The sequence below is a fragment of the Megascapheus bottae genome, chromosome 36, assembly GCF_031878675.1.
Source record: "Megascapheus bottae isolate mThoBot1 chromosome 36, mThoBot2.hap1, whole genome shotgun sequence".
NCBI lineage: Eukaryota > Metazoa > Chordata > Mammalia > Rodentia > Geomyidae > Megascapheus > Megascapheus bottae.
Genome location: NC_143544.1, coordinates 862010 through 933447, shown reverse-complemented (window position 1 = coordinate 933447; position 71438 = coordinate 862010). Strand labels below are relative to the sequence as shown.

At 46.4% G+C, this 71438-nt stretch overlaps 1 protein-coding gene across 1 annotated transcript; it reads left to right on the top strand.

The window, feature by feature from the left end:
• Positions 1-27521: 27521 nt before the first annotated feature.
• Positions 27522-47327, top strand: Ercc4 (ERCC excision repair 4, endonuclease catalytic subunit). The gene is made up of 11 exons (XM_090324638.1): positions 27522-27746; positions 29091-29271; positions 32342-32537; positions 33629-33836; positions 35794-35974; positions 37181-37309; positions 38308-38418; positions 40649-41249; positions 42888-42980; positions 45055-45167; positions 45838-47327. The coding sequence occupies exons 1-11, from the start codon at positions 27540-27542 to the stop codon at positions 46548-46550; spliced, it is 2733 nt and encodes a 910-aa protein (XP_090180764.1). The 5' UTR covers positions 27522-27539; the 3' UTR covers positions 46551-47327.
• The last annotated feature ends 24111 nt before the right edge of the window (positions 47328-71438 follow it).

Below are 71438 nucleotides of genomic sequence, written 5' to 3'. Positions count from 1 at the left end.
TTCCCACTGGAGAAGCTGAAGAAAGATCTAGAAGCTTCTGGCAGTGACTGCCCTGCTATGTCCACAAACCCTTAGGAGAAGGCTGTGAACCAAAAAAATAAAATAAAATAAACCCCTGCTATCTCTCCGTGTGTTCTCACCAAACCCAGCATAGTGTTTCAGAGAGATTGTTCTACTACACCAATCCAGCTCTGTCTTCAGGACTAAATCTTTCCACCCAAACAAGACAGTTTGAATCCTCAGTCCAGTTTTGAAACATACATACCCCTGTGGGCCACATCTCCACTTCCAGTTTTCTGGGGGTTCACTGGAGATAAGAACCTCACAGACGATCCTGTCTAACCTAGCTTTTAAACCGTGATCCTCAGATCTCAGCCTCCTGAGTAGCTAGGCTGACAGGAGTGAGCCACCAGCACTCAGCTCTAGGAATCTTTTTTACCCTTTTTTTTTTTTGCCAGTCCTGGGCTTGAGCTCAGGGCCTGAGCACTGTCCTTGGACTTTCTCAAGGCTAGAGCTCTACCACTTGAGCCTCAGCACCACTTCCGACTTTTTTCTATGTATGTGGTACCGAGGAATCGAACCCGGGTCTTCATGCATGCTAGGCAAGCACTTTAACCACTAGGCCAAACTCCCGGCCCTCTTTTTTACCCTTTAATAATGCAGACCTTCGGGGAAGAAAGGATAGCTAATGAGGATATTGGTTGTGTGCATATTGATCTTACTGGTTCAGAGGGCTGTGGTTATAAATGTACTCTTGGAGAGCTATTTCAGATTTATGAGGCTCATTTGCATGTGGCAAATCTTCCACTAAAGTCCTCATGTTCCAAATTACTTTATTGGCAAGTGATGTATTAACTGAGACATTGTTGGGTATCAGGGGAAAAAAACATGCTCCCTATCACTCTCAGGCTCTGCTCCGGGCCTGATCTCAAGTCAAGATGGGCACAGGTTAAGACGTGCTCACATCCTCAAAACCATGCTGAAAGCAGAGCCAAAAAGAGTGGCCAAGTAAGAGTTGACTTTCGTTGGTGTTTTAAAGAAGGGTAGAGAGAAGACTGGATCTCCCAATTTGCAACAAACTCCAACCTAAATTCTTCCCTCCCTCACGTCTATGAGCAGGTATTCAAAGATGCCCGCCCCCTTTTCTCATCGTTCCAGACACATCTACTCTTCCTGGAGTTTAACTGAATGCTGCTTCTTAGTCCCTTAATCCTCCCCAGAAGTTGAAGATAAAAACGTGTGTGTATGTACATACGTGTATGTTGTATACATGGAAGAATTATTATGCAACTAATGTGGAACGATACCTAAGATATATTAACTAACAGAAGGCAAACCTATAATAATGGGCTCTTATTCTCATGAGGGAAGAATGATTATATGTTTACGTGTATGCATGTGTGTGTGTGTATTTGTGTGTGTGTGTGCTCGCACGTGCGCGCGTGCACACACCCGTACGCGTGCACATACCCGCGCAACAGTCTTGAGGGTTGAACTCAGGTCCTGAGTGCTGTCTCTGAGCTTTTTCTTTCAAGGCTAGTGTGCCACCATTTTGAGCCACTGCACCACTTGCAGTTTTCTAGGGGGTTCATTGGAGAAAAGAGTCTAGCAGACTTCTTGCCTGGGCTGGCTTTGAACCACAATCCTCAGATCTCAGCCTCCTGAGTAGCTACCACTGGGGCCTGACTTTACCTTGATTCTGTTTCTGTCTTGTTAGCTGTAACGTTGGGTGTCCTGGAGAAAATGAAACATGACATGTCATGCAAGATGCCCTGTGCTTTCTCCAGAGCTTTTGGATTGCAATCTGAGGAGCAGCTACCCCAGTCGGTGAGGGTCCCAGAATTATGGACTCATGACCTAAATAGGATGTCATCTGTGAATGACAGCTTGTAGCAACCCACCCAGTCCTGCCACACTCAGTGGTATCAGCCACACTCCTCCTGTCCCTGCAGCACTTCGAGCACTGGAAACAGAAAGATTTGTCTGCTTGATGCTAGTCATCTCAGGAATTCATCCTAATAAAATATTCAGCAATCCAGAAAAAGATGCCGGATGGAGGATTTTTCATGACTACATTATTTATTTATGACAGTACACTAGGAAAAAAAAACAACCAAACCACCTGACAATAAAGAAATGATAGCATTTAATTACCACAATGTTGTATTTACCTAGGGGAACATGATGGAAATCAGATTTTTGAATATTCCTATTGGCATCAGTCAATGTTCTTGATAAAATTTTAAGAGGGGAAAAAAAGCAGAACATAAAGCCACAGACACACATGCCTGTAACAGGAATCCTAGCTACTCAGAAGCCTGAGATCTGAGGACTGTGGTTCAAAGCCAGCCCAAGCAGAAAAATCCTAAGGCTCTTATCTCCAATTAACTCCAATTATTCTCCAATTAACCACCAAAACAGCCAGAAGTAGAGCTGGGGCTTAAGTGGTAGAGTGTTGACCTTGATAAAAAAAAAAATGCTCAAGGATAGCATCCAGATCCTAAGTTCTAATCGATCCTAAGTTCTAATCCTAGGATTGGCACATATATATATATATATATACACACATATACATATACATATATATATGTATATATACATGTGTGTGTATATATGGCATATATATGCCAAATCTCCAAATAAGAGGTTGTGTAGGGGGGTTTTTGTTTTGTTTTATTTTGCCAGACCTGGGGCTTTAACTCAGAGCCTAGGCACTATCCTTCAACAATTTTTGCTCAAAGTTAACACTCTGCCACTAGAGCCACAGCACCACTTCCAGCTTTTTCTGTGTATGTGGTTCCGGGGAATCGAACCCAGGGCTTTGTGCATGCTAAGCGAGCACTCTACTACTAGGCCACACTCCTGGGCTGCTCTCTTTATTCTTAGCCTTTTTGGCCTTCCTCCTGGGCTCCCCTCTCTCTCCTATATATCCAACTAGGTATTCAATCATCCCCTTTTTCACTTTATTCTAGGTCATAATGGCTATCACTCACAGCCCTGAAGTTCAGCCACCTTATGCTGCACAAACCCAAATAAATGAGTTAAAGAAAGGAAACTAAGTATCTCTTCCTCACCATCTGGTTTCCTCTCTGGAGCTTGACACCTGGTAAGTGAAATACACACAGACTGCTCATATTGGAGAACCAGAAACACACAGACATGCAGACATCCCCTCTCTCTCTCTCTCTCTCTCTCTCTCTCTCTCTCTCTCTCTCTCTCTCTCTCTCTCTCTCTCTCTCTCTCTCTTTTCATATTCCTCTTCTTAATATTTCCTCCTTAATGTTGACAGTTTATTCACATTATTTTAGTTATCATCCATCCGGGATTTTTTGGGTCACTTCTACCCAGTATAGCAAATAAGCCACAGAGCATGTTTACATTTAGAAGTTCATGTGGAGCTGCCACAAGTGGCTTCTATCTGTCATCCTTGCTACTCAGGAGGCTGAGATATGAAGATTGTGGTTCAAAGTCAGCCCGGCAGAAAAGTCCCCATGAGACTCTTATTTCCAAAAATCAGAAGTGGAGTTATGGCTCAGAGTGGTAGAGTGAGAAAAAGAGCTCAAGGACAGTGCCCAGACCATGAGTTCAAGCCTCACAACCACCACCCCCCAAAAATCCACATAATAGACATAAACCTAAGCCAAATGCAATGGCTCACAACCGGTAATCCTGGCTACTCAGGAGGCTGAGAGCTGAGGATGGTGGTTCATAGCCAGCCCAGGGACTAAAGTCCATAAGACTCTTCTCACCAAATAACCACCAGAAAACTGGAAGTGGTGCTGTGGCTCAAATGGTAGAGTGATGGTCTTGAGCTGAAGAGCTGAGGGACAGCACCCAGGCCCAGAGTTCAAGTTCAACCAACAAAATTAAAAAAAAAATACACACAAACCTAGCAGACCTAAGATTGCCTCAAAACTAAGAATATAAAAAACATATCTGCAAGGGCCAGAAGCAGAAAGAGAGTTGCCTCTGAAGAAAAGAGAGGTCTATAAGTAGATACAATAAAGTATCTTAGGGGGCTGAAAGCATGGCCTGGCGGTAGAGTGTTTGCTTTGCAAGCACAAAGCCCTGGGTTTGATTCCTTGGGACCACATACACAGAAAAGGCTGGAAGTGGTGCTGTGTCTCAAGTGGTATAGAGTGCTAGCCTTGAGAAGGCCCAAGGACAGTGCCCAGGCCCCAGGACTGGCAAAAAAGAGAAGTCCTTGGAAAGACTGTATCTACCACTTGAACCACAATACTATTTCCAGCTTCTTGTTGGTTAATTAGAGATAAGAGTCTCATAGACCTTCCTCCCCAGGCAGGCTTTGAATGATGATCCTCAGATCTCAATCTCCTGAGTAGCTAGGGTGACAGGTATGAATCACTCTCACCCAGCCAGAGTAGACACGGTACAAAGTGAATTGGAAGGAAAATGGAGCCAATCAGATCCTCTTGTTAGAAATCCAAACTTTGACAAATTTGGTGTAAGGGCTTGAGAATGAAGACACAGCACTCAGCTTGTGCAAAACTCTAGTCCACGCCTCATCAGGACATCCAGGAACAGCAAGGAAGCAAAGCAAATCAGGGCAGAGCCCGAGGTTGGAGGAGGGAAAAGTGAATTTCAAGTCAACAAGAGTAAACTTTTCTCCTAGCCATGCCACACTAATTGTCTTGTAATCCCTTTGCCCTTCTCATGATTACTGTCAATATTTGGCTTGAACTAATTCTATAGCAAATTCTATTGAGCTTTCATTGAGTGGATTTGTCATTCCTGGTTGATCTTAATGTTGTCTTCATTAAGTCCTCAGGTAAGTAGAGCTAAAAGCTAGTAATTGTTAAGATGTTTCTAGGAACCAAACTGTGTTAGGGACTCATCATGCATTCATTCATGTAATCTTGCTTCATCCATGAGGTAGATAGTGACAATGGAATCCCTGTTTTACATATAGAGGCTCAATTGGGTAAAAACTTGACTGAAGTTACTGAGTTGGGGAGGGCATGGTGGTACATACCTGTAGTCCTAGTTCTTGAGAGACTGAAGTAGCAGGTATACAAGTTTGAACCTAGCTTGGGTTATATAATGCAACCCTGTCTCAAAAACAAAGAAAGAAAAAGTTACTAAACTGGAAATGAGAATGCATATTCAAACCCAGGCCCTGGCCAGGGTACTGATAGCTTCACACCTGCAATCCTAACAACTCAGAAGGGTAAGATCCAACTCAGGCAAGAAAGTCTTTGAGACCCTTATCTCTATCCAGAAAAAAAAAAGCCAGAAGCAGAGCTGTGGCTCAAGTGGTAGAATGCCAGACTAGAACAAAATAGTAAGAGCCTAAGGCCCTGAACTCGAACCCCAGTAATAATACCAGATTAGAACAGCATAAAGTTACTTTTTAGGGGCCAGAAGCGGGGCCTAGAGGTAGAGTACTGGTGTAGCATGCAGAAAGCTCTGGGTTTGATTCCTCAGTACCACATACACAGAAAAAGTCAGAAAGTGGTGCTGTGGCTCAAGAGACAGTGCTCAACCCCTGAGTTCAAGCCCCAGGACTGACAAAAAAAAAAAACACTATTCTTTAACAAAAAAGTTACATTTTAAAACACTCTATTCCAAAAAGATATACTAGCAGAAAAATCACAACCTAGATGGAAGCCTTTTAAGAACACACACACACACACACACACACACACACACACACGCACACAACACAGTGTTCCTGCAGTGCCTGCGAGCTACAAATGTGCTGGCACAGGGCTGAATTCCTGTGCCTGCTCAGCAGAGGTCCACCTCTGCGTCCTGATGGTTTTCATCACCCTCCATGATTGCTTTGTAGTGTAGAAATTGATTCTTCATCAATGTTGCCTCAGCAACGTGCTCAAAACAATAAATCAAGACAGATTCCTCAACCTGAAAAACTCCTGGACACCATGGCATGTTCCCAAAGCCGAGGGGCTGACAGGTGGCTCTCCTGGGCTGGGGACAGATGGCAGGACAACTGACAATAGGAAGCAGAGGGCAGGGCCATGAGACAGGGCACAAAGGGGATGCAGAATAAATGCCATAGGCTGCAAAGGAAGGAGCTCCAGCCCTGCTTGGGCCCCCAGGCAGGGTGTGAGTCTTTCTCTAGCATCTCATTCACCATCTAAGACTGGACCCCTCACCTATGAATAGAGCTAAGCATTTGAACCATGCAAACAGGACATCGTTTTCTATAAGGGCTTCAGTATCCACAGATTGTAGTGTCTGCAGAAGTCCTGAAACGAGTGCCCTGAGGCCAGCTAAGGAAGACTTAAATTTCTACAATGTCCGGTAGATCTACGTCTTCAGTATCCACAGATTGTAGTGTCTGCAGAAGTCCTGAAACGAGTGCCCTGAGGCCAGCTAAGGAAGACTTAAATTTCTACAATGTCCGGTAGATCTACGTCTTTCGCCATTGGTGGCACGATCTTCTTGATCTCTACCTTCCAAATAGCTGGGATGACAGGCCTGTACCACCATGCCTGGCCTCAAGTAACAGGTCTTAAGGTTGTAATATAGGTTAGATCATGGTTTATAATTCATTATTTTCTCCCCGTATTAGGATTCTGTTATCAACACTCTTCAGAAAAACAGTGTCTCCCAAAAGGAGGGGGGACAGATTTGTCTGGGCTACATGACATACACGAATCTAGGCAGTAAGTGCCAGATCTAGGACAGATCCAGGCACACAGGGGTTGGAGAGGGAGGGCTAATCATGTTTTTGCTCACACTCTTACACATCTGCCATTCACCAGGAGAAGGTCATGACCCAGGAAGCTATTGTTCCAAGGTTCACAAATCACATAAACCAGACCCGAATCAAGGCTGTTTCTGAAAACAAAAATCTTAACTACTCCTAATCTTTCAGACTTCCTGTGGGCTACAAAGCTACAGAAACCATGTGTATACACCACCACTATATACACAGGCTCTAGGATTCCAGCTCCCATCAAGTACGTACGTACGTACACACACACACACACACACACACACACACACACACCTCTCAAGGAAATACCAGCATGTGAGGATCTTGATTCTGCTCATTCTAGCTACAATCATTTCATGTGTTATCATCAAAATGATTTACTACAGCTCAGGACACTGATGCATTCATTCACTCAGCAAACACATATTGACCACCCACTATATGTGTGTGTGTGTGTGTGTGTGTGTGTGTGTGTGTGTGTGTGTAATATATATATATAGGCTCAGGAAACAGAACAATGTTAGACGGAGTCCCTGCGTCCACAAAGCCAATACTCCAGTGTGTGCCCTCCCAAGTGCAGGAGAGGTGATCAATACACAAACAAATAAGAAACATAAAACATGTTGCCGGTGATAAAGGCTACACAGAAAAAGCAGTAGAAGAGGACAGAGAGAGAAGGAAAAGAAGGAATGGATAAGTAAGGACAGTCACTGAGTCTATATTTTTTAATTAAAGTATTTATTATCGTTGATTTTTACATCTTATTTTAAATGACAAGTTTAACAAACAAGTGTTGAAGGAGGAAATCTCTATTTACAATCACTGGGACTGAGTATTTAGAACTTAATCAAAATTAGGCTAAGGGTTTGTATGTCATAGACACATATTAATTTATGAAATAAAATATGTCTATAGAGTCATGGGTTTTTATGTCTATATAGTTATGTTTATATTTCCATTACCGTGTCCATAGTGAGTCTATATTTTTGAAAGAAGAGGATGCTGGGAAGAAGGGAGAGCCAACCCAAAGCTTAAGGAAAAGCACTATCTTTGGGGCTAGAGTCAAGAGAGTAAGAGGGAAAACAGAAGAGGTGGAGCTGGGACAGGAGGCAGACCTGGGAGACCTAGCCAGTCGTGGCAAGAGCTTCAGGGTAGAGATCAAAACACTGGACCACAGACCTGGGCCGTATGCTTGAACGCCACGTACACGATCCTCTACGCTGGGAAATACAAATTATGCTTATTGCACATCATACTTAATCAGCAATCTGTTTTCTATCCCAAATCAACAGTGAGGTGAGGGGAGGAGAGGATTTGAACCCCTCTGACCAGGGGCCTTCGTTCAAGAGGAAATAAATGCATGGTTTCACATGAAGGACCTTGAGATCAAATAAACAGTACATTAAACTCAATCACACACATAATAGCCTGTTTTCTACTCTGCTGGGTAGGTTAAAAATCTCAACTCTTAATTTCTAAAATTGTATCTTATGCAAGCATTGCAATTATCATCCCTTTCAACCACAGAGGTAATTTAAACCACGGGTCACTTCTCTTATCGAAGGATTTTGTTTGTAATATGCAATTCTGGCTTGGATTCCAAAAATAAAATATTTATCCTACAAACCCAATTCAAATTGCAGGAAATTCACAGAGGATGATGGGAAAATAAGCTTTTACCCAGGTAATCTAGTTATTAACACCAGAGAAACCAAGAGAGAATGCAACCAAAGGATACTGAAATGAATCACAACTCGTTAAGATGGCTGGATAGAAGATAAATATACAGCAATTGTTCCCTCATAGCCACCCATGTAAAAATAGCTTGTCACTTACCGAAGGGTGGGTGTCATATCTGTGTCCTAGTGGTGTATTGAGGAGGGCTCTCATAGTGTAGTCAGCCATGTGCCTAATTAGTATGGTCCCCACTCCCCTGGGGAACTGGCCAGCCCCCTGGGGACAAGATAAGCAGAGAGTCCTCACTGTGACAGACACATGAAGTTTTCTACATGGGTTCACCTTTCCTCTCCATAGCACTCTGGCCAGCACAAATGTGCAGAATCCCTGCTTTATCCATCATCTCCCCCTCCCACCCCTGACCCAAATCTCCCAACAACAAAACACACCCATCATTTGGCTCCTCTCCCCAGAAGGCATCAGGCTTTCCCTAGGCCCATGGTCAGGGACAAGGAGCAGCTGGCCTCACAGCACAGAGGAACATCCTGCTGGAGCCTTAGCTACACAGCCTTTGAGAATGAATGGGAGAGAGAATGCACGTATAAATCTAGAAGGAAGTTATAAATGAACTAACTGATCAAATCTGTGGAGAACGCAGACAACATATAGTTCTTTAGAGAGACTAAGTCAGAGTCTAACCAAGGGAATCCTAGGAAATGGGTACTTGGAAGGTCGGGGACGGGGGTCAAGAGAAGAAGGGCAGAAGAATAAACTGGTGGGAAAGGAGTAGAATGCAGGAAAGAATATGCCGTGTGTGCCACAGAACTGAGAAAGTAAAGGAAGGGTTGGGCAGAAGGGGAGAGGTGAGGTTGAAGGGATGACACAGATCAAAGTCATTGTATGCACACATTGAAAACATTTTAATATACAATCTAAAAATTAAGAAAAGTGAAGGAAGGGTAGGGTGGATGAGAATGTTAAAAAAAAATAAAGGGGGGGTGACATGGATGGAGCACTGTATTGGTGAACTCTTCTATGGAATGGCAACTCCTTTGTTCAAGTACTTAAAGATAATCGTAACAATAAAAGAAAGTAAAATGATTAATACTAAATTTAATAACAAAAAAAAGAAGAAGAGAATTTGGAAGTGATCAGAACTCTCCTGCATAATATAAGCCCATCACCCACCCACAAGCAAGACTTTCATTCTATCAACAAGTAAAGCTGCATTGGAGATCTTCCCCCTTGCTTCCACCAGAGGACACAACAATGGTTCCACTGAGCTGAAGATGAGACTGGCACCTGGGAGACTGGCCATCCCCCCAGTCACCTGTGGGGAGTAGGGAGCTACCATATCACAGGAACTGAAAGAGCTGTGTCAGTATCAGCAGATTCTCTGGGACTTTTCTCAATGCTTTCATAGGGGGAAAAAATGTCTAGAATAAGAACAACAGCCGCAAAATGGGACTGGGTCCCATCTAGTGAGATATATTCTGTGTGATCATTCAGAAAGCATTTTCCAGGGAGGAGAAGCATCCTTATCACTTACCTTCCTGCTGTCAAGTATCAGATGGCATGGTTGGTGTTCTAGGCTTCCTATCTGTGTGTGTATGTGTGTGTGTGTGTGTGTGTGTGAGAGAGAGAGAGAGAGAGATTTTCTAGACTGCTGAGCCACTGTTTTAAAAGACAATGCATTTGGGGCTGGGAGTTTGGCCTAGTGGTAGAGTGCTTGCCTAGCATGCACGAAGACCCAGGTTCGATTCCTCAGAACCACATACTTAGAAAAAGCCAGAAGTGGTGCTGAGGCTCAAGTGGTAGAGCTCTAGCCTTGAGAAAAATCCAAGGACAGTGCTCAGGCCCTGAGCTCAAGCCCAGGACTGGCAAAAAAAAAAAAGAAAGCCCAAGGACAGTGCTCAGGCCCTGAGTTTAAGCCCCAGGACTGGCAAAAAGAAAATAGGAAGGAAGGAAGGAAGGAAGGAAGGAAGGAAGGAAGGAAGGAAGGAAGGAAGGAAGGAAGGAAGCAAGCAAGGAAGGAAAGAAGGTGGGTGAGGGAGGGAAGAAAAGAGGGAGGGAGGGAGAGAGAGAGGGAGAGGGCGAAAAGGAGGGAGGGAGGGAGGGAAGGAAGGAAGAAGGAAGGAGAAGGGAAGGGAAACTGCACAAAAAAGCCGTCAACTCACTACTATTGTACAGGTTTTGCAGACGATCCAACTTCCTTCACTCCTCCCTCAAAAACAAACAAAAAACTTCTACAAGGAGTTATAAGTTTCCATCTAATAAGAACTTCCAATTGAAAAATTCATAATACTTTTGAAAGCACCCCGAAGGCCATGACATACAGATGGATCTGGAGTAATACTGTAAGCCTTGTTGGGAAGAAAATGGTTGTCAAGTTGATCTTTGAAGTAAAAAAAAATTGAAAGCAAGCAAGCGCAGTCTACAAAATTAAAATGGATTATCTCCTCCCAAAATGGGATGATTAACTATGCTAAGGCATGCGGAATTCTGCTCACTGCCCTCAGGCCTCCTTACATAATGATTTGTTCTTTGTTTTAGAAAACTTGAGATTGTTTGGAAATGTTTTAAATGATTAAGAAGCCCAGATCTGTAGAGTAACAAAATCACAGGCTCTCTGTATTTTATAGAAAGTTGTGTCTGACTTAAAAGCCAGAGTGCGCTTCTAATAAAAACCAGAAAGAGAAAGCTTGGAAATAATATTCCTCATTAATACAGGGATACTTACAGTTATGAATTCTTCAATGATTTTGGAAATGCTGCAGGATGTTTCCTTTTAGATCACACTGAAAATCCATATATTGTTCGTTTTTGCTCCCTCTGGTCCTTTTTAGGGCATATTTAAAATAATCCCAGGATCTGCTAAAGGAAGAAACATGAGTTTGAGTTATTGCTCTATAAACCGTTTCACATAACACTTATTCCAAGGAGTTAGTTTTTAAGGTACTATCAGCATGGTCATTTTTTAACCTGTTGATTCATTGGCTTCTAACTCCCTGAGAGCTTCTCTGCTCCTGGTGAGATTTACTTTGCTATTTAGTACCTAAGCACTTAAACTTCATGAGTACTACCCTGTGGCCACCTCTTCCTCCTCACCCTCCTCCTCTTCTTCTTCTTCATTCCCCCTTTTCTCCTCCTCATCCTTTCCATCCTCTCTTTTTTTCCTACTCTTTTCTTCTCCTCCTCCTTCTCATCTTCTCCTTCTCCTTCAACCTTCTTCTTTTCTTCTTGTGGTACTGGGGTTCGCATTCAAGGCGCCATACTTGTTAGGTATGTGTTTTCTTCTTCAGTTAGACTCTCTTTTTATTATTTTTTTTATTTCTCAGATAGCTTCTTCTATTCTCACCCAGGCTGGTGTTCAACCAGGATCCCCCCTGAATATATAGCCTCCCACATAACTGGGATTACAGATATGTACCAAAATACCCAAATTATTGGTTAGGATTAGGATACCGCTAACTTTTTGTTCAAGTAGGCATCAAACCATGATCCTCCTGACCACTCCTCGGTAGATGAGATTACAAGAATGAGTTTCCATCCCTGGCCTTTGTCTCTTCTTCGGTGTCTCCGTGGCTTAAATCTCAAATCAATAGTCAACCAAGTCCAGATTTTGTTTTTAGCCTTTTTTTTGTAATGCAGGCAAGGAAGCCTCCAGCTTGAATCAATACTTAAGAAACCTTCTCAAAAAGAAAGGCAGAAAATCATATTTACAGGGGAGAAGTAAAGTCCTCGTTGTTCCACTTGTCAGTGTCCTGTCTCACCATAATAAAACATCAGTACAGAATCCAAGGAGGAAGTAGTTAATAACTATCACAAGAAACAGGAAGGCTCCAATGGTGCCACAAGCCCAGTGCAATGAGAAGTAAGTACCTGCCAGGCTGCTCCCTTGTTGATTGTGCTCTATCACTTGTGCCACATCTCTAGTCCAGCATTTTACTGGTCCCTTGGTGATGGGTTCTTGCAGACTTTGGCTGGCTTTGAATCTCAATCCTCCATGGCTCAGCCTCCTTTGGTGGCTAGGATTACAGGAATGCGCCACCAGCTTCCGACTGGAATCCCCTTTTCTCTTTCCCCTGCCATGCCTTTCAATACCAACTGAAGGCATACCACTGATGCCATAGCATAGCATCTCATTCTGCTTTTTTCCTACCTTCTCTCCAACACCTGCTGGGGAGCAGAGCACTGCAGATGCAGTCCCACACACTGTCACAGCGACTTTTTAATGGCTTGGACCAAGATTTACTGTCAACAGTCCAGTAAGTAACAGCTGTTTGCATTGCTTATCCTCCATTGCCTCTTGAATGTCAAGTCTCTTAGCTGAAAGAGCGCCCCTTCATTTGGCTGTACTTGTTTTAAGAATTGTTTTTGCATAGTCTTATCTTTTCAGACACCCATCCTCCACTCCCGGCCTTCCTTTGCAGGGAACAGACAGGAAAGTAATGGCTGATTCAGGGCAAATATTTCCTAGTTGGACCTGCTACATTTTAGTTCACACAGAATTGCTCATAATCGATACTCGCAAAGCACTTTGCATGTTTCTCTCCTACTGGCCTTGCACCTTGTTTTGTAAACAGAACTCTGTGTGTGTCATTTTGCTTCCTTTTAATGGCCATCCTGGAACCCACAATGCAGCAACATTCATCTAAGATGCTGTCGTGTTTTTTCCCTCCATTTTACAAGTGTGTTTTGCAGCGCTAGCCCTTGTACCTCATTTGTAATCTTTCCTAGGTGAACTAGCTGAATAAATTCAGTGCCCATAGGTACCTATTTGTCAGCAGAAGAAAGGTGGTAGAAAGAAAACATCAGGAAAGAGACAGAGAAAGAAGACTTAAGACCCAGGTCCGAGAGGCTCACATCTGTTATCCTACCTATTCAGGAGGCTGAGATCTAAGGATCAAGGTTCAAAGTCAGCTCAGACAGAAAAGTCCCTATGAGATTCTTATTTCTAAATAACCACTCAAAGACTGGATGTCTCGCAGTGGCTCGAAGTGGTAGAGCGCTAGCCTTGAGAAGAATAGCACAGGAACAACATCCAGGCCCTGAATTCAAGTCTCACAATTACAAAAAGAAAAAAATGGAATCCAACTGTGAAGGGTGCCCTGGATTTCAGTGTGTATGTCCAGTGCCTGAGCACTCAGTGAAGTTGAGTAGAGGGTGATGCTTATGAACTATGTTTTTTTAGAATCAGAGTGTCTGGCATTTCCATATAAGAAAAGGAAGGAAGGAAGGAAGGAAGGAAGGAAGGAAGGAAGGAAGGAAGGAAGGAAGGAAGGAAGGAAGGAAGGGAGGGAAGGGATTCTACTTTCTGGCCTTACTGGTACCTTCTTGCCAGAAACTCAGCTCCACATAGCCTAGGACCACAGCTATTGTTTCCCTAGCAACTGACACAAGCCTGGCTCTATGGAGTATCCTTAGTAACAGCCCACATGTACTGTATCCAGTCCTGGTTCCTGGGATTTTTCAGGCAATAACTCATCAAACACCCCCTGCTCACTCTAGAAACTGGAAGTGCTGCCATTTCCATTTTATCAATGAGGAAACTGAGGCCCAGGGAAGTTGAGGAACCAGAGTACACAGCTAAGAATGAAGGAGGTGGGACTCACCCAAGTCCAGCCAATTTGCCTCCTGAGAAAAATGCATCCACTTTCCAGCTGTCTCCAGTGATCGTGAGAACCAAGGGCAAGTCAAGGAAGGTCTATTCCATGACACTCTGAAAAGATAAAAAGTCCATCTCTATACAAAATAAAGCCTCAGCCAAGAAAGCAAAATGCTGGCTCATGCAAGCACTTTTTTAAAAAGACTTTTTTTGGTTTATTTGTTTGAGTAATATACCAAGAGGGAAATTAAAGCTGTAGCAAAATCCCAGATGGGGTTCAATGATTACAGGAAACAGATTGTTCTTCTTTCTGGTATCAGGAAAATTGGTAGATTCAAGCTATCAAAATCCCACAACCACCACAGCAGAAGGGGGCGAATACTCCTGAGTCTTCCCAGCCTATGTCTGCCTTTGCAACAATGCTGAGCCATATTCCGCAGAGGGGGAGGGTGTCTTTGTTCCCCTTTTTTATTGAAATACTGGCATCTGAGATAGTTTTAAATATTGCAAAAACAAAAAATTGTGCTGTTCGCCAAATGTGCCTATGTACTGGTTGCTTGTTTGTGTGCCGATTTCTGAAAGTAAATGATAAAATTAAATACTGAACCCCTCAAGTAAGTTCAAATCACACTCTGCCACTTACCCAGGCTGAGGTACATGCCATAGACTGCTGAATCTCTCTGCTTCTGTGATTATATCTCTCCTAAGTGTAGGGGGAGGGAAGGGAAACCTAATAATGCCTAGCCCTGCAGTTGATATAAGAATTCCATTGGCTTCAGTAAGTATGGAGAACCTATCTCTATCTAGCATGTATAAATATGCCACTTTGGGCTTTCATGTTGTTTTTTGCAACACTGAGATTTGAACTCAAGGCCTTGTACTTGTTTAGGTGGACATGCTATAGCCAAACTGTATCTCCAGGTCTGTTCTTGGCTGGTTATTTTTGAGATTAGGGTCTTGCTGTCTATTTCAGGCATTGCCCAGACCGTGGTGTACCTATTTCAGGTGTTCTTGCATAACTGAGATGACAGGCATATGCCACTAAACCCAGCTTCTTCCATGGAGATGGAGCCTACCAGACTTTTCTACCCTGACAGACTTGGAACTATGATCCTCCCAATTTCAGTCTCCCAAGCAGCTAGGATGACACATATGAGTCAGCCATGTCTGGATTTGGGCTACTATCCTTTATTAGATTCCCATTGTTCATTAGTGTGTCCCCTATAACGTGTTTAAGTGTGGAGACGCAATCCCACATCTCATGCTTCTACTGTGCAATTTTGTAGAATTCGGTTGTTGAGAGATTTGTTGCTGTTTTGTTTTTGTGCTAGTAGTTGGGGCCTGAACTCAGGCCCAGGGCACATTGTTCCTTGGCTTTCTGGCTGAAAGTTAGTGCTCTTCCACTTGATTATACTTCTTCTTCTAGCACGTGTGTGTGTGTGTGTGTGTGTGTGTGTGTGTGTGTGTGTTTAATTCCAAGAAAGAGTCCACAGAAGCTCACCCAGGTTGACCTCCAATCTTGATCCTCAGATCTCAGCCTCCTGAGTAACTAGGACTACATTATGAGCTGCCAGCCCCCAAGTGAAAGCAGTAGCTTTTAATGCACAGGCCCTGTTAGAACAGATCTCATTGTGTCCTTCCTCTGGAAGTTAGGAAGTTGAAACCATGGTAACTTTTGCATAACCAAAGGCATCCTCAACAGCTTACATGAACTCTAGCTTTACAACTTACCAGGATCTCTCAAGGATGGCACAGTCTCATTCATGGTTCGTTAAGAACAGTGGGTCACACAGGCCAAGAGGTTGGGACTTATTCCTGACAGTTACCACTGTGGTCCCCACAGAACAAGGACCACAGTTCTGGACTAGGAAAGGAGGCTGAGAAAATGACAGGGTGCATTTTGGAAGCTATTACAAGTGACAATTTATAAAAAAAATAAATAAATTAAAAAAATGTTCCCGCAAATCCTGCGGCTTGAACTCAGGGCCGGGGTATTATCTGTAACTCACGGATAGCTCTGCCCCACTTGAGTCACAGCTCCACTTCCAGCTTTTTGCTAGTTAATTGAAGATAAGAATCTCACAGACTTCCCTGCTGAGGCTGGCTTTGAACCAGAATCCTTAGATCTCAGCCTCCTGAGTAGTTAGGATAACAAGTGTGACCTCCAGCAGCTTTGGCTAGGGCAATTCATGAATGCTATGTCATGAGGTTTCAAGGTGCTATTAGAAACTGCGAGGGGCTCTCCCTGACTGATTAGGGGAACTTGGAGCTTTTTCCACAGCTGACAAAGCTCTGTCACTCTCACAATGATTCACTCCCAGAGTAACGGGGTGGGGTGGGGTACTAACAATCTCAGAAGAGGGATCAGGGAGATTTCTATTATTATGAGTTGTCACTTCAAGCTCAGGTTTCCAGCCATCCGTGGCAAACACCACCTAGGCTGGAAGATGGCAATTGGTACCTGGCCCCTTTGCTCCCTGCCCTCCATCCTCACAGCCAGGCTATGCATCCCTGGTGATCTAAGTGTAGTCACCAGCTTGTGGGTGTGGCACCTGCCACATCTCTTCCCCCAAGCCAGAAAATGCCTCCCAGAAGGCATTGGGAAATTAATCTGCATTTATCTGTATTGCCTCCACCCCTGTTCTTTCCTTGATCAGGAGGTGAGATGGATGGACACATCGGCCCTGATAAAACTGTGAATTTTCAAGCATTTTAGACACTCTTCATGAGCTCTGAATACAGATAGAAGTCAGCTGGTTCCTTCCTTGGGTTCAATACATGGCCAGACTGAATCCATGGGTTGCTCCCTTTTCCCTTTTGGCTCTGGGGACTTTGTCTTAACTGGCAGTGCACTGTGGGCAAAATAAGAAGATGCAGATCCAGGAGAGGATGGAGTCCCAGGAGCTGACAGAAGGAAAGAGTGCCTGCCTCATCTTACCCTCCTGCATCTCCATCCTCATTTCCAGAGCTTCTCCCTGTGACCAGTTGGCTGTGACCCACGGGACTTCCATGGAAAGAGGTCGCTCCTCAGGAAGCAAAAAAGTAAAAAAAAAAATAGAGAAGAGACTGCCTGAATAAGAAGGGGAAGGGGGGAGGAGGAGGAGGAGGAGGAGGAGGAGGAGGAGGAGGAGGAGGAGGAGGAGGAGGAGGAGGAGGATTGGTAGCTGATTCTTGTTCATTTCTAAGCTAGGACCTGTCAAGAGTCAAAACCACACAATGCTTTGTTTTCCCATCTTCCCCACGACCCCGCAAGGACAATTTCATTTCCTGTTGCTCCCCCACCCCACCCCGCCCCTCATGCCCACCCAAAAACACAAATAGTACTTTGATCGCCAATAAGGAGCTCTGTACAAATGAGACATCCCTAAACCTGGGATGAGGTCTCGTGCTGGGACAGGAGACCGATGGAGAAATCTTATTCCATGGGTCTTAAACAAGGTGCTTACGAATCCAGCATTTCAGGGCCTAATTTATAAGAAAACACACAGCTGAGACCTGATAATGCACATCACTAGAGAATGGAAAAAGCCGAGCAAGCCCCACATCTTGCAGCTGCCAGAGAACCAACTGTGGAGTCGCAAGTGCAGGGATGAAGAGTTTTTCTCAGCCAAGAAATACTTTTTTTTTTACCACCACTCCTCCCTTCAATGAGTCCTGGGGGAAGAGAAGCTGGTTATAATTGGATGCTTGCAAAATTGCTTTTCATTTACAATTACAGCATGGAGAAAATTGAAAGCAATCGCACAAGGCTTGAGCATGCTCGTGATGGATAATGACGCTCTCCAAGACGCCAGCTACAGAAACGGTGACTCTTCCCCACCCAACCATCCACCTCCCCACCTCCCAGCTATGCTTGGCACCTGCCATGCCAAGGAAATGGCCACCTGGCAATAAGGCAGGCAACCAGGACATTGGAACTACCATCCTGCTTCTGCTGTCACTCGAAACGGAGCGAATTCATTCAGTCCCTACCCTGTGTTTTGCTCGTCTCAAGTAGTTTTGGACAGAACCATCCAAACTCAGGAATCAAGAAGAACACAGAATGTCCGTTCCTCCTTTCCTCTCAGCTCCCAGCAGATGAATTGGTCATTGCCCCCAGAACTCTGCCACTTGCCTGTTACCATGACATCCTGCCTTGATTAAAGAAAGGATGCAAACAAAAACTACCCACAATCAGATGCTAGGTGACCAGGCAATCCATACATATGACAGTGGTACCCTGAGACTCCACTGGAGTTGGAAATTCTGTCAGACTCTGATCTCGAATTAACGACCAAAAAGCTGGAAGTGGAGCTGTGGCACAAAGTGGTTAGAGCACCAGCTTTGAATGGAAAAAAAAAAAAAGGCTAAGGAGCAGCTGCTAGGCCCTGAGTTCAAACCCCACGACCAACACACACAAAAAAAATGCAAACTGTTTCTGGGGCTTCCACTCCATGTCCCCTCCTCATCTCCTGCTTCAGCTTCTCAACTCAGCACCTCTGTTCCTTAGCCCAGGTCTCCCTGCAAGTCCCCTCTCCCCACCACCGTCCCCCATCAGGTGAGTAGAAACTAATGTGGCCCCAGCTCCTGTGCACAGGTCCAGTGTCCAGGTTTTCCCATCTCCTCTCTCCTGTATTCATTGATCGTTCCTGCTTCCAGGCCTGCCTGCAAACACCACCCCTTTGCCCATCTGCCAGCTTAGTCCCAGCACTAGACAGTCTCTATCAACTGTTCCAACACCTTCTATAGCAGTCCAACCTGTGGCCACCACCGTATAATAAATCCTTTATTCAATATGGCGCCCTGTGGATCTGCTTCTCTGTTCCAACCCTGGCTGGTGATACAGACCAAAAAAAAAGAAGGAAGAAAAGCCAGATGCCTCATAAATGATAGGTTTTTATATCTTCCCAAGGATGCATTAGTTTAACCAAGGCAACCCTGGGCCTCAGCCCAGCTCTGTGTCCCCCCAGAGCACACAGCCTTGCAGATGCAAGGCTATCTCAGAGCAGAGGCTGAGGGACTGGGGAGAGGGGAGGAAGGTGTCTGAGGCCCACTCGTGTATTCTGGTAGGTATGTAAAGATGAAGCCACTGCCACCACCCCCCTTCCACCCCAACTGCATGCCAGCCATCAGACAGCATGACCACGGCAGAAAATTACACGGCAGAAACTGACTAATTCTCGGCACAGGTGTTCTGCTTGGCTATTGATAGATGGTCTGAAGTCAAAAAATAGAGTCTTCGCTGGCTCTTCCTACACCGGCAGGTGTTTTCTCTCATTTCCCCGGTGCTCAAAAATGTACGTGGCTCATAAGACTGTAAAAAATAGCACCTCCTATCTCTCTATAGGAACGCTCAGACACAAACAACATTTGGAAGGCAGCCCGCCCCCCCCTGTGAACTGGCTCCTTCTTCACAAGAGACTTGCTAATGCCTGATGTGTAAGTATTTATATATTCATCCATATCTCGGGTTCACACGTTGTACAGTCCCTGCTCCTGAGAAAAGGCAGATCCATTGAGAATGTATCTTGCTGCTTTCTTTTTCTTTTACTTTTTAAAAATAATTCTTCACAAAACAAAGGTATCTATTTCCAAACTGCTGTATGCGGTTAAGATGGTCAATATTAGGGATTGGGGGTAAACTATCAGACTCTAGGATGCTGGAAAGTCCTCAAAGAAAAATCTGATTTTCTAACTTGATGGACAATAATGGCTCCATACAGGTAATTTTTATGCTAGATAATTTTCCACCTACCTAAATCTCTCATCATCTCTGATACAGGTAGAGTTTCCTCTTAGTAATGAAAATTAATTCTGTGGATAATGGGTTACATTTTACACTGTATTGTAGGATTTCAAAGGATAGAATGCAGCTAGGCATAAGTGACTCATGTCTGCAATCCTAACTACTCAAGAGGCTGAGATCTGAGGATCATGATTCGAAGCCTGACTAGGAAGAAAAGTCAGTGAGATTCTTATCTCGAATTAATGAGCAAAAAGCTAAATAGAAATAGAGCTGTAGCTCAGTGGTAGAGCACCAATTGCAAAAAAAGCTAAAGGACAGCAGGAAGCCCTGAGTTCAAGCCCTAGTACTGGCACAAAATAAAAACAGGCAAATGTATTTGTTTGTTTTTTCTTTTACTGCTATAAAATATGGGACCAATAATATTAGTATTTGTGCCGGGCACAGTGGTTCATCCCTAAAATCCTAGCTACTCAGGAGGCTGAGATCTCAGGATTAAGGTTCAAAGACAGCCCAGGTACAAAAGGACCTGAGACTCTTATCTCCAATTTGCCTCTAGAAAATGGGAAGTGGGGCTTGGCTTAAGGGGTAGGGCAGTAGCCTTGAGCTGAAGAGCTCAGGGACAGCGCCCAGGCGGAGTTCAAGCCCCATGACCCCACCCTTCCCCCCAAAAAAGAACACAAAAATTTAAATCCTTTTTGATCAATAATAATACCATATAAGGCTAGAGATTTATAGCTATATCTGTATCTGTCATTATGCATATCTAGATACCTGGTAAATAGTGAGTACATTTCTATATTCTGCATATCTATTTTTTTTTTGCCAGTCCTGGGCTTGAGTTCAGGGTCTGAGCACTGTCCTTGGACTTTCTCAAGGCCAGAGCTCTACCACCTGAGCCTCAGCACCACTTCTGGCTTTTTTCTATGTATGTGGTACCAAGGAATCAAACCCGGGTCTTTGTGCATGCGAGGCATGCACTCTACCACTAGGCCAAACTCCCGACCCCTCTGCATATATATTTGTGTGTTTACACCTGGTTCTAATTAGGTAGATAAACACAGAGATAGATTCAGGTAAAATTAAGGAGTCTATATGAAACAACGGCAGAGAATCCTAACAGATAAAGGCTTAAATGCGAAAATAACTGAATCAAATAGGAAAGTAATTCAAAAACAATCTAATAAAAGACTTAAGATTCACATTGGAAGAGGCTCCAAGCAGAAAGGACACAGAAAACTAAATTATTTTGAACATAAACTTAAAAAAAATCCTCCAGAATACAGATGAGGAAAACAAGCAATGGAAATCAATTTTTAAAGAAAGGATAAAAGTACAAAATCATATAAAATATTAATCATAAAACCAAGCAAATTTATTGTGAAGATAAATACAAATAGGTATATTTCCCTATCAGTTAGCAGTAATCATAAAACAAGAGAATATAAAAAGACCAATATGTTTATTGTGAGAGATTAAATGATTTCCCTGTCAAATGGCTAATAATGTCAAAGCTTTTCTTTTAAAAGGCTATATACTACTTTTGCTGGGCACCAATGGCTCAGGCCTGTAATCCTAGTTATTCAGGTAATTAAGAACTGAGGAAAGTCCATGAAACTTTTATCTCCAATTAACTAATAAAAAGACAAAAGTGGAGCTGTGATTCACCAGCCTTGAGCAAAAGAATCTCAGCGATAGTGCCCATGCCCTGAGTTCAAGCCCCTCTGAGCTCACACACACACACACACACCAAAAACACTACATACAACTTTACTACGTGTGTAAACCAAAAAAAAAAGGAATATTAAGATAAAATGATAAAACAGGCTGAGTGGTAAACACCTGTGATCCCAGCACTCTGGCTGAGGCAGAAGGACTGCAAGTTTGAGGATGGATTGGGCTATATAGTGAGACCATAAAATTAGATAGATAGCAAGCAGACAGACAAACAGAATTGGTGGATGACAGACAATAATAAGAGGAAGTATTCAAGCAAATGTAAACAACAAAGTGTATGTAGAAAATCCGCAGACAGAGTTCTGGGAATCATCTGACACTAGCTCTTTGTTTTTCCAATCAGGCACAGTGGAAGAAGAATCAGCAGATACTACTAGTTAAGAGAGGCTTTCCTTCTCCTTTTTTTTTTTTTTTCTCTCATCCTGTCTTGCCTTGCCTTACTTTAGGGAACAGTTCTTCTCTAGATCTTAAAGGTTTACCCCAAGAGTCCTGTGTTAAGGCCTGGTCCCCTGTGCAGAGCTTCTGGGAGGCAGGGAATCTTTAAGGGGTAGATCCTAGCCAGAGGTCATCAGGGTCACTTTCTTTTCCTCTCTCCCCTCCCAGCACTTTGGCTCCTAGATGCCTGGTCTCAGACCCAAAGTAATCGGCCATGGTTGAATTCTCCAAAACCATGAACCAAATAAGGCTTTTTTTCTTATAAATGAATTGTCCTGGGTGTTCATTATAGTAACAGAAAGCTGGGTAAGTTGTCATTAAAAGTGTTCTCATGTCTGGGATCGTTTTCTTCTCTCAACTTGCCTGGACCAGGAGATGCCTAGATGTTTCTGCAAAGGTACTAGGGTTTTCATCGTATCTTGTTAATGGACATAGTAAAACAAACAGACCTTTACCAGGCCTGTGGGCCTCCACCAGGCACCTCCAGCAATGCCCAGATAAAACAGCTGACCTGAGTCAGGTGTTTCATTTCTGAAGAATAAACAGCCATTCGCTAGAATCCCCGGGCCATCAGTTATGGTTCCTTCTGAGACAAAGTGCACCCAGAGGGATCTCTTCACTCACTGAAGTGATGGGAGATAATTAAGATGCTATTAACTAGTCTTGAATTATTTCTGGAGTCTTCTAAATTCCTTAATGAGATGAGAGACTCATGCTAATATAGGAAAGTAATTTATTTCCTTCATCAAAATAAATAAGTGATTTCTCGCACACATACCACACCCAAAAAGATGATAAATACTGTCTCTGTTTGCAGAGTTTATAACTTGGGAGAAAAAAACATATCAGGGGGGAAAAGGAGAAAATCAGCATTGATATAAATCATTGGGGGTGAAAATAATAGAGCATGTTGAAGCAGAGTTACATCCAATATCCATAGTCTCCTATACTCTGTGTGATATCCATTGGCAAAACACAAAAATAAACTGTATATGTGAAGATAAACTATGTTTCCATTTAAGCCAAACTGAATAATTATTTTTTTTGCCAGTCCTGGGCTTGAGCTCAGGGCCTGAGCACTGTCCTTGGACTTTCTCAAGGTTAGAGCTCTACCACTTGAGCCTCAGCACCACTTCCGGCTTTTTTCTATGTATGTGGTACCGAGGAATCGAACCCGGGTCTTCATGCGTGCTAGGCAAGCACTTTAACCACTAGGCCAAACTCCTGGCCCCTATCTTTTCATTTCCTTTCTTTCTTTTTCTTTTTGTGGTTCCCTTCCTCTGGATTTACTATCAATTCAAAGTAAATTCCCTGAAACATTAATATTTATTCTTCCATTTATGTCGTTCCAGTCTCCCTCCTCGTGAACAATACAAAGAAAGAAGAGGAACTTTCATCCAAAGGAATTTTTATTTAATTCTAGTAATGTATGTGAAGAGACAGTTTGAGCAAAGCGCTGGTGGCTCACATCTGTCATCCTAGCTACTCGGGAGGCTGAACTCTGAGGATCATGGTTCAAAGCCAGCCCAGGCAGGAAAGTCTGTAAGACTCTTATCTCCAATTAACCACCAAAAAAAGCCAAAAATGGCATTGTGGCTCAAAGTGATAGAGCATGAGCCTTGAACAAAAGGAGCTTGGGAGAGATGCCCAGGCCTGGGGGAGGGAGGAGGAGATAGAAAACAGAGATGATTTAGGTATTTTACCCCTAGCTTATCTTTCTATAATCCATGCTCTCTTTCTCTGTCATATTTCTCATGTAATAAAACTTCCCTACCACCTTTAAATAACAATAATAATAAATATATTTTAATATATAGCCTGGTGTGTGAAATGAAACGGAGAGAAGCATGTGTTTTCTCAGAATGCTGACAACTGCACATGAAACACAGCGTTTTGAGAGCCGGCACTGAAGCTAACAAAAATTACCCCTGCAATACCATATCAAATCAGTGACTGTCCAATTATCCCAACTTCTGCAAGAATCCACGTCACTCTTAAATCCCTCTCTTGCTATTCACTGCACTCTGGCGATTCCTGGTAAACTGCCAGTAACCTCTGATATTTTCCCATGGCACATTCTCATGAGCATACCTTTTGTGCAAGGGAAACGTGTAAGACCCAGGCATCTGGTCTACCCTGGCCTCGGATCACCTATGGACAGGAGACTCATGAGTGTCTCTCTCTGGCTTGTGGAGCCCACAGCTGTCCAGTACATTGAGCTGAAACTCTGAGCAACGGGGCTTCTTTGTGACAGTTACAGTTCCATTCTGCGTACACCATCAAAGGCCAAAAAAGAGCATCCTAATTAACTAAATTACCTATGAAAAATCACCGATTCTGGAAGGTAGTCACTGATCCTTTTGGTAGTTGAGTGGAAGTAAGAGTCTTACAAACTTTCCAGACCTGATTGGCTTCGAACTGCAATCATCAGATCTCAGCCTCCTGCATATACTGGTGCGAGCCACCCGTGCCAGGCTTCTCAATATGTATACATATACATATATATTTTAACAAAAAGATGCTGTATTTTCCTTTTACACTTGTCTCCACAAATCCCAGAGTCACTCCTCTGACTCCTCTCAGAACAAAGCTAAGAAAGGCCATGACGCAAGGAGAAAGGGATCCTTTCAAAAAAGAAAAAAATACAAATAAATAAAATAAATAAGGAAAACCCCACTTGACTAAGCTAGACTGACTCAAGTATTATTTTCGCCATGGGAGAGCTTCCTGGAAATTCCCTGTAAATCCCTACAAAAGGTTAATTGTCTAATCCATAAAACCACTATCACTTTCAGAAAGTATTACTTGTTCCAAAAAGGAGCTGGTAATTGGTTTTCATTCTCAGATCCATTTCTATTTTTTTAATGTGTTTTTCTGTTAATGATAAATAGCTTGTCAAACAGTAATATATATATATATATGTATTTATATATTAACCTGAAGTCTGTATTTCCAAAAGAAAAGATTTAATAACCAGATTCTCTCTCTCTCTGCCACTGTGAGAAATAGTTAACCAAACACTAACTCTCCCCTCGTCAGACTTAAAATGCTTCAATTAATATACAGGTGGCTTCATTTTCAGAGAATTAATGAAAGTTACACACACCAGTGGATCTCCAATTTTCAGACAATTAATGTAAGTGATGCACGTGACAGGGTCTTCAGGTATTGCAATTTGCAGTGGCTAATTTTACATGTCAAATTGACTTGACCGGATATTGTGTCAAACATTATACTAGGTATAATGCAATGCTTTTGGCAATGCATTTAGTATTAAAAGTCAACAGACTGACAAGTCTCCTTGCTTCTCCCTAACCATAACTGAACCACATCTGGCTAGTTGAAAGGCTATTGTGTTCATATTTTTCCCCATACACTCAGACTCAAAGCAAAACTATCAGTTCTTCCTGGATCTTAAGTCTACCAGGCTTCAGACTACAACAGCATCATCAGCTCTCCGGAGTCTCCGGTCTAGGGACTTACTCTAGGTTATCTTGTGATTTACCTGTTTCTAGGACTGTGTAACCAATTCCTTGTGATAGATAAATCTCTCCCTAGCTGGGTATAGTGGTGCATGCTTGTAATCCTGGCCATAGGAGGTAGGAGGTAAAAATAGGAGAATCATAGTTAGAGGCCAGGCCAGGTAAAAATAAGTGAGACAGGGACTTAGGAGTATGGCCTAGTGGTAGTGTGCTTGTCTAGCATGCACAAAGCCCTGGGTTCAATTCCCCAGAACCACACACAGTGGAAGAAGTGGCCCTGTAGCTCAAGTGGCAAAGTGCTAGCCTTGAGGAAAAAGTGCCCAAGGACAGTGCTCAGGCCCTGAGTTCAACCCCCAGGGCTGGCAAAAAAAAGCGTGAGACACTAATCTCAATACACACACCCCAAAACCCACCAATAATGCCACCTATTTGGGAAGCAAAATGCTTGTGGTCCAAGACTGGCCCTGAGAAAAAGCATCAGACAGTGAAAAATAAAGGGGATACGGTGCAGAGCGGAGCTAGAGGGCAGGAGGAGGGAAACATTATGTGGAAAATTTCTTAACCCAGAGCAAAAGTAAAATGTGAGGACATGCTTTACATTCAAACTTCCAAAAGTCTGCTCTGGGAAATAAAAACACTGATTTCATGACCTTAGCGGCATTTCTGGATAATGGATGTCAAGTCACTTTCCTTTTTTGCTTACCTGCATTTTCTATTTTCCACCCAGGAGAGTGCAGGTAGGGAATTCTCACGCAGAATAATCCAATTTCTCCAGTTGATTCAGGCAGGGCGCAAACCCGACCCCAGGACTCCCTCTAGTGGAAGGACGCGGTACTGCGCGCGCCCGGGGGCCACTTTGAACCCCGGTTTTTACACAGAGACGGCAGTTCGTAAACTATTCTTTTTTGTTTGTCTTTTTTTTTTGGCACTGGGGATCGAACCTAGGACGTTTCACTTGAGGCAAGCGCTTTGCCACGAAGCTACATCCCAGCCCAAAAGTTGTTTTTTGTTTTTTTTTTAGGGGGTGCAGCCCTGGGTTTGAGCTCAGGGCCTGAGCACTGTCCTTGGACTTTCTCAAGGCTAGAGCTCTACCACTGGAGCCTCAGCACCACTTCTGGATTTTTTTCTATGTATGTGGCACCGAGGAATCGAACCCGGGTCTTCGTGCATGCCAGGGAAGCACTCTACCACGAGGTCAAACTCCCAGCTCGTAAACTATTTTTGCCTATGCAAAAAGTGTTCAGGAAGAAAGGGAGAATCCATTTCAAAAGTAAAAATAAGGAAATAAAAACAACAAACAAAATACCTCACCCTAGGAAAAAGATGCTGTTGACTTAGGGACGCTTGGGAAGCTGGCAATTAGCTTTTTCAACTGTGTTGGAGGCCGAAATTCTTCAGGTTTCCTCCACTGTCCTCCTGATCTAGGCCTGGGCGGCCAAGGGAGGTCGAGAGGGAGGAAGCCGACGTCCGGGGAACCCCACCTGAGTGAACCGCTTCGCCAGCTCCCTGCTGCCGCTCGGCTCCGCCCCCTCCCGAGAGCGGGTCCACTAGGCTCCGCCCCCCTCCCGGACTCGGCTCCTTTCGTCTCCGCTCGGCTCTGCCTCCTCCGGGCTCAGCTCCGCCCCTTCTCTGACTTGGCCCCGCCCCCTCCCGGACTCCACTCCCTTCGGCTCCGCCTCCCCGCACTCGGTTCCGCCTCCCCACACTCGGCTCCGCCTCCCCACACTCGGCTCCGCCCACTCTCTCATTCGGCTCCGCCCCCTCCCGGACTCGGCTCCTTTCGTCTCCGCTCGGCTCTGCCTCCTCCGGACTCAGCTCCGCCCCTTCTCTGACTTGGCCCCGCCCCCTCCCGGACTCCACTCCCTTCGGCTCCGCCTCCCCGCACTCGGTTCCGCCTCCCCACACTCGGCTCCGCCCACTCTCTCATTCGGCTCCGCCCCCTCCCGGACTCGGCTCCTTTCGTCTCCGCTCGGCTCTGCCTCCTCCGGGCTCAGCTCCGCCCCTTCTCTGACTTGGCCCCGCCCCCTTCCGGACTCCACTCCCTTCGGCTCCGCCTCCCCGCACTCGGCTCCGCCCACTCTCTCACTCGGCCCCGCCCCCTCGCGGACTCGGCTCCCTTCGTCTCTGCTCGGCCTTTTCCGTCCGCGTCCTGGCGCGGCCCCGGAAGCACCGCCCATGGCGGAGGCCTTGCGAGCTCAACGGACGGCCATGGCGCCGCTGCTGGAGTACGAGCGGCAGTTGGTCCTGGAGCTGCTCGACACGGACGGGCTGGTGGTGTGCGCCCGAGGCCTCGGCGCGGACCGGCTGCTCTACCATTTCCTCCGGCTGCACTGCCACCCGGCCTGCCTGGTGCTGGTGCTCAACACGCAGCCCGCCGAGGAGGTGCGGGGGGCCTGGGCTTCCCGGGTGCCTGACGCGGCGCGGGGAACTGAGGCACGGAGCGCACGGCGGGGCGCGGGGCCTGGGGCACGGGGCGCCCTGCGGGGCTCCAGGGGGAGCGCGGGGGCCTGGGGCACAGGTCCCGGGGCACCAGGGGCCTCGGGCGCCGGGACACACGAGAAAGCCGGGGTACTAGGTAGGGTGCGGCGGTACTGGGGTCCCCGGGGGCACACAAGGGAACTGAAGCACCAGGGACGCACAGAGGGCTTGTGGCAGGTTGTGGAGAGGGACTCTGAGGAGTTGCAGGCCCCAACTCGGGAGGGGGGGCAGTAAGGAGATCCCAGAGCAAGCCGCCAAATCCCAGACGCTGCGAGGGTTGAGAGGGGGTCCTCAGAGGTTGAAGTGGGTCCGGGACACTGAAGGGTGGGAGAGGACTCCAGGGGACACAGGTCCCGGACACCAGGAGGACCATGAGGACAGGACGAGCCCTCCAGACACTGAGGAGGGTGGTAGGGGGGGTCTCCCAGGAGGCAGATCTCCGACCCGGGGCTGACACTGGAAGGGGGAGGGGCTACCAAGGGAGGGAAGAAATCTGATTGAAGGAGAATCAGTAGGGATAATTGGGGAGTCCCGAGTTGGATGTTGAAAGGTATGGGGTGGGGGTTGCAGAGGAGTCCAGGATGGGAAGGTGTGAACACAGAGGCTAAGGCTGGGTCCCACAAATAGGAATGAGCAGAGTGGGGAGTAGGGCCAGAAGGGAAAGGAAGTGGAGGCTGACTGTACTGGAAATGAGTTAAGAGGAATGGGTGGCCCTGGGGGAGATGGAATGGGGAAAGCACCTGTGCTGTACTGGGGTGCTAAGAAGGAACCCCAGCTTGGCCTGACAAATAGATCAGTCCTCTAGCTAAAGCAGGTGGCCAGGAAGAGAATGTTAGTTTGAAAACGTGATCACAAACTTCTAGAGGGCAGAGACACACTGTCTGACTCTTCTGGGCCTCCTTAGAGAGGGACCTCAGTCAACACCTGATATTAAGGCAAAAGAAGTGAGTACCTCTTGGAAAACTAAAAGCAAAAAACGATTGGAGGTATGCCTCAAGTGGTAGGGTGCCTGCCTAGCAAGAACAAGGAAGGCCCCTAAAACCAATTCTTGTGGCCAAAGTAATAATGATGGAAATACAGTTCTGTCTCCAAGACAAACAAAACGTCCTAGTAAGTGCAAAACTGGTTGGTTGATCACTATTAAGTAGTAACTTTGTGTATCAGTTACTAAGTTCCTTTAAAAGGCCTGTAGCTTGTTATAAGCCACACTGTGTCCCACACCCCGCTCACAAGTTTGATTTGCTCTAGGAATATTTTATCGATCAGCTGAAATTAGAAGGGACCGAGCATCTCCCCTGCCGCGTGACCAATGAAATCGCAAGCAACAGTCGCTATGAGGTGTACACTCGAGGAGGGGTCATATTTGCAACAAGTCGGATACTTGTGGTTGATTTCTTGACAGACAGAATACCTTCAGATTTAATAACTGGTAAGAATCTGAACTCCTCTTCGTTATCTGTCAATGTGTCCAATTTTATTTTGTCTCTCTCTCCTCTCTGCTAAACACTTAAGTACTAGGAAATCTGCGTCATTGAATTTTTGAGCTCAAGATTGAGCCTGTAGGTGGTGGCTCCATACCTGCCATGTCGTAGATGCTCAGAAAGTGTCTGTGACCTGAATGAGTACAATGTAAAGTAGGGAATGTGGCCAGGTATGGTAGCTCACACCTGTCATCCCAGGCTGAGACCTGAGGATTGTGATCCAAAGCCAGCTGGGGGAGAAAAAAAAATCCTAGACATACCCCCTCACCCCATCTACAGTACTGACTGGCAAAATGTTGACCTAGAGGCATGGTTCAAATGGTAGAGCTCCAGCTTCCAGTGAGGAAAGCCAAGCAAGAGCATGGGCCTTGCCCCAGTACCAGCACAAAAATAAAATAATAAATAGAATATGGATGTATGGTGCCATACATGAAGCCTCATGAAGCTCTGTTACAGCGCATCATGTTCGTGGTTTGTGGCTGACACGTTCACAAGGCATGTAACCGTGCATGTACAATCTACTCTCCCTTCCCCCCTAAGTTCAAGTTCAAAAAATGCTTGTGGTTGTCTGGCATCTGCTTTTATTTTTTATTTATTTATTTAGTCAGTCATGGGACTTGAACTCTGGGCCTGGGTGTTGTCCCTGAGCTCTTCAGCTCAAGGCTACCACCCTACCTCTTGAACCACAGCGCCACTTCCTGGCATCTGCTTTTAGAATTTAGCTAGAATTGTCTAAAAATAATCTTCGCATATTTTCAAACACTTTACGTTGTTTTCTGGGTGAGCAAACTCTTCCCACGATATGACATTAAACCCAGTAGTTGCTGATTATTTGCGGGGGGAGGGGGAGTGTCATTGTAGGAACAATGGTTCGGCCTCTCATCCTAGGCTGAGGAGCTGGTACCAAGGGGCTCACAGATGCCTGCTGGCTGGAAGTCGTAACCTGGAAGGCAGGGAAGCCAAGGCCTGGCTTAGCACACTGCCTGTTGTATCTCTCACACTGCCCCCAGCTGACAAGACACTTAGGAAATGTGCTGGCAAACTGTCCGAGGAAAAACTGTTCTTCTTCTGGAGCATTTATCATGCATGACCCTCATATCCAGACTCACCTGACTTTAAATGCTTCATCCATATTTGTGTGTGTGTGTGTGTGTGTGTGTGCATGCGTGTGCTAGTACAGGGTTTGAACTCAGAGCCTAGGTGCTGCCCCTTAGCTTTTTCTCTCAAGGCTGGTGCTCTACTGCTTGATCTTCACATCCTATTGTTACTTAATTGGAGATCAGAGTCTTGTAGACTTTCCTTCCAGGATGGTTTCGAGTCAGGTCTCAGCCTTCTGAGTAGGTAGGATTACAGGTAGGGCCCCCCCAGGGCCTGGCTGACAATCCTAAATCTTCAACCAGGAAAGCCATGCCTCTTAAGGAATAAATGAAATAAATTACAATACTTAGCACAGTGCTGGATATATAGTATACTTAATAAGTAATAACAACCACAAAAAAGGACCGTTTATAATCAGATCATCTGAATGCACGGTTGTCTGCTATTATTGGCTGCTTGGTTTAGTGTTCAGATTTTAACACTTGGTTTAACATGTCTGTAAATGGCCACTAGATGTCAGTGCTGCCCTGGCTTTCAGCCCAAGTGCAGCCTAATGGAGTGGAGAGGAGTGTGCCTCCTTGCAAGTCCTTCCCCAGCTCTCCTCCGGTTCTAGTTGTTCATGAAGCTGGGCCTGGCCCGTGCTTCCCCTTCAGTGATAAGCAAGAACTCTCTCATCAGCCACACTCCTCCACCAGGACTGACCACAGGATAGCTGACCCCCAGCCCTAACTCACTTCCCACAAGTATGCTGTCACCATTCATATTATGGCAGAATGCCTCAGCTGGGAGAGCTGTGCAAACATCTACCCGGCCCAGTGGAAACTGACTCTGATGTCCAGAAAAGGTGTGCAATACCCTACCCACACCTTTTTAGAGATAGTTAGGTATTGGATTTATATCCCTGGTTGTAAGAACTCAGCCCTGTATCCATTCAGCAAGTGTTGCATTCCTAAGAGCCCTCGCTGGGCGGGAGGGGTGCATGGTAGGAGTGAGCTGCTGAGCTCCGCTAGTGTGGTTTGTATGGGCCTTGCCCCTATCTGCTGCAGGTCCTTAACTCCTCCATGCCTTGGCTGTCTCCATAACTGGAGAGTGGATAAGGTGACACCTGGCAACAAACACAAGGGGGCAGCAGGTAAACATGACCTCATGTGGTCCAGCGGACACTCGGTGATAGCCACAGCATGGGAGCGAGCAGATATAAAGGGGTTTCTCCCAAACCCAACCTGCTGCTAGTGTTTTCTTTTACAAAGGTAGTAAAGAAAGATTGCAACTCATCATTTGCAGGCCTGGATCTCTCATTTGTGGTGACCTGGCTCAGGATCACCTGTTCATAACAATAGCTGCATAGAATCAGTCAGAAGTGAATCAAGTGCCCAGACATGAAAGTACCCAGCCCAGCACCTGGAGAATAGAAAATTCTCGATTTTCCATCCTGCCACGTGCTAAAAGAACCTGGAGCTGGGCATCATTGGCTCACTCCTGTAACTCTAGCTGCTTCAGGAGGCTGAGATCGAAAGATCCTGGTTGGAAGCCAGAAAGTCTATGAGACTATCTTCAATCAATCACCAAAAAGTCAGACGTGGAGCTGTAGCTCAAAGGATAGAGAGCCAGCCTTGAGCAAAATGTGGACAATACCCAGGCCCTGAGTTTAAGCCCCAAGTCAAGTACCCAAAAAAAGATTCAGATCCCCCCTTCTTACCCACATGGCCCCTCTTTCTCTTGGCCCTTGAAACACACGAAGTACTTGACCCAAAAATACTTCTGGTGGAAAGTTGCATCAAGGTTTGTTTACAGCTGCACCCTCAGTCTAGACAGGCACCTGCAGACATTCCAGAAAGCCCAGAATGGGGGGTAGGGGGGCCATGGGTGTGCGGGTACTATGCCTGTTGTGTGTGGTTTCAATCCCGCCTGCTCCACCAGGCATCCTCGTATACCGAGCCCACCGCATCATCGAGTCATGTCAAGAAGCCTTCATCCTGCGTCTCTTCCGCCAGAAAAACAAGCGTGGCTTCATTAAAGCTTTCACTGACAACGCCATCGTCTTTGACACCGGCTTCTGTCATGTGGAAAGAGTGATGAGAAATCTTTTTGTGAGGAAGCTGTATCTGTGGCCAAGGTAAGAGACACTGTGTGACACGTTCTTGGGAGAGAAGCGGCCCTGTCAGGGTGATGACATGAGAGGTGATTTGTGCCATCGGTGTCAGGCAGATGCACATCCATAGGTGAGTTTGTGATTCTTTTGAAAATAAAGCTGTGGGAGTTAGTCTTCCAGGAGCCCATCCAGTCTGCAGAAGCACAGCCTCACTATTTCTTGTGTATCTGGGGAAACCCAGAGAACATGAGACTTACCAACACAGCAGCCATAAGTGACATGCAGATTTATTGGGCAAGACCTCCACAATATTGAATATTAATTAAATATTACTCATCAGGGAATTTAAAGAATTTGGATGAATCCCAAAAGTACAAGATTCCCATTTTCTATTATTTCTGTAGCTCTATGTGTTCTGATACAGAGTATGTTGAGTGCCAGGTGCTGCAAGCTCATACCTGCTGCTCTATAAACTGCTCAAGAGGCTGAGATCTGACTGTCAAGGTACAAAGCAAGCGCAAGCAGACAAAACAGACCATTTTTTTCAGTTTTTTCATTGTTATTATAAAGGTGATAAAAAGAGGGATTGCAGTTAGTAAGTCAGGACATTTCTTTTGGATCGTGTCACCCTATCCCTTGCTTTCCAAGATGCACTTATCTCCAGTTAACTACCCAAGAGCCCGAAGGAGGCATGGCTCAAATGGTAGAGTGCCAGCCTTGAGCAAGAAAAGCCAAGCCCGAATACAAGCCCCAGGACTGGCTCTAAATAAAAAAAAGAGTGGTAGTCAAAGCATTTTTTGGAGGTGAACAAGCTTCTCTAAAGAGTCAGACCAAGAACCCTGGGCTTTTCACCCTCAGGGTCTGGTTGGTGCTCTGCTCTGCAACAGACCAAGACAACAGACAGTAGGAAAAGAGTGAGGCGGCTGTACCCACGAAACAGTCCACGTGGGGCTTCACCTGTGTGAGTGACACACGCCGGGTTCACGAAGGTCCGAGCGCTCTGTAAACCTTCATGTTTCTGAATTGCATTTGCAAAAACTCAGAGTTTTAGACTGGGACTGGAAGTACGGGGCTAACGGGCCTCAGAAGGCTTGGAAAGCTTTCTGTCTCCTTAGGTTCCACGTAGCCGTCAACTCATTTTTAGAGCAGCACAAACCAGAAGTGGTAGAGATTCATGTGGCCCTGACACCCGCCATGCTGGCCATCCAGACAGCCATCCTGGACATTTTAAACGCCTGTCTGAAGGAGCTGAAATGCCACAACCCGTCACTTGAAGTGGAAGACTTGTCTTTAGAAAATGCTATCGGGAAACCTTTTGACAAGGTACCTTGTTTTCCTTTTCCTTTTTGAAGCACACTTTGTTATGTTGTAAAGATGCAAGTTATAGCTGGCACCTGTGAGACGTTTATCTCTAACCGCCAAAAATCCAGACATGGAGGTGTGGCTTAATGGTAGATCACCCATCTTGAGTGAAAAAAAAATTCAGTCCCAGGCCCCAGTACTGGCAAAGGGAAGAAAGCAAGTCATTTTAATATCTGCAGGCATTTGCTGCAGTTTAAGAGTTAAATTGAAGGTGACGTAAAGTATATAGCTGTTTTGGTTTACTGGAAAGTAAGAATATGTGGCTTGGCAAGAAAGTATGAGTCCAGCTTCTGTAGTTAGACTATAAGTAGGCCTCTCTTCTTTCAAGTAGAACAGGAGGACAAGGAATGCTTTTGCTCTGAAATGACAACACATGGTTGACTACAGGCTGAAGAGTTGTACATAAGAGTTGCTTTATCATTCACATTAAAAATAACTTGGATGAGTTTCATTGCTGAGAAATGCCTTTTATTACGTTCTTTTTTTTTTTTGGCAGTCCTGGGCCTTGAACTCAGGGCCTAGGTACTGTTCTTGCGCTTTCTTAAGGCTGGAACTCTACCACTTAAGCCACTTTTTTCTATGTATGTGGTACCAAGGACTCAACCCTAGGTCCTCATGTATGCTAAGCAAGCACTCTACCACTAGGTTAAACTTTAGCCCTTATATTACATTCTTAATTGAAAAAATGGTAAGACTTCAGAAGTTCAAACCATTTTGGCTCTGATTTTTCACCATAAACTCATAATGAATTCTAAATCCAGAAAATGGTAATTTTTTAAAATTATATATAGTACATATATTAATACAAAATGGTATGTATAATATGTTTATAATTATTATATATAATGTTCCATGTTTAACATATATAACAAATAATTCTATAGTATATGATATATGATCTGTATAATGTATATTATATAGAGAGAGAGAATATGTTACTGTCGTAAGCTCCAACTCAATTTATGACATTGTAGAAAAAGTATGCCAATTATATAAAGGGAAAAAGTTAACTTTTTATTTATCTGAGGTAAAGAATTCATTTCATACATTCCGTTCATCCAGCTTAAAGCGTGTTTTGATTACATACATGAGGATTTTAAAGAAAGGTTACATTCTTTTAATAGAATATGTCCTTAGAAAAATGAAATGTAGCTAACAACATTTCACGCTAGATCTCCTTGTGTCATTCCTTTAGGCCAGTTAGACTCAAAGAATCATTTTAGATTTTCAATAATTATGTCTAAATGGAACCATAGTTTGCATCTTTGTTTTTCTTTTTCTTTTTTTTTTTTTTTTTCGCCAGTCCTGGGCTTGAACTCAGGGCTTGGGCACTGTCCTTGGATACTTTTTGCTCAAGGCTCGTGCTCTGCCACTTGAGCTACAGCACCACTTCTGTCTTTTTCCTGTATATATAGTAGCAAGGAATGAAGCACACGCATGCTAGGTGAGCACTCTACCATTAGCCTACACTCCCCCCCCAGCATCTTTTTTTTTTAATTAGCTTTTGTAGGTCTTCTCGGTTGTATGTTCCTGTTTGTCTTAGCCCAGCCTTTCCTTGCCCTGGCATGGATAATAGTAATGTCTTATTTCATTTTTACAACTGTCCTGTTTTAGACAATAAATTCTGTGGTCATCCAATGTCACTCCTGTTCACCACTGACTTTGTTAAGTGACATGCAATGCATGTGCCCTTGCTGCTTCTGCTTGTAAAAACAAATCACTGCTCCATCAGGCCTCCTCTCCTCTCAGTGATGCCAATATGCAAAAAGACAGCTTGGCTCCATTTAACTGTGAAGATTACAGCCATACAACAGTGTATTTGAAAAATAAGACATTACTGGAATTTGATGAACTACACTTTTCTTATGGAATAATATTTGAAGTTTGTTTGTGGTAGTAAGTTTTATTCTCATTGAAGACAATCCGCCATTACCTGGACCCTTTGTGGCACCAACTCGGAGCCAAGACAAAGTCCTTGGTTCAAGACCTGAAGATACTCCGGACCTTGCTGCTTTACCTCTGTCAGTATGATTGTGTCACCTTTCTTAACCTTCTGGAATCTCTGAGAGCAACGGAAAAGGCTTTTGGTCAGAATTCTGGTAAGAGAGAAAAAGTCAGGTGTGGGTGGGGAGGGTCGTCTTCAGCTGCATTACACACCAAGATCCTAGATTACAGCAGATTTGCCCTGTGCAGTCAGTAAGCTTTCAACTGCTGTTCCATATAATAATAACAAATATTCATATCCCTTCCAGGCAGTTTTGTTTTGAGAGAAGACTGCAGATGGTGAAGGCCCCATCTCTAATTTAGTCATAAGTTGTACTCTGGAAGTTTTGCTGCTAGAACTTTTTTTTTTTTTTGCCAGTCCTGGGCTTGAACTCAGGGCCTGAGCACTGTCCTTGGACTTTCTCAAGGCTAGAGCTCTACCACTTGAGCCTCAGCACCACTTCCGGCTTTTTTTCTATGTATGTGGTACCAAGGAATCGAACCCAGGTCTTCATGCATGCTAGGCAAGCACTTTAACCACTAGGCCAAACTCCCAGCCTTGCTGCTAGAACTTTTAAGATTCATTTTTTTCTCCAAATAAACAGCAAAGGTCTGGTTTCACCAGCTAGTGTTGAAAACTGAGGAAATTATACACATGCAACTAATACAACTAATCCTTTTTCTTGCTTCTTCAGCTACAAATACATGACAGTAAGAATTGGTGGACAGTTAGTTCCCTTGTCTGCTCCTGCCATGATTAATGCAAAGGTACCAGTGGTATTACCCACCACAGGGCTTTTGTACCATCCATGGAGGTGTCAGCATAGTAGACAAACAGTATGATTGAGGAAAATATGACATTCATCCCTCCCAAAATAATCTTAGGGACCCCCCCCACCCCAAGGAGTCCATAGGCCAGGCTTTGAAAACCACTAGTCTACCAGTGACAGATGCTACAAACTGTAAGAGGAAGTAAGGGAGGGTGGGAGGAAAGAAAGATGGTGGGCTGTTGTATGTAGAGGAAGGTAACGTGTCTGCCAGTGTGTCTAATAACTTCATATTGGGCTGGGAATGTGACTTAGTGGCAAAGTGCTTGCTTAGCATGCAGTACCACAATACACAGAAAAAGCCAGAAGTGGCACTATAGCTCAAGTGGTAGAGTGCTAGGCCTGAGCAAAAGACGCTCAGGAATAGTGCCCAGGCCCTGAGTTCAAGCCCCAGGACTGACAAATAAATAAACAAATATTAACTGAAGACTTGGTTTTTTGTTGTTGTTGTTGTTGTTGTTGTCATTGTCATTGTTTTTCTGCTACTCTTGTTAGGTTGGCTGTTTCTTGACTCCAGCACTTCAATGTTCGTAAATGCCCGAGCCAGGGTTTATCATATTCCAGACTCCAAAATGAGCAAAAAAGGCAAACAGTCTGAAAAAATGGAAAACAAAGAAGGTCAAGGTAACCTATATGCTTATGTCTCTGAATGTGTCTTTACATGTTATGCATGAAACCACTTACCAAATTACAACTTAAAAGCACCTTCTGCCACAGTTAATATAATGCATGTTATCAAAATCATCAGTGTTTTACTGCTCCCTATAAATGTCTTGACAAAGCTTCAAGGTCATTACTATCTGGGGCACTTAAGTCTTAGTGGAACATCATCCCTTTGAATTTGTAGGGCTGAAAATAGAATGAGGCAACTGTGGATTTAGCCCAACATCTGTCTAGCAGATATCAAATAACTCCAGGTAAGGGATGGCTCAGTACTTATTTTCTAACCAGTTTAATTAAAGGTCTATCTCAAAACTTAATGTAGGTCAGACACTGGTGGCTTATGTCTGTAATCCTAGAGGCTCACAGTGTAAAGTCAGCCAGGCAGGAAAGAGGAAATAAGACTCTCTAATTAATCATCAAAAAGTCAGAAATGGGGTTGTGGCTTAATTGGTAGAGCACCACCAGCCTTGAGCAAAAAAAAACAGCAAGGCCCAGGCCTTGAGTTCAAGCCCTAGTATCAGCACCAAAAAAGAAAAAACATAATGATGCATTGAAGTACTTAGAGAAATCAGTTTTGTTGTTGTTAGCTTTTACCCATGTCCAGGATTGTGAAATCAGGTCAAGCACCATTACCTTGTGTTGGTGGCTTCCTCTGTACAGCTGCTTCAGTGGGATATCCCAGGGACCCCACACAGAGCCGCCTCTCCTGTGTCTCGTGTGTAGCCTGTCAGGACCCCAGAGCCCTTAGTCATGTTGATTAGGTTCAACATATGGAGGCCAGTTCAAGAAGGCAGAATTCTAAGTAGTATTATGAAGAAGAAAGCTCAAAAAAAAAAAAAAAAAAGACCATAAAGACCATATAGAGTGAGGTTGGTGTTTCCTGCTGTACTAAAGCTTTGGGAAGAGTGTGTGAGCAGCTCTTTCCTCACGTGAAATGAAGTTCTGTCATTTCTACACAGAAACGAAGAAAGAACTGGTGCTTGAAAGCAATCCCAAGTGGGAAGCCCTCTCGGAAGTGCTGAAAGAGATCGAAGCCGAAAACAAGGAGAGTGAGGCCCTAGGAGGTCCAGGTAGGAACACTGAGGCCATGACAAACGCTTTCAGAGTCTTTGAACCAGATCCAAACTTGATTAACTTTCTAATAGCAACTATTTCTGCTGATAAAAGGCAGCTGAGTAAATCACAGGTGAGCACAGAGATGTCAGTGGCAACCACAGCTCTAGCAGGCAGGGTCTTCCCTGGCTGGTGTCTCAGGACCTCTACATGAAGATTGAGCTAACGCTCTCACCAGGCTTCAAATTCAAAGTACCTAGGACCAAGCCAGTGGCTGTTCTGGTTTCCACCCTCAGCAAGTATCTTTCCAAAGTTGCCTAAATACTACTATAGCTCTAGGGAAAAATAACAGTTCTTGGACCTGCTGTCCTCCAACTTGGCCACTCTAGTGTACTAGCCACACACAGACACCTCAGCTATACACTGAAAAATGAAACCAGGTAGAGGGGGTTAGACAGAAAAGGGAAGCAAATTTAAAAACAACAGCAACAAAAACCTTGAAGCCAGGTACCAGTGGCTACAATTGTACCTATTCAGGACACTAAAATCTGAGGATCCAGATTTCAAGCCAGTCCAGATAAAAATGTGTACAGAGTCTTATATCCAATTAACCAGGGGGGAAAAAAAAACAACTGGCCGTGGGGGCTAGGAATGTGCCTTAATGATAGAGTCCTTGCCTAGCATGCATGAAGCCCTAGGTTTGATTTCTCAGACCCACATAAACAGAAAAGGCCTCAGAAGTGGCACTCAAGTGGTATAGTGTTTTTTTTGGGGGGGGGTTTTGGTGGGTTTTTTTGGTGGGTCATGGGACTTGAATGAGTGCCAGCTTTGAGTGAAAAACCCTAGGCCCCAAGGTCAAGCTCCAGTAGCAGCACAAAAAAAAAAACAACAACAACAACAACAAAAAAAAAAAACCCTGTTGAGTATTTGTACACCTGCAAAGCAATAAAGGCATGTACTTGATCCTTCTCATGAACACCAGTGATGTTGCTTCCAGAACCTGCAGGGCTGTGAGTACACATCCAGGGTTCTCGGTGCCTGTGGGACCTGGAAAGAACAAGAAGGAAGGAGGGGAATGTCTGGCAAAAATGTCCCCCCCTCCGGTTTCTGTTTCACATTGCTAAAGTATAGATTGTAATTTCTGCATGCAGATGTAATAGGCTCAAATGATATCAACATTTATGAAGTTCTTGAGAGATGACCGCACTCGTGTTGTTTGAGCTCAGGTCCTTTTGCCACTTGTCACATGCCCCCAGTGCTGATTTTTTTTTTTTTTTTTGCCAGTCCTGGGCTTGAGCTCAGGGCCTGAGCACTGTCCTTGGACTTTCTCAAGGCTAGATAGAGCTCTACCACTTGAGCCTCAGCACCACTTCTGGCTTTTTTCTATGTATGTGGTACCGAAGAATCGAACCCGGGTCTTCATGCATGCTAGGCAAGCACTTTAACCACTAGGCCAAACTCCCGGCCCCCCCCCAGTGCTGATTTTTACAGTGATTTATTATTTATTTTAGCAGCCTCGGAGTTCGTGTCTTCAGGTAGCTATGATGAAAGATTCTGTGCATTTGTGTATCACTACACATGATTTACACATTTATTCAAAAACTCTTAATTCCATTGGAGAAGATATTTCGAATTTCTTTAGGATTTAGTCTGCTCAAGTTTTTCTCAAATACATTTCATTTTTAATGAATTCTCTTATTCCCCTTGGACAACCTAGATTATGTCCAGGGCTTCATCTCTGTTTATTACGCAGTGAAGATACTAGCATTTATCATAGTTGTTGGAGAATGTAGTGCTGTTATTTATCCTTACAGAGTCAGACTTTAGATAGAATCTCCTCTGTGTTTTGGTTAATTACCCTCATCTGGGGTGAGGATTCGTCGGTTCTTTTATATGATTTAATACATCACATTTTTCACCGCATCCCTTGGGAATTGATGCCAGAGTATAAAAATCCTCTGGAAAAGGCATTCCATTAAAAAGAGCTAATTAATGATAGATTCTGCGGTGGCTTTCCTCCCGACCTGAGCATGCCCAGGGCATGAGGACCGCGTGTGCCGTGGGGTCCCCAGCCAGGGCCTGGGGACCTGTGGGGGGGGAGGGGGAGGGGGAGGGAAGGCAGGCCGGGGGGGGGGGGGGGCGGGCAGGAGAGCCCGGGGCCGAGGCGGGGGACGGGCCTGGAGGTGCGGGACGGGCGGGGGCAGGCGTGGGGGGGAGGCCCGCGCCCCAGCGTGTTCTGTCCTCCAGGGCAGGTGCTGATCTGCGCCGCCGACGACCGCACCTGCGCCCAGCTGCGGGGCTACCTGGCGGCCGGCGCCCGGGCCTTCCTGCTGCAGCTCCACCGGAGGACCTTCGAGAGGGACGGCAGGGCCGAGGCGGGGTGGACGGAGCTCGGGCAGGAGGGGGGTCCGAAGAGCACTGTGAAGTCCGGCAAAAGACCCAGGGGGCCCCCCAGGAGAGGCCAGGCCTCGGCAGGAGCAAGAGCCGCCCGGAGGAGGAGGAGGAGGCGCGGGCCGGCCCCGGCCACGGGGGCCCCAGCGACGGCCGCCCCGGCCGCCCCGGCCCGGAGCCTGGCTGGGCCCGAGAGCAGCGGCAGCGAGGAGGAGGTGGAGCCCGAGCGCGGGGAGGCCTTGGAGCGGAGCCCGGCGGCGTCGGACGAGGAGGCCTACGGGGTGCTCCGCGAGCCCCTGGTGGTGCTGCACCCGCTGCTGGGCAGCAGCGACCCCTACGCGCTCACGCGGACGCTGCACGAGCTGGAGCCGCGCTACGTGGTGCTCTACGACGCCGAGCTGGCCTTCGTCCGCCAGCTGGAGGTCTACCGGGCCAGCCGGCCGGGGAGGCCCATGAGGCGAGTCGGGGCCCGGCCCTGGGGTGGCCGGGGAGGCCTGGGGTCCGGGAGGTCCCTGAGGCCAGGCCACAGGCCCGGCAAGCCCACGAGGCAGGGCCTGGGAGGCCCACGAGGCCAGGGGTGGCCGGAGGTCTGACCCCAGCCATTGCTGTGGGGAAGGATTAGCTTCTGGAGCCGTCTGAGCCCCCGCCAGGGGTGTCACACAGCCCAACACCCAGAACCTCCTATATTTATCATCCCCGGCCCTTCTCAACGTTAGCATAGCTGTAACATAAATATTCTTAGCCTTCTAAAATGTCTTCCTTATGAACTCCGAGAAGTGACTCTCCGTTACCTCTGCGTAGTACTGTACCAGCCTCCTTGACGGCCAAGAAAGAGCAGATGAGAAACCTACTCAACCATCAGATGAGAAAACAATGCTCAGAGAATACGGTGTTCTCCCCATCCAGTTATCTGAGGCACATAAACGACAGGATTGATGTCCTGAACTCAGCCTGAACCAAAAGCAGGGCCAAAAGAAGCCTTTGTAGCAGTTGATCCGATGCAGCCTTTGGACTGGGAGCTGAATGGGGGCTGGGTCAGAAGTGAAGCCAGGACAGAGGGCCGGGCAGCTTTCAGACTTGGTGGGTCATCCTTGCAGTTGGCTCACGCACACTGTGAGCAGAATAATATCACAATTCGGAATCAGAATGTCAGGAGCAGAATGAGCCTGGGATCAAACCACTCACTGTAGGACACAGATGTAGCACATCCGAGCAAGCAGATGAACCTGAACTCATCACGCAGTGCTCTTCTCCCTGTCTGCTCTTTTAAGAAGTATCAGAAAATAAAGACACAGTTTAAGGAAGGTTAATATCTCTGATAGGAAAGGCACTACTAAGGCACTAGTGCAAAATTGAGCTCGGCCACAGAGCAGGCTTTTTTTTTTTTTTAAAGAAAACATCACAAAATTATTTTTTGAGATACAGGATGGTGAAATCTACCTACTTAGGTACAATGTGTGATGACCTGGCTGTGCTAAGGTATGAGTAAAACAGATCATTGTAAAGGCAAACGTCATGGATGCCTGCTGTTTTTCACTAACAGGAATTTGATAAGCTTTTTTTTTTTGTACCTTCTAACCACCTTGTTAAGTGATTGTTTGGCTGAGGGGCAAAGACAAAAGAGAAGTCTCCTAAGGTTTTGCAAGTGTTTTTATTTGTCCATAATAATGAAGAAAGAGGGCCGGGAGTTTGGCCTAGTGGTTAAAGTGCTTGCCTAGCATGCATGAAGACCCGGGTTCGATTCCTCGGTACCACATACATAGAAAAAAAAAGCCGGAAGTGGTGCTGAGGCTCAAGTGGTAGAGCTCTAGCCTTGAGAAAGTCCAAGGACAGTGCTCAGGCCCTGAGCTCAAGCCCAGGACTGGCAAAATAATAATAATAATAATAATAATGAAGAAAGAATCATCCTGCCCTCTAGTTGTATTCTAGTACTTGCCTACACTGTCTGCCTATGACAGTGGGATGTCAGCAGCCTGCTGGGAAGGAGCAAGTGGTAGCAGATATTCTCAGTGTTGCTGACTTCAGGTGCTCGTCTGAGCCTTTAAAGGATGGAACCTTTGTGTTTCTGCAACCTAAACGTTGCCTTACCTTTCAGGGTTTACTTCCTTATATACGGAGGTTCCACAGAGGAGCAGCGCTACCTTACCACCCTTCGGAAAGAAAAGGAAGCCTTTGAAAAACTCATCAGGTAATGAAGTGGTCAGAAGGACAGTCTAGGCTACACTGAAGGCCTCATACTTCTCTGGTTGGTAGGATTGGTCTACCCCAGTGTGCGGAGTGGGTGGGGTGACCAGGTGAGGAGAGAGCAGGCAGAGGTAAGGTTCTGTACACTGTTCCTGGTTTGTGCAGGTGATTTGTACACATATAGAATTGGCATGTTTTCTTTTTTCCTGAGCTCTTGCATGGCAATTTGCCTATTTGTTATAAATAAGTTCTTCCATAAAGTACAAGACCCAATGTTCAATCCCCACTACTGCCAAAGTAGAAAAAGAAAGAAAGAGGAAAAAAAAAGATAGGTCAGATGGTTACGCTATTTAGAATCTTAAGATATTTTCCCAGAAAACTTGGGGGAATTTGATAGGTATTTTAAAAAAAAAAATTAGGTTTACATTACCAGGAGACCATTTGCACCATGGCTGTACTTAGAGGAAAACTGAATGTGAGAATAAGATCATGAGCTCTTGCCAAGACCTCCATGGGTGATGTGGTAAGAACAAAGGCGGTGTTATATTTAACCAGAAAGGAATGGTTGGGGCAGATTGACGGCAGCAGGATTGTGTAGCTGGGCTGCAGATCAGCCGATTACCGCTGACAAAAGAAAACATCACAGCTGACCAATAATGATAAAATGCTTCAGGATAGAAAAACCAACCCTGAGCCCCATAGCAGACCCACATTTCCAGGGAAGCACTGAGAGCCTTTGTGACAGTTCACAGTTGTGAACTGACCTCCAACACAGTGCCCCCTTCTGTAACCGTGTTGTACAAGCTGTTCATTGAAAACTCAGCACTGGGCAGGCCAAGGCAGGAAGATCACAAGTTCAAAGACAGCTGGAGCTAGATAGTAAGACCCTATCTCTGTCTGCCCCTTCCCACACATACCCATCCCATCTTCCCCCCCCCCCAAAAAAAAAATCATTGTAAGTATTAAAGTAAAAATAGAGAATTTAGGGTAAGTGGAAATAGGAATCAGAATTTTTAGTGTGAGTGGCCAAGAGTGAATGGTGAAGGCAGAAGGAAAATTTGATTTACTGGCTAGAGGACTTTTGGAGTTATATTTGTTTTGCTTTTTGTATCAATACTAGGGCTTGAATTCTGGGCCTATGTTCTGTCCCTGAGCTTTGTCACTGGAAGCTGTCACCTTGCCACTTAAACCACAGCTCTACTTCTAGCTTTTTGCCAGTTAATTGACAATAAGAATCTCTCAGACCTTCTTGCCTACGCTGACCTCAAGTGTCTGTCCTCAGGTCTCAGCCTTCTTAGTAGCTAGGATTACAGGCATGAGCTTACCAACACGTGGCTTTGTGGAGTTGTATTTTCTCAGAAGCTAAAACACTACCTGCAGTGTTTCCATGTTTCCATACAATTCCAGATGTGGGGAAGAGATGACCCTGGTAAGCAAGCACAGAGCAGCAGGAGTGCCCCTTTGTGGGCGGGGCATCGTAGACCTCTGCACCAGGCCTCATGTGTCCCAGGTAGATTTTATAATTCCCATTGTGCAGGGGAAGACTGGAAGGTCACACAGGCAGGGAGTGGGTTCAGATGCACACACCATTAGGCGGCAGGGCCTCTGCTGTGCTGCGTTGTGCTAAGTCACCCTCACAGCAGTCATCAGCATGGCCCATGGCTTAGCTGGTAAAATAAAGAAGGAGGAAAAAAGCAATGACCCCAATAACCCCAAGCATAAAAGAAAATTAAGAGCAGCAATGTCCTTAAAAGTCTGTTCTTTGTCCTAACTGGAGTGCTAGGCATGAAGCCAGGCAGAAGGACCCCAGTAAACACTGTGGCACTGACCTTAGAATAGAGGGAAAGCAAGAGCCTCAGCCAAGGCCCTTCCCCTGTGGTCTGTGTGTAATTTCTGTTCTCTTGTACTGTTTCACGTGGTGCCTGCCTGGCCTGAAGGTGGGCCAGCGGGCCTGGACTTTGTTCCTCCTATTTGTGCTTCCTGCACAAAGTGCTTTGGTTATATACATCATGTCAGGCATTAGAATTTACAAAGGCATAAATTAGTTCAGGAAGTGTTTAAACTATTTCCTCCCCCAGGGAAAAGGCTAGCATGGTTGTCCCTGAAGAAAGAGAAGGCAGAGATGAAAGCAACCTGGACCTAATGCGAGGCCAAGCATCCACGGGCGATGCCGTCGACACTCGCAAAGCTGGTGAGTCCTGCCGTGGTGCCACCACCCTCCATCAGGGTAGCTGTGTTTTGTTTAGCACACCTCAAAGCAGAGATGGGCAGCAGGGTGTGTCTGGTCCCCTACTCCAACCCCAGCCCTGCCCTTAACCCCAATTCCTCTGCCATGCAGGTGCTGTGTCCCCTGAAGGGAGTTCTAGACACCCATCTTACATGGATGGACTCCTGTCCCACTGCTTTGTTGAGGGGCTGGGAGGCAGAGATGGTGCGGGAGGAGGGGAACCATGGTTTGATGCCAACTTAGGCAAACAAATTCACAAGACTCGGTTCCACCAGTGGCTGGGCACAGTGGTGCACACCTGTGATCCCCCCGTGGGGGAAGTTCAGGTTGGAAAATCATAGCTCAGACTGGCCTGGGCATAGAGCAAGCCCCTGCCTCCCACACAGCCAGCAGAAAAGAGGCCTGGAGGCCTGACTCGGGTGGTGGAGTGGCTGCCTAGCAAGCTAGAGCCCCTGAGTTCAAATCCCTATGGACCACACAACCCATGATTGTAAACACCGTTCACACCAGAGCGATGGGGATTGGCGTGTAACTGTCACGCCGAAACAGCAACCGTGCGGCGTGCTCCCTGTCCACCCGAGAGGCCGGTCCCGCGGCCCGGGCCTCGGTGACGGACGCGGCGCCCTCCCCGCAGGTGGCCAGGAGCCCCGCGCCGAGGCGCCCCGCGTGGTGGTGGACCTGCGCGAGTTCCGCAGCGAGCTGCCCGCGCTCCTGCACCGGCGCGGCCTGGACCTGGAGCCGGTGACCCTGGCGGTGGGCGACTACGTGCTGAGCCCCGAGCTGTGCGTGGAGCGCAAGAGCACGGGCGACCTGGCGGCCTCGCTGGGCAGCGGGCGGCTCTACGCGCAGTGCCAGGCCATGGCGCGCTACTACCGCCGCCCGCTGCTGCTGGTGGAGCTGGACGCGCGCAGGCCCGGCCCGCTGCCCCCCGACGTGGGCTCGCGGCTGGTGCTGCTCACGCTGCACTTCCCGCGGCTGCGGCTGCTCTGGTGCCCGTCCCCGCACGCCGCGGCCGAGCTCCTGGAGGAGCTGAAGCGCGGCCGGGCCCAGCCCGACGCGGCCGCCGCCGCCGCCATCAGCGCCGACTCGGAGCCGCTGCCGGACTCGGAGCGCTACAACCCGGGGCCGCAGGACTTCCTGATGCGGATGCCGGGGGTGGGCGCCAAGAACTGCCGCGCGCTCATGCGGCAGGTGAGGAGCATCGCCGAGCTGGCCACCCTCCCGCAGGAGCGGCTGGCCGCCGTCCTGGGCCACGCGGGCAACGCCCGCCAGCTGTTCGAGTTCATCCACGCGCCCTACCCGGGCCCGGGCCCAGGGCCCGCGCCCGCAGCACGGCCGAGGACCTGAGCGCGCGGCCCCGCGGGGTGCCCTGTGCCCCGCCACGGCTGCCCAGCCAGCCAGGCGCTGCTGCAGGGCCGGGCGCCTCCCCCGGCATTTCTGCCTGGCTAACATCCAGGCCAGGCTGCCGCGACCGCTTGTGAATGAGCCGTGTCGGGGTGGCCACAAGCCCTGCAGTCTCCCAGATAACCCCGTGCGCCCCCTCACATCCACGCGGCCCGCTGACCCCAAGAGGAGCCTCCTGACCGGGTCTGCCCACATTCCCTCCAGCTCCCGCGCCTTCCACCTGTGTCGGGTTGGGTTCCCGTACTCACTTAAAACAGCGCCAAAAGTCAGGTGAGTGGCTCACAATTGTAGTCCCAGCTACTCAGGGGGGTGTGCCTTCAGATCCAGGTTGAGAACCAGCCTGAGCAGAAACACCTGCAGGACTAACCCCAGACAGCCAGCAAAACCCTGGGAGCCTTTTGTGCCTGTGAGCATTGCCACAGCTGCAGCTCTGACCACGCTGGTACATGAGCACATGCTGTCGCTTGGTGGCTCAGGCCAGGGTGAGTTTTAAGACATCAAATGAATCTTACCTAGTGGCAAAGCAGAATGGGCCAGGCAGTGAAGCCCTTCCAGTTCTGTCACCTCCTTGACAAGGAGCCAGGAGCCAAGGGGTCACCCCAGCTTGCTCTGGTGGCCCTGGTCTGAGACACCAGCCTGGAGCCCCCCACTGCCCTGTCCCCTCTTTACTTCCCTGCCCGCCCCTGCCAGGATGCAAATAAAGGAATGTCCTGACTAGCACTTGGTCTTCTCCCCTCCAAGTGGAGATGAAATGACTAGAACATTATAGACTATATAAATGGAGGACATACAGAATATATAAGAATTCACACGCTGTATTTAGAAATCCATGGAGAAACTCAACTCGTCATAAACCTTTGATTGCTTCAGATCATCTGAAATCGGTGTCCAGGAGAGCCGTAATGTTTTGGCGCAGTTTGTAAACTTGGATATGTATACACTATTAACTTGCCAATCACATGCTTAATAATGAATGGTACATTTTCTACCTCCTGTGGGCACCGCACACACAGGCCAGCCCACCCCACCCCACTTCCCATAGTCAGGCCAAGGTTGCCCCGACATCCGCCCTTCTGCCTGTGCTGTCTTCCTCACTGCATCCCACTTGCCTTCAGCACCAATGTTAGTGTGGTCCATCCTGGAATGATGCTTCCATGCAAGTGAAGTGTCAGCCCTTCCGACAGCACCCTTTAAACAGCTCCCCTTCCCCCCAGCTTCCAGAGCAGCACACAGCATCCCTCAAAAACCTGCTATTCCACGTAGGAGCTGCTGGCTTGCAGATGTGGTGACCCTGTCCCAATGTGTTGTAAGTACGACCACAAATTTCTAATGAACTCTAACCCCTATTTGAGAAAGGATCTGAAGGTACATGCAGTTGCTAAAGGAACGCTTTCCTTGATTTTCTAACCACATTCGCTAACTCCACCTTTTTCTTTAAAAATAGTAACTATTCCGCTTATAGATGAACTCATGTTCATCAGCAGAATAATGCTGTTAGGCCAGCATGATTATTTTACAAGGGTTTTTTTTCTTTCGGTATAAAAAAAAATTTAGCCTGTGAGACTTTTTTTTAACTGTATTTTTTTTTTAATCTTTTTTGGTAGTGGGGATTGAACCCAAGGCGTTGCACTTGCTAGGCAAGTGCTTTGCCACTGAGCTACATCCCAGCCCGAGAATTTTTTTTTTAAGGTCAGTCATGGAGTCTGAACTCAAGGCCTGGACACTGTCTCTAAGCTTTTTCACTCAAGGCTACTGCTCTACTACTTTGAGCCACAGCACCACTTCCAAGAAAATCGCTTTTTGAGTTTTTCCTGTTTCAGTCTTACAGCCTCTCATAGTTACCTTAACATGATTCAAGAAGAAATCATTCTCAGTAAGAAATGACCTGCTGCTGGGCGCCAGTGGCTTTCCCCTGCAGCCCTAGCTACTCAGGAGACAGATCTGAGGATCATGGCTTGAAGCAGAGATATTGCTCAATGCACTAGCCTTAAGCAAAAAGAAGCCCGGGGATAACAATCAAGCCCAGAATTCAAGCCCCAGGACTGGTACATTAAACACACACACACAAACATCTTAAGAAAACTTGGGCTCGACTAGATTAAAATGCATGCCCAATGAAATATGTATTCATTTATGTATTTATTCAGTATTCAACATCTTATGGGTCAAAGCAAAAACAACAGCACACACTGAAAGCGTGTATTAGCCGCCGTGTATTAATTGGTAATCACTGAGAATTCGGGGGCTATCATCATCTTTGGTCTTGGTAATGCAGTACATCTGAGTAAAGCTGAAATGCCCTTTGAGCCCCCCCTCATGCTGCTTGCTTCACTGCTTCTCACTTTCTCAGGAATCAGTTCCTTTTCTTCTTGCTTTCCATTCCTGGCTCATACTCCTTCCTTCTAGAGACCCCCAGGACCTCACACCCACCCCCATGCTCCTTTGCAAGATGTTGATTTGTTGTGTTGAGTAAGTATGCCTAGCCCAGTGCCCACCACCTCCTACCAAGGGTTAACTTCTCCCCATGCCTGCCACTCTCTCTTGGACCTTTGACATCAATATTGGGAGAAATAATGTCTTTTTGGCACATATGGAATTGATTTCTTGAAACAAATTTTAATCGGTTTTTAAAATTTGGCTCATTCATCTCAGTGATTTAATTAGCATTGCTTCTACTTGAAAGTGTAGATCCTGTCTCTTGTTTTTGTTTTGTTTTGTTTTTTTTGTGCTGTTACTGGGGCTTGAACTCAGGGCCTGAGTACTGTCCCTTAGTTTTTTACTCAAGACTGGCACTCTACTACTTCAGTGAGCCACAGCTCCATTAGTGGTTAACTGCAGATCAAGAATCTCATAGACTTTCCTGCTAATGCTGGCTTTAAACTTCAGATCTCAGTCTCCTGAGTAGGATTATAGGCCTGTGTCACCAGTGCCCAGCTCATGTTCCTTTTTAATGAGATGTTATTGCTCAAAGTGTTTTTATGTCTAAATAAAGGCTGGCAGGGTAATAAGTCCTTTCTTCTTAGACCACTAGTTCTTTTTACTATCTAGTTCCCATCATAATGCATCAAAACATTTTTTGTTCTTTTTTGTTTTGTTTGTTTTTGTCAATCATGGAGCTTTAACTCAGGACCTGCACTATCTCTAAGCTTCTTTTGCTCAAGCTTCTGCCACTTTGAGCCACAGCTCCACTTCCAGTTTTCTAGGGGTTCATTGAAGATAGTCACATGGGGGCCGGGGGTTTGGCCTAGTGGTAGAGTGCTTGCCTAGCATGCACGAAGACCCGGGTTCGATTCCTCAGCACCCCACATACATAGAAAAAGCCAGAAGTGGTGCTGTGGCTCAAGTGGTAGAGTGCTAGCCTTGAGAAAGTCCAAGGACAGTGCTCGGGCCCTGACTCAAGCCACAGGACTGGCAAAAAAAAAAAAAAGTCATATGGAACTTTTCTGCTCAGGCTGGCTTCAAACCTCGATCTTCAGAGCTCAGCCTCCTGAGTAGCTGGGATTACAGACATGAGCCACCATTGCCTGGCTGTAAAAGAATCGCCTTCATCTCCTGTGCTGCTGAGGCTGGACTTGATGAGTTTATGCAGGGCCACCCACTAGTAAATGAAAGGACCATGATGAAACACCAGAGCCAGTGATGGACCAAGAGCCAGGACAGACAGTACAGGGACAGACAGGTTGTGGGAGACTGGTATGTGTCCACTTACATATAAGTAGCTCTAAATACACTACCAAAAACACAAATTAGTTTGCTTTCATCCTTATACATAGTGGTATCAAGATCAGACCCACAGATGAACAGAAGAATCCCAAGTCCCTTTTCTATTTCTTTGATTTTCTAAGCCTTTGGACCTTTTGCTGGCTGTTAGAAGGCTGCTGTGAAACTTAACAGCAGAAGTTCCAGGCTTGGTGGTACATGCTTGTAATCCCAGCACTCTAGAGGCTGAGGCACGAAGGATCCAGAGTGTGAGGCCAGCCTGGTCTACACAGCGGATGGATGGGCATTCATAACCAGATTTTTTGTGTTTTGTTTTTGGTAAATTTATTTCTGTCACCCTTTAACCAACCAATCACACATCTGGGTTGTTGATTTTCTTCTAAACAGATTTTCTCCAAACATCTCCCTGACTTCTGTATTAACTCATTATTGGGATTTTTTTTTTCCCCTTTGAATGAGTCATGTTTTCAACTCTTAGGAACATTATACTTAGCAATAGTATTGCCTTGGGCTCGGTAACTACAGTTTCATGATAAATCCATTCCCAGCTTTATACTCCTCCTACAAGTTAAACCTAAAGAAGCCTAAAAGGCCTGCCTTTAGGTGAAAGATAGAGGAGGTACCAAGGAGAGAGGAGGAAAGGGAAGAGGAAGAAGAAGGAAGGAAGTTTGGAGGAGGGGAAGGAGGAACTGAATCACATGGCCTGGGACCCCAGTAGGGCCATCCCCCCCAGGCCTGGGGTGCTGTAAGCCATGGGAACCATGAAGAGAAGGGGGAAAAAAAAAGTCAGAGATATGCAGTAGGTCAAAGGTGATTTTTTTTTTTTTTTTGGTTTGTTGGTGATCCAGAAGGGCAGAGAGGGGAGAAGCAATAAAGGAACCAAAGCCCAGTGTTGGAGGAGGTGGGTTTTCTTGTCTTCCCTTGACACCATAGAAAAGCTGCTTTTGTACGGAATCACCTAGTGTATCCTGGCCTGGGGCAGAATGGGCAGAGCCAGAGTTAATAAAGAACCCTTTCCAAGGTCTTCTCTCAAGATCTGCGGGCATTAGCGCTGGCTGGGCAACAGCCTAGAGCCTCTCCGCCTGTCCTGGTTCCCCAGTGCACGCGACCCAAGTAGGCACTGGTGAATGTCACCGGTTTGTGGAAAGCCAGTGGACGGACCCTCAGCCGTCTCTCTACCTAATTCCCGACACTTGGTGAGGAAGGATTTTTATTTTGGTCCCACCAAGCTTACTGTAACTGGGGCAGCTGAGTTGCTATGGTGACTCAGTCTCAAAACAGAACACTGCTTCCGTGCATTGACACAGCCGATAAATCCACTTCGTGTCAACTGGATCGTGACATGAATTCCAGTTGAAATACATGCCAACCCTCTCCCTCCCTTTCCCCCGCTTCCCAAAAACCAGGGCTTGTGTATAGGAAGTTTAAATCACCATCAAGAAAGTATACCTGCCCTAGAAGAATTATAACTGGCTTTTTTTGAACCTGGGTCTTCAGGAAACACCACACACACACACATGCACGCATGCTCCTGGCTGGGGTCCTGGAGCTCTTACCTCCAGGTCAGCCGGAGGGACGTCCAGCCCTGCAGCCATTCTGTGGTTCACTGCTCCAGTATAGGCCCTGGCTGAAAGCTGTGACTCACACCCCACTCTGTTGCTAATAGAGGGAAGATGGACAGGGCGCAGAGATAACAGATCCCAGGCCTTTTGCAAAATCTGACTCACAGATGTGTGGGAGAGGCTGTCATTTTTTATCTCACCGGTAGGGAGCACCATTGAGTCACATGCTTGGCCCTGCAGTGTGGAAATGCAGAACACTTAAGGATGGCTGTGCCCTGAACAGGGTGTAGCTGCCTCTCTGCCTAAACCTGACATGGGGGACGGGAGGGGGAGGGATGACTGACTTGCAGAATGACTCACAGACACACGGAGGATGGATTCACTGCTTATCAGAGCCCGGGTGTGCACCCGGACAAGCTGAGTCAGAGCTGGGGTGCAAAGCCTTACTGGTCAGATGGAGACTTCTCCCTAAGGGTAGCTCTAGGGGCTGAAATGCCATCAGTGACCCTATGTGAAACCCTGGGCTTGCAGGTGACGTCAGATTCCCACATTTCCCCTAAGGAAGTTTCCAGATTGAGATTAAAAAGTTGGTCATAAACCAGACACTGGTGGCTCATGCCTGTCATCCTAGCTACTCAGAGGCTGAGATCTGAGGATCACAGCTCAAAGCCAGCCTAAGCAGGAAAATCCTGAGACTTTTAGCTCCAGTTAACCACTAGAAAACCAAGTTGCTCAAAATGTGGCTCAAAGTGATACAGTGCTAACCTTGAGCTCAGAGATTGTGCCTTGAATTCAAGCCCCAGGATCAGCCAAAAGCAAAACAAAACAAGACAAAACAACAACAACTGGCCATACCCACAAGAAAATACACTTGGAACTGGAGATATTTGTTATCTCAACGTGTTTTGTTTTTATATCACAGCACATATGTGTCAAAAATCACCGAAGTACACTTTAATCTATGTGGCTTACCCAGGTATGCTGTGCCATGCCTAGAATCCCTGTACTTGGGAGGTAGAAGCAGGAGGATTGTTAAGGTCTAGGCCAGTTTAGGCAAAGGTAGCAGGGAGGCCCTGTCTAAAAAAAAAAAAAAAAAAAAAAAGTTATAAAGACAAAGAGCTGGGTGGGATGTGTCGCAACAAAGGAGTGCTTGCCCAGCAAGCAGGAAGCCCTGAGTTCCGTCCCTCCCTGTGCAAAACCAGACTGTCATAATTTCTGTTTGGATTTGCTTTTGACATAAGAGTCTCACTTACTTTACAGCCCAGACTGACCCGGAACTCGAGGTCTTCCCACTTCACTTTCCCAAAGTGTGGAGATTACAGGCCTGTACCACCATACCCAGCTTCCCTTATTCTTTAAGAAGAAATGACTGATTGTGATTTCTCCAGAAGCCCACTGATCCACAGCTTGCTTTTGGGTGCAAGCACATAAAATAGGGGGACCAGCCTTGGAGGGAGGGGACCACGGCATGGGGGCATCAAGAACCCACTCAGCCTCCCAGCTGGGCGAATGACTCATTTTCCCCCAACGCCTTCCTTAGTAGGGTGACAGGACAAGAAGCAAGAGGAAATGGAAAGCTGGAAGAGGGAGCATTAGGTAGCAAAGAAAAAAGCAGTAGCTCCTCTTGTCCTTCTCCCATACACAGATAGCCACAGCATGAAGTCTGTCTCCAGTTCCAACTAATGCAAGTAGAATCAAATCAAGGACTAGACCATTCACAAAACGTGCACAAATGGGGCGATCTAATACTCAGCGCTCAATGTATGCGCAAGCAGTATGCTTAGGGGAAGATGAAGGCATATGCTCAGGTGGGAGGGTGAGGTGTGTTCACTTGGCAGATGGGGTTAACCAAAGAAAACACCAGCCAGAAAGAGAGGGATGGGCAGGGTGGTTTTTAATGTCAGTAAGCTCAACTGGAAAGGATGTCTATGTACAGACTTGCTTAGGATCAGAAAAAGTGTGTAGGGTTTTTCTTCAGATAAAAATGCCTGGTGTGGGCAGGTAAAGGCCTCTCTTATGTAATATTCCCTGCTTCTGCTGGGCTAAGACACAGGAATAGTCTTTAGTGTGCATTGGGGGTGGGGAGGGGGTACATAAGCCTGTGCAGTCCTGGGCTTGAATTCAGAGCCTGGCCACTGTCCCTGAGCTTTTATGGTCAAGGTTAGTGCTCTTGTCCATTGAGCCACAGTACTATTCCCAGCTTTTTTTTTTTTTTTAATCCATCATGGGGCTTGAACTCTGGGGCTGGACACTGTCCCTGAGCTCTTCAGCTGGTCCCCGGGCTTAAACTCAGGGTACTTGTCCCTGAGCTTTTTTGTGCTCAAGGCTAGCACTCTACCACTTGAATCACAGCACCACTTCTGGCTTTTTCTCGGTAGTGCATTGGAGATAAGAGTCTCACAGACTATTCCTGCCAGAGCTGGCTTTGAACCAGTGATTCTTAGATCTCAACCTCCTGAGTACCTAGAGTTATAGGCATGAGCCACCAGCTCCAAAGACCTTTTATTGTTTCCTTCATTGTTTTTCTTTCTGTCTCTGATATGGCTAGACTTGACTGTTCCTGGCATTGTGATTCAAAAAATAAACTCATAATGTGCATCACAAAGATTTGGAAAACTTGTCATTTTGCAAGAGGATTTCCCGCCCCCTCCCCCCATGGGGCTTGAACTCTGAGCCTGGGTGCTGTCCCTGAGCTCTTCAGCTCAAGGCTACTACCCTACTTCTGGAGCCACAGAACCATTTCCAGTTTTCTAGAGGTTAATTGGAGATAGTCTAATGGGCTTTCATGCCTGGGCTGGCTTTGAACCACAGTCCTCACATCTCAGCCTCCTGAGTACCTAGGATTACAGGCTTGCAAGAGGATGTTTGTCTCCTCATCTTTTCATTGCTGTGTGTGTGTGTGTGTGTGTGTGTGTGTGTGTGTGTGTGTGTGTGTTTTCTGACTGTCCAGATTCTATATACACCTTAAAGTTCTGTCTTTGCACAGTGGCTGATCTCCACATAATGGTTATCTATGTCCTCAGTTTCCTAAATTTCATCTCTTCTTTTGACCAAACACATAAATACACATGTGCCATGTGCATGTACACTTGTACCAGTACCGGGGTTTGTACTTAGGGCTAGTCTTCAGATCCATTTTTGCCATCTAAAATACAACCCTAAACTGGTCCACGCCTTTAATTCTAGATACCAGGAACACTGAGATCTGGAAGATCACAGTTCAAGAAACAGAAGCAGAAAAAAAGAAGAGGAGGAGGAGGAGGAGGAGGAGGAGAAGGAACAAAAAGGAGAAGAAGGAGAAGAAAAAAGATCAAAAAAAAAGTTAGGCTAGAGGCATGGCTCAAGAAGCTGAGCAAGTATGCGGTCCCGAGAGTTCATAGCCACAGAACTGGCAGGATGAATAAATGAATGCTTACATAAACAAAACAGCCAACCACCAGTGGCTCATATCTTTAATCCTAACTACTCAGGAGACTGAGATTTGAGGATCAAAGTTCAAAATCAGCCTGGGCAGGAAAGCCCATGGGGATCTTATCTCCAATTAATCACAGAAAAAGCTGGAAGTGGAGCTGTGGGTCAGGTGGAAGATATAGCCTTGGGCAAAAAGCTCAGAGATGGTGTCCAGGCCCTAAGTTTAAGCCTCGGGACCAGCAATCAATCAATCAAATAAAAATAAATGAATAAATACAACAATTGTAAAGAAGACCATTTCACTCAACAGATATCGTTGCTTGAGATTCAAGCTCCTTGAAATCATTGCTGGGAAAACCATTCTCATTATTTCACATGCATTGATGAAGCACCTCCTGTATGCCTCACTGTAGAGGCAACCATGGTTTGGAGCTAACAAATGATTGAATTTGGTGGAGGGGATTTTGGGTTGGTTTTTTTTTTTCAGATCTGAAAAAGTGTAGAAAAGCAGAGCCAATCTTTTGTATTTGTGAAAAGTAGATGTATGGTAGTATATTACTTACTTTTGTTTTCTTCAAAGCCAGTCATTGCCCCCGAAGGACCGAAACCCACGCAGCCTTCTGACACACATTACTGAGTTCTGGGGTGCTTGGGAGCCTGGGTTACTGCTGCTGTAAAAAGATCCTTCTCCATGGCAAAGTGCCAGGCAAGCCCTTATTGCGCATTTACTACCTTGTAGGGTGAGACAGTTCTTGGCACTCTTGGGGGAGTGGACGGAACCATCATCTTGAGACAAGCCTGGAGCTCACGTTTGCTGTAAACCCGCAGGTAACTACACGGGGCCAAATCAGGACAGCCGTTCAGAGATGGAAGCCAACGCTGATCAAAGAAAACCCCTCCTCCAGGTAGGCCTTCTTAATTTCCTTTTTAGAATGATCCTGGAGTCAGCTTTTTACAATGAGACTGTGACCAGGGGCTGGGAACCATTGGTCTTTGCTGTTTTTGAGCTAAATCTTTTCAAACTTCGATCCCGATTCAGACTCTTCTGGCCCCTCTAAGCTCATTTTCCCTTGTTTCCAATGGATTGAGTTGTTTTTTTTTTTAAACTAGGCCAATGGTACCTAGAACTGGATCAGTTACAAGCATATGTCCATGAAATTAAACCATTGGTTCATGCATGACCTACTTTTGTTGGTTTTAAGGAATGCAGAAGAGCTGAGAAGGTGAGTTAATGGTAGAATGCTTGCCTAGCATGCATGAAGCCCTGGGTTCGAATCCTTAGTACCACATCAACAGAAAAGGCCAGGAACAGTGCTGTGGCTCATAATGGTAGAGTGCTAGCCTTGAGCAAAAGAAGCTCAGGGACAGTGTCCAGTCCTTCAGTTCAAGCCCCAAGACTGGCAAAAAAATAAATGCAAAAAAAAAAACAAACCCAAGTGGCTCATGACTTTAATCCCAGCTACTCAGGAACCACAGAATCAATCACTGTTCAAGGCCAACCTGGGCCAAAATGGAGAACTCTTTCCTAGAAAATAACTAAAGCAAAATGGGCTGGGGTGGGGCATGGGTCAAGCAGTAGAGTACCTGCCCAACAACTCAGAGCACATGGCTCTGAGTCCAAACCCCAGTACTGCCAAATGTAATAACAATAATAGCAACAACAACAGCAATCGTCAAAATATTCTTGACGCTACCCTCCTCCCAGAAAAGCTAGGATCACGATAAATCACGGCAGACCCCTGAGCTGTTCTATCCCCCTCCTGTCCAGCCACAGTGTTTACTGGCTTAAACATAAGGTCGTTGCTTTCTTTTGCATGTGATCATAACATTTCAGTTTTTATGTGTATCCCAAGAAGGGTTGTATGCATGTCTGTGTATGTATTGTGCTTGGAGTTTATGTAAAGAACAACTTTTAGGGCCAACCTCCATGGTGAGTCTCCTCCAGTTTTTGCCCAGCGTTGGTGTGGGCCCAGGTGTGGGAGTTGGTGCTAGCTCTGGTGTTGTGCTGGTGCTGGCTTTTCTCCTTCTGTGCTTCCTTCTGCTCAGCTAGGCTTCTCCAGGGCTTATGTGTCAATGGTACTGTACCCACATTTTACCTGTGGGTACAACAGTGCCCTTGCAGTGCCCTTGGGTGTATGTCTAGGAGTGACACTCCTTGCTTAGGGTGTGTACAGACTCCATATTAGGGTTTAGCATCAAGCTGTCTTTTGAGTTGGTTGCCCTCAATTTTCCATCAGTAACTTGGTTTATTTATCCCACTCACCTTCTCTCTGACCCTTAGTGTTACCAAGATTTTTTTTTAATTTATTTTTATAAAGGTGATGTACAGAGGGGTTACAGTTACATAAATGAGGTAAAGAGTATATGTCTTTTCAAACATCATCATCCCTTCCTTCATTCTCTCCCAGTTTTTCCCTCCCGCCCTCCCTCCACAAGCTGCATAGTTCATTTTCAACATAGTGTCTAGTGAGTGCCACCACTGCATTTGTCCCTCTATTTCTGCTCAAAGAAAGACAAATAAACAAACAAGACAAGAAAACAAATACAATAAAGATTTTTTTTCAGTGCTTTCTTCCTTTTCCTTCCTTCCTCCCTCCCCATCTCCCTCCCCATCTCCATCTTCCCTCCAACCCCAATCTCCCTCATATGAGTGCCAGTCTTGGGGCTCTCAGAATCTGTACTGGTTAATTGGCAGTTCATTGGAGATGAGAGTCTTTTGTGGATTTCCTTTCTTATCTGAGCTGGCTTTGAACTGCAATCCTCAGACCTCCTGCATAGCTGGGATTACAAATATGAGCCACAGCATCTGCCATGGAAATCTAACTCTTGGTGCACGTGCTCCTAGCAGCATGGGAGACACAAATCCAAGCATGTGGTCCTTTCCCTTAGGGAGCTTACGATCTAACCTGGAAAGCCAGAGCAATCTGCCATGCTTGGACTGCACCCAGATCCATTCCTGGTGTGTGTGGTGGGGGGAGGGGTGTAGGAAGAGCGGCTGCAGTTGACAAGGTGCCATCCCTTCTCCCACAGTATGAATGAATGAAGGGGGTGGAGAGGCAGGCAGCTTACAGAATCAGGACAAGTCCCAGAGTCCCACTCACCTTTTCTGTGTCCTTACTTCTGGATGACACTTGCAAGAGAGGGGGGAAAAAAAAGTGCCATCTTTCCTATGCGGGGTCAGCCTGGTAATCCTAGAGCCTGTCCATGTAGTGATTCCGTCTGTCCTGGAGCAAAGACCTCTCGGATCCCCGATCTATTTATAGGGGCTGTTTGTTTCACTAAGAATAAAACATGAACTCATCCCAGGACTAGGCCTTCAGCTGGGAGGCAGCCCTCAGCTCCTCTTTCCCTGACCTTCCTCTTGGAGAATTCCTTCATTCAGAGGTAGCCTCTCGGGTGGGTCTGTCGGCGGAGATGGGGACTGACCCAGCTAGGGGGCTGGTTTGGGTTTGTAGGTGGTGTTTTTTTCTGCATGGTCTCATTTGTTGTGACGGTTGAGTTCTGGGTTGATGTTAGAAAAATTGATCTGTATAAACTCCTTGTCACTTGCACCAAGGATTGACAAAAACCAAATATACTGAATCCTTGATGGGTGCAACTTCAGGAGACTAGAGAGACACCCCCCCCCATTAGCATTTAGATAACACCCAAAGAGGATCCTGGGAAGGAAGGAGAAAATTCTTTTCTTCTCCATCCCTTCCAGACCCGGTGGCGGACCTAGCTCGTGAGGACACTGCCACTCCTGAGGTGTTTTGTTGTTGCTGCTGCACTCTGTTTTTTAGGGTACATGGCCTACTTAAAAGCTAAATCTCTAACCCAGAACTTGTTGCTCCCAAGTCCAAAGAAGCATTGTCTCTGGTGAACTAGTTTGTGCTTCAAGCTTCCTCTCACTGGCAGGCGCCCTTAGTGTCAGACCTGCCCGGCATGCAGGGAGTGTCCGGAATGGATCCTTGAACTTGACTGTTTCTGTTTACACATCGTAACTTTCCCCTCTTCTCCCTTTCCAAGACTTCAGCCTTGGCAACATGACCAGGTTTCTTTGAGAAAGAGAAGAACAGTATCCATTCATTTATCTGACTCCCCATTATCTGTGGTCCCTCTTCTCTAGGCTGGATGCCACCGTGGGACCTGGAGGTGGCACATGTGGGCAGGATGTGATTCACAGTGAAAGGATCCAGTCTCTTTTCTCTCTTCCACCTACTGCCCCTGAGCTTCATTCATTTACCCTTTCTGCCCTTAAAAGAAGTACACGCGCCTATAACCCTAGCTACTCAGGAGCCTGAGAGCTGAGGATCTCGATTCAAAGCCAGCCCAGGCAAAAAGTCCATACGAATTGTATCTCCAGTTAGCTACCAAAAAGCCAGGCTGGAAGCATGGCTCAAGTGGTAGAGAGCCAGCCGTGAGTAAAAAAGCTAAGGGATGGCACCCATGCCCTAAGTTCAAGCCCCAGTGCCAATACACACACACACACACACACACACACACACACGCACACACACACAGAGGCACTCAGGGCTTAGCATCTGCCTCCTCACCTACTTGTGTAGCACTCTAACATTTCCTTCAGAAAACCACAGCTCCCCTGTTCTTGGGTTTCTGTTTGGGTCCTAGCTATTCAGAAGCAACTCTGCCTACTGCATCAAAGTGATTGGCTCAGGGATGGGCAAAATACACCCGGTCTCCATGTCTGTAGTGTGAAGATGTGAAGTTCAGAGCTGCTCCTGCTATTATGTGTGACCATGGGGAAGATTCTGGAACTTTTCAGCGTTGTGGGGGAGGACAACAGGGTTGAACCAGCATAGAGAAGGCAAAGCACCAGATCACTGAGTCCTTGAAGTGACCTTGAGTTCCAGGGTCAAACCTCAACCTGCAGCCCAATCTATGGCAGGATATTTTAATGACCTCTGCCAGTTAAATATTCTGTATTACATAAGCCATTTACAAGTGGGTTTTCATGCCTGCACCACACAAAGCTTGGAGGGCCGCCTCTGCACCCCCTGTTTCTAAGAGGAAATGAGCCTATTCTAGAACCCAAATAAAAGGTCTGCCTCCCCCTTCTCTCTTTCAATGTTTCCATGCCTCCTGTCACCATGGTGCTGGGACTCTCATGGGAAGGAAAGAAGGCCGGGTTCCAGGCAGCATTGCCACCGTGGGGGGTGCAGCCCCAACCTGACATTTCAGGCTGCAGATAACAGGGTAAAAATAAACTCACAAGCGCCTGTAGCTGCACCCGGCTCCTCTCCCTCCTCAGGTCTTATCTCTGTCTGTGCTTTGGGGACAGAAAGGTTCCTTTCAGGTCACTGCACAAGCCTTGCTCTTCCCAGCCTGGTAGCCAGCTGGAGGAAGTATGTGCGGGGTTGGGTTTCTTCCTGGTCAGCTCCCCCGTCATGTTTTCATAGCCCTGGCAGGTGAGGGTACCTCCACTCCCCAGACAGGAAGTAACAGCGCTTTGAAAAATGAAGTAAGCTGTCCTGCATCCCCTGGCTACTTAGCACGAATGTGCTTTGATCTCACCCCAGGGCCTTTGCATTGCTGTTCTGCCTCTGAGCAAGTGGTGGTTGTGACTCTTTTACTGGGTATTGTACAGGTCCTGGAGGGAAGTGTTGTGTTTTTTGTTTTTTGGGTTTTTTTTTTTTGCCAGTCCTGGAGTTTAAACTCAGGGCCTGAGCACTGTCCTTGGGCTTTCTCAAGGCTAGCGCTCTACCACTTGAACCGCAGCACCATTTCCAGCTTTTTCTATGTGTGTGGTACCAAGGAATCGAACCTCGGTCTTCTTTCACGCTAAGCGAGCGCTCTTACCACTAGGCCAAACTCCGGGCCCCTGGAGGGAGGTGTTCTGTCACACCTGGGCCAAAAGCATTAATAGGAGCCACCTTTTGCCAGTCATGCCTTGTCAAGACTTTGTTTCCCCAGGAGGAGTCTGCCACCAGGGGATGGCTGGCATAACCACAAGGAACCCAGCCTGCACTCTGTCACTAAAATTTACCAGGGAGGGGAGTCCCCAAGGCTTCATTTTCTCATCTATGTCACACTGAATCCAGGCACTGTGGTTCATGCTTACAACCCATTCAGCCTACGTGATGACATGGGTATGCCTGATCACAGTTCAAGGCTAACCTGGGCAGTATGTTAGTGAGCTCCCCTTCTTAACCACCAGGTTTGTCACGGTATTGTGACTGTCAGCCTAGCTACAAGTAGGAAGACGATAGTCCAGACTGGAAAAGCTCCTCCTATCCCCTAAAAAAGGCAAGATATAACTGAAAAGAAACTAAAAACAAAAAGGCAAAAAGAGTGGAGCACCTAACTAGCCAATAAAAGGCCCAGCACCACCAAAATAAACCATTAATTTTGATGCTGGTGATGCTGTACCTATATGCTAGGTTGCTGCAATTCGGGGCTGTTTGTTACAATGGAAACTTTTCCCACGCTGGCGTTTGTGCAACGACATCACCAACTCTGTAGTCCATGGAACAAGCCGTCTTGAGTTCTTTCTCTCTCTGTGGCCAAGGATTTGCACCGAGCCGTTTCATCAGTTAAGACGTTTGTGGTTGCAAGTGACCGAAACCCTGATCCTAACTGGATTACATGAAAGGGGGATTTATTGGCGTGGTGAGTAGCTCTAGAGGCGGCCAAGGGTAGAGTCTGGCTTCAGGCACAGCTGGATCTAGGAGTGGAAATGATACCATCAGGATTGAGTTTCTCTCTCCTGGTGTCTCAGTCCCATTCCTTGAGGTTGGCTCCCTCCTCGAGGTGGCAGAAATGGCCAGAAGAACTCCAACATCTCATCTTCCTGGATTCAAAACCAGTGGAAAGACAACTCACTGCCTGTCCTAGGTACTGGCCACCATTGTACATGGACCAGAATGTCCAGAGGGGACAGGTCTAGATGGTGACAGGGGACCAAGGACAGTTTGCTCCTCTCAGATCCTCAGTTGTCAAGAGAGAAATCAGGCTGGGTTGCTGAAACGAAGACATTCTACAGCTGCCCTTCTCTGGGCCTTGTGCCCAGCGTGGATCAGATGGCTGACCATTGGCCTGAAGGGAGGTCGGATGGCTAAAGGTAGCCTATAATGTCAGGTCATCTATCTTCAACAAAAATTAAAAACTGCCCAGCCAGGTAGCTTATGCTTATTATTCTAGCTATTCAGGTGGCTGAGATCCAGGGAGCACAGTTCGAAGCCAGCCTGGGCAGAAAAGTCTCTGTGAGACTTTTATCTCCAATTAATCAAAAAAAAAAAAAAGGGAAAGTGGAACCGTGTCTTAAAGTGGTAGAGCACTAGCCTTGAGCAAAAGAGAACTCAGAGACAGTCCCCGGGGCCCTGAGTTCAAGCCCCACAAAAAAACAATTAAAAAAAGTAGCCCTCTCGTTAAAGGTATCATCGGTTGTTTTCATCTGCTCCTAAGCCTGGGGACTATTAAACAGGAATTTAGCAAGTGTCAGGAGGTGTCAGGGACAGCCAGCAACAGCTTGACACTTGCTGAAATTAAAACGATTGTAAACAAATTACAGCCCAAATGTGAGGTAGAAGGAGTACAAATTCAGGCTGGGGTAGACAGAACCTTATATAAAAAGGATTTAAAAAGAAAGGAAGGAAGGAAGGAAAGAAAGAAGGAAGGAAGGAAGGAAGGAAGGAAGGAAGGAAGGAAGGAAGGAAGGAAGGAAGGGAGGGAGGGAAGGAGGGAGAGAGGAAAAGGAGAAAGGCAGCCATCACATGGCTGGCTTGGGTCTTATTGTTTGTTGTTTATTTGTGTTGCATTAGGACCTGTTTTGCCCTTCCCTTCAGGCCTTTGGTCCCCAGTCCTGCAGGAAAGATGGAAAAGAAATAGGTGAGGGCGCCAGCGGGCCTTCTTTTTAAATAATTATGGTAATTACGTATGCATCTCCAGTGGGAGGCTCTGGGAATTACTCGTAAAAGACTGGAAAGAATTTCCTCTTTTGATCTCTACTCTGAGCCAGAGGAAATCAAATTAAGAAAGGAAAGCAAGACAGGGTTCTCAGAGGCAGGGTGGGTGGGTGGACCGGGGTTGAGGTCTTTGGAGGAGTCCTGGGACCCCTGGCCCATCTTTTCCTTGGGATGAATGACTGCGGGCTAGGGAAAAGGTGAGACCTGCGGGGATAGGAGTGAGTGTCTGCACACAGGGCTTTAATCTTACCCCCCCCACGTGGCTGGCTCTGCTTCCTCAGTCTTGGCTCACCGTGGATCAGCATCCAATCAATACCAGACCTCCTCCAGCCGCCTCAACAGGACCAGCGAATGTGGGCGTGCGACAGGCTTTGTGTTTTTTTTCTTGTTCTCTCTCTCTCTCTCTCTCTCCTCCCTTTGAGACACTGGGGAAAATGGGCCTGTCACTTCTCTAAATGTTCTTCACTGGTTGCTAAGCAGCACGCCTCTGCCCGGTTTCCACTTCCCTCTGCTCCTGCTGCCTTTGTGTCCCCCCCTTCCCCGCTACCCCCACACATTCACTCCTTTGCTCTGGGGCTCTTCTGCCTTGCTGCAGTGTGGAAGTCTAGGAGCAGTGCCTGCTCTCAGGGCCACAGTGGTGTGGCCAGGCCCTGATGGAGGCTCTCACCAGGTAGTTCTACCAAGCATGCGCAGAAGGGCTGGATGCCTAGAGAGCTGAGGACTTCTTTCTCTCCCTCCCTCCTTCCTTCTTTCTTTCACCTTCTTTTCTTCTTTCTACCAATGCATACACTCATCCATCATCCATCCATCCATCTACCTGTCCATCCATCCACACACCTATCCATCTACTCATCCATCCACCCACCCACCCATTCATCTACCCATCCATCCATTATTATCCATCCATCCATCCATCCATCCATTCATCTACCATCTATCACCAACCATCCATCCATCATATCCATCCATTTGCCCATCTATCCACTCATTCATCATGCATCTACCCATCTATTCATCTGTCTATCTATCCATCATCCATCTATCTACTATCCATTCATTTATTCGTCATCCACCCATCATCTTTCACCATCCATCCATTATCCATTTATCCATCCACCCACCCATCCATCATACACTCACCTATCCATTCACCTTTGCATCTTTCCTCCTCCTTTCTTTCCTGTCCATGGGGGCAGATATAGAAATGAGGGTTTTCCAAAGAAGATTCTTCCCTCTGCTTTGTGGGAAAGGCTGAGCAGTATTTCTTCCGGGAGGACTCTCCTCCAGAGCCCTGCAGCCCTGTAGTCTAGATTAGAACAGTTGCAGTGTTCCCAGGGAAGGGAGGAAATAGCTTGAGCAAAGGCATGTCAGCTTGTGGCCTGCCATTAAATCAAACCGAAGTCAGCCCCTGATGAGGTCCAGAAAGGTCAGCCTGGAGTGCTATTAAAATTACCTACCCATAAAATACTTGTATGCATTGTATCTGCAGACTTTAGAGTTGACCTGTCCAAGAGCTCAGCCACTAGCATTTACAGGTACATGAATATATATGGAAATGTATTAAAATTTATTAAAATTCCATAGCATTAAAAATTCAGTGCCAGAGCAAGCCTCTGCATAGCTCCAGGTCGTCGGCCTGAATTACAGGACAGGTCCGTCAGTTTCTACGGGGCAGAAGAAGGCAAGGTATAATAAAGGAAGATCACCTTGAACCAGACTCCAGACCCCTGAGCATAAGGCAGATGCAGCCTGACCTGGAGGTGGAGAGGCCTGGGTGTCACTTCTGTCTCTGCTCTCCTAATTCTGTGATTTATGGATATATTGCTTCCTTTCTCTGATTTTCCTCTTGGATGAGAAATCATGAAATCTTTGGGCACTGGGATTGCTGGGACTCATGTACTGATTTATAGATTAAGCGATTTCATTCAGATGTCCAGGAAAGAGCTTTGGATTTGGAGAGAGAGCAGCTCACTCCATCTCTTCTCAGCTGGACTGCCATGGGTAAGTCACTTAGCCTCTCTGGTCTCCATTTTTTTTGGCCAGTCCTGAGCACTGGACTCAGAGCCTGAGCACTGTCCCTAGTCTTTCTCAAGGCTAAAGCTCTACCACTTGAGCCACAGCACCACTTCTGGCTTTTTCTATATACATGGTACTGAGGAATCAAACCCAGGGCTTCATGCATTTTAGGCAAGCACTCTACTACTAGGGCAAACTCCTGATCCTCTTTTTTTTTTTTTTAAGTTTTATTGTTATTATAAAGATGATGTACAGAGAGGTGGCAGTTATGTATGTCAGGCAAAGAGTACATTTCTTTTTGGATAATGTCACCTTTTCCTCAATTCCAGTCTCCATTCCTGTATTATGGAAGTGGAGGCCGGCATTGGAGGCTGGATTGAGAAGATTTAAAACACATTGAGAAAACACCAAATAAATTCACGAAGTTGGAGTCAACAAAGCGATGTCCCAAATTGGTCTGGCTAAAGCATTTTTTTGTGTATGTACCCACCCTAGGGCTGGTGTTGTCCCTGAGCTTTTGTGCTCTATCACTTGAGCCACAACGCTACTTCCAGCTTTTTGATGGTTAATTGGAGATAACAGTTTCACAGGCATTCCTGCCCAGGTTGGCTTAGAACCACAATTCTCTGATCTCAGCCTCCTGAGTAGCTAGGATGACAGGCATGAACAATGAGCCACTGGCACCTAGTTGGGCTGAATAACTTTTTAAGTAATTTTCCCCCTCTAAGAAACATCCACCAGGTATCAGTCATTGTTACCAAGAGCACACTGGGGAATTTCCAGTGGACAGAGTTCTCTGTATAGCATCTTGGAATGATGGGTGGCATTAAATGGTACTCCTTAAAATACATCCGCTCCAAGGGAAGGCTAAAAGGCAAGGGTCAGAGGACAGTGAAGAGATTTCTTGGACTGCCAGCCATTGTGACAGGTAGAAGAGCGAAATGGGAAGAGCTGGGGCCTCTCCTCCTAGAGGCAGGCAGTGGTGGTGCTGTCCCCACTTCACAGAGGAGGAGAATGGAAGCTCAGAAAACATCATTTACACACATGGAAATATGTATCAGAGGGTAGAGCTGGGATGTGAACCCAAAGCTTGTACCCTAACCCTGAAGAGTCACGATTCTGTAGCTTTTGATCTGCAGCTTAGGAGCAAGAAATTTGCCTGTGTTTAGAGATCCCACATGTCTCCTTCTAAGCCAGCAATCTCTTTTTAGTGGAATGAGACGAGTCCATTTTCCTCTCCCAGTCTCTCCAAAGATAATTGGAGAAATCCCCAAAGCAGAGCTAAAAGCAGCTTCTCGTTCTTGTACCTCCCACCCACAGCCCTCTGGGAAGTGCTAGCATTAAGTAGGCCAGAATTAAGCCTGAGATTTCATGAAGTATATCTGAGATTTCACTGGTCCTGTGTGTTCTCTCTCTCTCTCTCTCTCTCTCTCTCTCTCTCTCTCTCTCTCTCTCTCTCTCTCTCTCTCTCTCTCTGTCTTTGTCCCTGTCTCTGTCTCTGTCTCTCCCTCCCTTCCTCTCTTCCTCCCTCCCCCCACTCTCCTGGCTTTTTCTGAGTAGTTAGAATCTCAGGGACTTTTCTGCCCAGGCTGGTTTTGAATTATGATCCTCAGATCTCAGCTTCCTGGAGAGCTAGGATGACAGTTATGAGCCACTAGTGCTTGACTGGTTCTGCATCTTAGAAGTGACACCAGCAGGTCTGGCTTGTGGGGGCAGAGTGTGAAGGCTTTGGGTCCTCAGACAGAATGGGATGTGGGAGGCCTGGAGTGTGGTGAATCCTGAATTGTGTAGCTATTAATTAACTACAGTCAAAAGCAGTGGTGTGGATTTATTTATTTTTGTAGCAGTGCTGGGGTTTGCACTGCAAGAACTGCCCTCGTAAGACAGATGTTCTATCTCTTGAGCCACACCTCCAGACCTTTCTGCTTTGGTAATTTATATTTATACATAGATATATTTATATATTTTGCCAGTCCTGGAACTTGAATTCAGGTCCTGAGCACTGTCCTTGGGGCTTTCTCAAGGCTAGAGCTCTACCACTTGAGCCACAGCACCACTTTCCGGCTTTTTCTATGTTTGTGGTACCAAGGAATCGAACCTGGGTCGTTGTGCATGCTAGGCAAGCACTCTACCACTAGGCCAAACTCTCAGTCTGTAATTGTTATCTTTTCAGGCTGACCTCTTATTCATACTTCCCCTGTAGCTGGAATGACAGGTCCCCACAATTGCACTCCGCTCTTTATTGGGATCTTGCAAGCTTTGTTTCAGCCAGAGCTGGCCTCCATTCACAGTCCTTCAGATCTCAGCCTCCTGAGAGGCTAGCATTTACAGACGTGTGTCATCATATTCGGTTAAACCCCGCTTCTTTAAAGGTCTGGAAAACTCTGCCTCTGCAATGATTGAGGCCCCAGAGCAAACCTTCTCTTGTAAGGTCACCAGTATATTGACATTTAAAAACCTGCAAAGAGAAGGAAACATTGTAAATGCTGTGTTCATCTGACTGCTTTAAAAGCAGTCCTCCTTATTTGCAGTTAATTAGCTTAAATGCAAAAAAGGAATCCTCTCACTATTCCAGAGGAAACGAGCAGGAGGTGTGGTTGGGAAGGATTGTGGTTTTGAAGCCAGCCTGGGCAAAAAAGTTAGCAAGACTTCATCTCAAAAATAATTCAAGGAAAAAATGACAGGGTATGTGTGGGAGGGGGCATGATTCAAACAGCAGAGCACCTGCCTAGCCAGTGTCAAGGCCTGCAGTTCAAACTTCAGTACCACCATGAAAAAAAAAAAATGCAAACCCTTTCACTCAGCCCATACAAGCCATGTGGGATGTGTGCTGTGTTCTCGCCCTTAAACACAACCGCACATGTGAAGTGCGTGTTTTCTCACGGCCTGGATGGCTGGGAGACCGGGCAACATCTGCTTTGCTTCCGGGTTGTATCAGGAGCAAAGGACCCATCTCTGAAGAGTCCCTCCGACGGAACTCCCATCTCCACTCCCACTAATCACTCTCACTCTGGGAGCATCTGACCCAGAACTGGACTTTCCATCGGAAACTCCAGGCTCCCTCACTGAAAGACTGAATTGACTTCTGCTCTGGCCTCTGGCAATGAAGTCCACTGCCCAGCTTGCCACGGAAGTCCCTTGCGAGGGCTTAAATAGTGTTCCTTCCATTTGAAACTAACTTAGTTTCCATTGACTTGTTTGTCTCTATTAGGAAAACACCCTGAGGAAAATGTTAGCACACTCCCTCCTTCCTCCCGGGTGGGCAAGAGGACTCAGTAGAGAACTGATGAATACTTGCTCAATTAATCAGTTCCCTAACTGGGATGGAGGAAGAGACAGCCTTTTGGTGAGAAAGAGAGATAGAGAAAGAGGGAGAGGGAGAGAGAGAGAGAGAGAGAGACAGAGACAGAGAGGGAGAGAGGGAGGGAGAGAGGGAGGGAGAGAGAGAGAGAATATGCTGGTCCTGGGGCTTGAACTCAGGGCCTGTCCCTGAGCATATTTTTGCTTAAAAGTTAGCTCTCTAACACTTGAGCCACAGCCACTCGAACCATCTCCTCTTCTGCTTTTTTTTTTTGGATGATGAATTGGAGATAAGAGTCCCATAGACTTGCCTGCTTGGGTTGGCACCAAACTTCAGTCATCAGATTTCAGCCTCTAGGATTACAGGCATGAACCATGCATGCCTAGATATCTTTTTTTGTTGTTGTGTTTGTTTTTGTTTTTATTCTACTGGTGGTGGGGCTTGAACTCAGAGCCTGCACACTGTCCCTGAGCTTTTGGGCACAGGCTAGTATTCTACTACTTTGAGCCATAGTACCACTTCTGGTTTTCTGGTGGTTAATTGGAGATTATTCTCATGGATTTTCCTGCCTGGGCTGGCTTTGAATTGGAATCCTCAGATCTCAACCTCTTGTGTAGTTAAGATTATAAGCCTGATCCACCAGTGCCCAGATTCTGGGTTTTTGTTTTTTGTTTTGTTTTTCATTTGAAACAGATCCTAAGTTGACCTCGAATTTAAGATCCTCCTGCCTCAGCCTCACAAGTAAAAAGTAAAAAGGAGTATGTCACCATGTCCAGTTTTAGAGCTATAGTCTTCACTGACTCTTGACAAACTGTGCATATTTTTTAGTCTAGAAGGAACTTCATTAATATTCACCAAGCCCCTGAGGTGCCCTGAAAAGAATTGGGGGACCCTCCCATCCTGGAGTAGGATTGTTCCAGGAAAGAATCCTAGCTGTGGAGTTCTGAGCCCTGGTTTTCCTCCACACACCTGGCTGGCCAGTTAATAATGCAGCAAGTTAATAATTAAAGTGAGGATCCAATGACCCTTAAAGACGCAGGCACCTGAAGAACGCAGGTGCCATGCAGTCAGGAGCCTTGCCCAAAGCTGGGGTCGATACAGATGGGCCGGTCCCCACTAGACTGCAAACTTCATACACACACCACGACTGTGTAGCCTTCGTAGTTCTTCCTCTTTAAATGTCTGTAATCCCACAGTTTCTTTCCTAACCCACCAAGTCATTCACTCACAGTGAATGGACCCACCATTCTGTTTAGAAGCTGGGGTACACTGAAACCAGGCTTAGCTGTGTGACTCTAAGCAAGTTTCAGAACCTCTCTGACTCATGGCAGTGTTGTTAAGTTTAGATCAAATGCGAGAACAGATGGGGATGCTCTGCAGAAAGTTGAAAGAATAAACTCCAAAGGCCTTGGTGAAGGCGCTGTTGTGACCAGACAGCTAGCAGCCTCTGGAACAGGCTGCTCCTGAGCAGACAACTGGATGAGACACAGATTTAAAGCTTGTGTAATAGTTCCTTCCTTCCTTTCTTCCCTCCCTCCCTCCCTCCCTCCCTCCCTCCTTCCTTCCTTCCTTCCTTCCCTCCTTCCTTCCTTCCTTCCCTCCTTCCTTCCCTCCTTCCTTCCCTCCTTCCTTCCCTCCTTCTTTCCTTCCTTATCCCAAGGCTCATACTCAGTACCTAGGCACTGTCCCTGAATTTTATTACTCAAGTCTGATGCTCTACCACTTGGATCATAGCTCCATTTCTGTCACAGGCATGAGTTTTCCTGCCTTGTTTTCCACCTTTTCCCTTTGTTTACTCAATCACCCTTCCTGTGTTTGTCAGAGGTCTCAGTTGCAAGCAACAGAACCTATTTTAGCTCCATTGAGTCGAGTGTCAGGTTGTATTTGATGACTTAGAATGTGCAACAGGACCTGACCATATAGATGCCTTAGAGGCCACATAGCCAGGAGCAGAACCAGGGTCCTGGCAGCAAGGGCCCTAGGGAAGTAGTTTCCCTACGTGTGTGTGTGTGTGTGTGTGCGCACACATGCGCACGTGCACGCGCCAGTCCTAGGGCTTGAACTCAGGGCCTGGGTAATGTCCCTGAGCCTCTTTGTGCTCAAGGCTACCACTCTTACCACTTGAGCCACAGCTCTACTTCCAGCCTTTTCCAAGTAATTTATTAGAGATGAGAGTCCCACAGATTTTCCTTCCCAGGCTGACTTCAAACCTCGATCCTCAGGTCTCAGCTTCCTGAGTAACTGGGATTACAGGCATGAGCCACTGGCGCCGGACAGGTCCCATTTACCTGAAGACATCTTTCTTTCTTCCCTCCCACATATGCTGTCTTCATGGACATTTCCTGTGGCTCATTCTCTTTTATCCCCTGGCCATCAGCTTATATCTTTTTGTCCCTGGGACTGTCTTTTCTTGGTCCAAATAACTCCAGGCTTTAAATCAGTCATTCAGCATCTTCCTGGGGTCTCTAACACCTTTAATAACTTAAAAAAAAAACCAGGGCCGGGAGTTTGGCCTAGTGGTTAAAGTGCTTGCCTAGCATGCACGAAGACCTGGGTTCGATTCCTTGGCACCACATACATAGAAAAAAAGCCAGAAATGGTGCTGAGGCTCAAGTGGTAGAGCTCTAACCTTGAGAAAGTCTAAGGACAGGGCTCAGACCCTGAGCTCAAGCCCAGGACTGGGAAAAAAAACATTCTGGGCTTCCTTTCCAAAGAAAACACACTTTCATAGCCACATAAAATTGTGCATACTGAGCTGGTGGCTTAGTCCTGTAACTCTAGCTACTCAGGAGGCTGAGACTGGAGGACTATGATTCAAAACCAGCCAGTCAGGAGAGCTCATGAGGCGCTTTATCTCCAATTAACCACCAGAAAATGAGGTGATGTTTGCAAGGTACTTAGAATAGTGCCCACCTTC

Bases quoted from the DNA above. Each gene is read 5' to 3' on its own strand.
- Ercc4 (XM_090324638.1), top strand. From the start codon at position 27,540: ATGGCGGAGGCCTTGCGAGCTCAACGGACGGCCATGGCGCCGCTGCTG. The intron at 33,837-35,793 runs GTACCTTGTTTT...TTCTCATTGAAG, and splicing joins TCGGGAAACCTTTTGACAAG to ACAATCCGCCATTACCTGGA. The intron at 37,310-38,307 runs GTAACCTATATG...ATTTCTACACAG, and splicing joins GGAAAACAAAGAAGGTCAAG to AAACGAAGAAAGAACTGGTG.